Source organism: Poecilia reticulata, chromosome 13, assembly GCF_904066995.2.
Source record: "Poecilia reticulata chromosome 13, P_reticulata-male-v2, whole genome shotgun sequence".
Lineage (NCBI taxonomy): Eukaryota > Metazoa > Chordata > Actinopteri > Cyprinodontiformes > Poeciliidae > Poecilia > Poecilia reticulata.
The window spans coordinates 1,282,720-1,353,755 of record NC_088842.1 but is presented as its reverse complement, the minus strand read 5'-3'; the positions used below and the strand labels follow the sequence as shown (position 1 = coordinate 1,353,755).

At 42.3% G+C, this 71,036-nt stretch overlaps 2 protein-coding genes and 2 long non-coding RNA genes across 10 annotated transcripts in view; 2 read left to right on the top strand and 2 right to left on the bottom strand.

The window, feature by feature from the left end:
- Positions 1-2,621, bottom strand: part of LOC103474302 (uncharacterized) — an 11,346-nt gene extending 8,725 nt beyond the window's left edge. The window contains exon 1 of one of the 2 annotated variants that reach the window (XR_535144.3): positions 2,449-2,621. This is a non-coding gene — a long non-coding RNA (uncharacterized LOC103474302). The remainder of the gene's footprint in view (positions 1-2,448) is intronic. The other variant, XR_535145.3, reaches the window with a different exon arrangement.
- Positions 1-21,518, top strand: part of nf1a (neurofibromin 1a) — a 123,336-nt gene extending 101,818 nt beyond the window's left edge. For both annotated transcript variants that reach the window (XM_008425150.3, XM_008425149.3), the window contains exons 41-57: positions 5,306-5,585; positions 5,740-5,954; positions 6,185-6,246; positions 6,330-6,471; positions 7,617-7,718; positions 8,780-8,920; positions 9,356-9,482; positions 9,708-9,839; positions 10,182-10,317; positions 10,417-10,577; positions 12,735-12,857; positions 13,188-13,306; positions 13,391-13,491; positions 15,249-15,391; positions 15,519-15,565; positions 16,342-16,558; positions 17,510-21,518. In XM_008425150.3, the coding sequence (XP_008423372.1) occupies positions 5,306-5,585; positions 5,740-5,954; positions 6,185-6,246; positions 6,330-6,471; positions 7,617-7,718; positions 8,780-8,920; positions 9,356-9,482; positions 9,708-9,839; positions 10,182-10,317; positions 10,417-10,577; positions 12,735-12,857; positions 13,188-13,306; positions 13,391-13,491; positions 15,249-15,391; positions 15,519-15,565; positions 16,342-16,558; positions 17,510-17,652 (2,391 nt within the window). In that variant the 3' untranslated portion in view covers positions 17,653-21,518. The remainder of the gene's footprint in view (positions 1-5,305; positions 5,586-5,739; positions 5,955-6,184; positions 6,247-6,329; positions 6,472-7,616; positions 7,719-8,779; positions 8,921-9,355; positions 9,483-9,707; positions 9,840-10,181; positions 10,318-10,416; positions 10,578-12,734; positions 12,858-13,187; positions 13,307-13,390; positions 13,492-15,248; positions 15,392-15,518; positions 15,566-16,341; positions 16,559-17,509) is intronic.
- A 10,626-nt stretch (positions 21,519-32,144) lies between these two features.
- On the top strand, positions 32,145-50,336 carry LOC103474299 (uncharacterized). 4 transcript variants are annotated; one of them, XM_008425142.3, is made up of 12 exons: positions 32,146-32,313; positions 32,408-32,537; positions 35,023-35,144; positions 35,678-35,702; positions 35,913-35,959; positions 36,050-36,197; positions 36,286-36,592; positions 38,248-38,353; positions 41,023-41,169; positions 41,728-41,788; positions 42,418-42,600; positions 47,659-50,336. In XM_008425142.3, exons 2-12 carry the CDS (start codon positions 32,420-32,422, stop codon positions 47,682-47,684), a joined length of 1,290 nt encoding a protein of 429 aa, XP_008423364.1. In that variant the 5' UTR covers positions 32,146-32,313; positions 32,408-32,419; the 3' UTR covers positions 47,685-50,336. The 4 variants fall into 4 exon arrangements, with proteins under 4 accessions (XP_081470485.1, XP_081470484.1, XP_008423364.1 ...); XM_081614359.1 differs by having other exon boundaries at positions 32,145-32,313; positions 32,411-32,537; positions 42,418-50,336; XM_081614358.1 differs by having other exon boundaries at positions 32,145-32,313; positions 42,418-50,336.
- A 4,957-nt stretch (positions 50,337-55,293) lies between these two features.
- Positions 55,294-58,473, bottom strand: LOC145554498 (uncharacterized). Of its 2 annotated transcripts, XR_014090461.1 has the most exons (4): positions 58,063-58,473; positions 57,802-57,963; positions 57,618-57,710; positions 55,294-56,837 (listed from the first exon to the last, which is right to left on the bottom strand). It is a non-coding gene; the product is annotated as an uncharacterized LOC145554498 (long non-coding RNA). The 2 variants fall into 2 exon arrangements; XR_014090460.1 differs by having other exon boundaries at positions 57,802-58,473.
- Between the last annotated feature and the right edge of the window lie 12,563 nt (positions 58,474-71,036).

Genomic DNA, 71,036 nt, shown 5'->3' with positions numbered 1-71,036 from the left:
CAACCTGTTGACTGTGACAGGTAGCCAATCAGAAAGCATGACTTAAGCACGGAGGGGATTCCCAAACAAAGAATTGCTGACATGGCGAAACCAAGAGTCCGGTGGACAGCGGAGATGGAGAACTGTTAAGTTGATTTGTGGAGACAACATTAATGTTTATGGATCAATCAATGACAATATATAGCCAATCAATGACATTTCATTGCCAGTTTCAGTATTGTGTCTTTGGGCAATGACAAAGTAGGGATGTGCCGTTCAGGTTTTTTCTTTGCTTTCGAGTCCTTTCATTTTGAGTATCAACTGCTTTCCCGTTTTTTCACCAAAGTATCCAACAAACCAGAGAAACTAGCTGGATTTGTCGCTCGTTGCTTTTTTTTCTATACACTGAAACTCAAGTTTTGGGGTGGATTAAATATTAGGTTTCTCCTGCATGAATATTTTCTGGGGATGTTCTTTTTTCAATCATCCATTTTCTTTACACCCATGTCCCTTAGTGGGGTCAGGAGGGTTGCTGGTGCCTCTCCAGCTAACGTTCTGGGCGAGAGGTGGGGTCACCCTGGACAGGTCGCCAGTCTGTCGCAGGGCAACACAGAGACACACAGGACACACAACCATGCACACACACACTCACACCTAGGGGAAATTTAGACAGACCAATTAACCTAACAGTCATGTTTTTGGACTGTGGGAGGAAACCGGAGTACCCGGAGAAAACCCACCATGCACAGGGAGAACATGGAGACTCCATGCAGAAAGACCGGGGCCGAGAATCGAACCCAGAACCTTCTTGCTGCAAGGCAACAGCTCTACCAACTGCGCCATTGTGCAGCCTGCACAGCTGGACTTTTAATCAGTCCAGCTAAATCTCCGTTGAACAAAACCCAACAGGCCATGATCCACCCCAAACCAGGATGGGTTCTAAACATTTCCACAGAAATTTTGGAAGAAGTTGCCTTGACCTGCTGTTTGAAGCAGCAGCTCAGATGTTAGTCACTATAGAAGCTGCCCTGATCCCACCCCACCACCCCCACTGAGTTTGACGGTTGAAGTTCAAGTGTAGTACTTTATTAAATCATGAAATATCTAATTTCTATAAAAGAAATCAGTGCATTTAATTAAAGGCACATATAATTAATTCTATATTTTATAAATTATATCTGTATCCCCAGTTTTTAATAAATTAATTACACATTTAAATAATTATTTCATAGCTTGTCTGTACTCTCCATAGATACTGATGTTGTTCTTGAATCCACCAATCCAAACACCGTAGTTGTGGTGCTGCTGGTCATATTTAAACCGATTTACTCTGAAATTTGAAGCTTACAGTCCAAACCTGTTGTACATTTAATAAAAGATCAGAGTATGAAACAAATGTTTTAGTATATTTATATTATATTTAGTATAGTACATGTCAGTAGATACATTTTAGATGTGCTTATCCACTTTACTGAGCATAGAAGAAGCAGTCATCAGACACTGTGAAGTGTTCTCTGCTCCTCATCGTTTGCTTTATCAGAAAGAAGTAATTATTGTAAAAGAGACATAGTGCACTGGAAGTTGATTGCTTATTTTTGCAAACATTTAGAGGTGGAAGTAGTTTTAGAATCCTGAAGAGCAGACATTAGCTTCTGTATACCAACATTAGGCCAATAGGATAAACTCATGGTGTTCGGCTTTATTCTGATGGACTTTCAACTCTCTTCACCACAAAGGATATAGAATCTGAAAAGACTGGAAGGTCATTAGAAGAAGACTGTTGTTGTTTAGAGCAACTTCTCTCAGTGTCTCAAACTATCATGTTACTGTCATGAATCATTGTGAAATGTCCATAACAGGAGAGCTTGGTAAATTTCCTTGCTACAATGGGTGGTAATTTCTAAAGCCTAGATATGTTTTTTTATATATATTATATTTTCCATTCCTTTTCTATAGTTGCTAAAATATACTAAGAATTGTGCTGTCTTTAGAAAGCATACCACCTCATGATTACCTCAGAGAGGAAAATTGTATTTGTTTCACTGGTTTGTGATACAATTGGCTCTTCACTTTCAATCCAGTTTAATATTTATTTGCGTTCCTGCTCTGCTGGCTCATTCAAAATTAAACATTAATTTAGTGACAGTAAACCCAGGAGGCATCTTGTTCATAGATATTTAGTGGCTAAACGAAACAAACTATTTTACTAGGTATTTTATATGTAGACTTATCTAAAAATTCTTTTGGCTAATGTTTTTTTTTTTTTTGAGGCCGTACATAATATGAACTGTTTGATTAAAAAATAAAAACACAGACAAAGTTTAGCTTAAGGTTATTTTAAGATGTTAAAACTAATCAAATTTTCATCCTAAGAGACAGGAGACAGAACTCTTCACAAAACACAGTGCATACATACAACGTTGGAAGTTTTGTTGTGAAAAGTCTGCATGAATTGTAATCATTACTTACATGGTAGAAGTGCAATTCCAAAGCAGTGAATTCCTAGTGACTTACAGAAAGCAAAAAGAAAAACTCATCCACTCACTATCCATCATCTGTGTGCTTTGTGTCAATTTCAGCCTGCTGCCCAGACAAACAAACACAACATACACAGGCAGACACAATAGAATATTCTGGGCCTGGCTCCTATTATGGCACACATCAGTACTACTTTGAATAGTGGTCATTGTGAAGACTGTTGCCTAAGAAATGGCAGGCAGTGTTGGGTTTGTGCTGTTGCTCTGCTGCGGGTTTAAAGTGACTTCAGCAAACTGTTGCAATGGTTGCTGATTCAATCCTGCCTGGACAGCAGTAAATACATACACAATATGAAGACGGTTTCCTCAGACCAGCTTTTCTGAGGTGGATTCTAATGGTCAGCAATTGTTTGAATTAAGTCATTCTAATGCTCAGTTAAGATACATGTGACTTCCTGTAGGCAGCAAAATAGATTCTCTTCTGCAAGAAAATCCTGGCCAACGTGAAAACAGATCAACTGCCTAACCTGTTTAGAAAACACTCCTGGACCACCTAACTTGAAATTGCCTTTGCAATAACACATAATCCTTTTTGTTTTAATTCTTTATTTTTGAAACTTTGAGATGATTACAAAAAGCTTGATTGCACGTCGAGGTCACAGTTCCAGTCTGTGATCAATTATAAAATTAACTGGCAGCAATACCTCCACCCACCCCCCTCCAGGAAGGTGTCACCGCTAAACAGAAACCAAGATGTAACTTCAGTAACAGACTGCTCTGCTGCGGAATGGGCTTCACGGCACACCGTCTTCCTCTAGGACGACGCTGTTTATGAAGCTTAAACAGAGTTTTCCTCAAGAAAACTTGCTAAATCTGGTGGCAGAGGTGCTGTGGAGGTCCACCAGCAGCCCACTGTGTTTATAAAAAACATTAACGGTGAGAGGAAATTAAAAATATCACTAGGTAGAATATTGAAAGGCATTATAGAAAATACTTACACAAATGTATAATTAAAAAAAAAAAGCTTGAATTTTTGTCACAGACCATAGATCAAGGATTTTAACATTTAATTATGGAGAATGATAATACTCTTACATTAGATTTAATGCTTTCAGCATTGATAGATTAAGTATTTTAGAGGGAAAAATTCTTGACATGCTTTGGGGCCGCATGTGCCCCAAAGCACACGCTTAGTCTAAATTTTAGTCATTTTAGACTAAAATGACTTTTAGTCTAAAATGACTAAAAGTAATTTTAGTGATGACTTTTTGTCATCACTAAAATACAGTATAAAGCCAAAAACTGCCTGTTTATGTAAACATGGGATTCTAATGGTATTTTATGGACTCAATTCAGGTTTTAATTGATTTGTATTTTCAGATTCAGGATTTTTCTCATTTCTACTATAAGTTCCATCAGCTAGAATAAAGAGTAATGTCAGGTCTGGACATGGCTATGATACCAACCATATGTAACCTCTGGGCTGTACATGAGGCTTTGCTCTAGTGTTATCTAATGGCTTACTGTTTGTTGTCATGCCAGGACGCCGTACTGAGCACAGTGGAGCATTGTCTGCTGGCCTTGAACTCTTTGTCACCAAAGATTTGAATCAATTCTTTTTTTCTTCTTCAGATGGAAGAACTGTTGCATTGTCATGTGCATGATTTAGCACACATCTTTAATGTGTATTCACGTTTGTTTTTATTAGTTCAACATTCTTTTAAAGTATTTTACAATACAGACCCATTCAATAAATTAGAATCTTATTGAAAAGATTCCATTTATTTCAGGAAATTTGTCCTGGAAGGTCCTGCAAACATATAGATTATTACACACAGAGGTGTGTCATAACAAATCCTTTACTGATGGTTTTGAAAACATGACATTGAAAATTAGAATATTACATTAGACTGATTAAAAAAAATCTATTTTTAAAACCAGAATTTTGACTTAATGAAACATACATTTATTTTATTTATTTTTTATATATGTATGGACTACTTTGTTTTTTGAAAAAGAAATTTTCTTCTAATGTTTGCTAAAAGGTTATTTTCAAGGGATCCTTTTAATCTGATAAAATGGCCTCTTAGTGCATTTGGCTGAAATTAACATACATTTACACTGTTGAGAATCAAAATTTGCACAAATATTTGACTAATGTAATTATTAATAAAAAAAATGTATTTAAATTAATAAAGTTAGTTTCTTTAGGTAAATTGGGGAACCATCCATAAGCTGGAAGTAGAAGTCAAACTTGTGAATTAATTTCTTTCTCTGTGAGAAAGAAATTACTTCTGAATAGAATAAACTCTTCATACAACAAATAATGACCACTGATGCACTTTTTCAGAGACTTTATTAACAAAATAATCCAACATAACAGCTGAATTATCCCACAAATAACCTTTTTCTCTAAGTACTGACATGCAATATAACAAATGATGAAAAAGACATGAATGACATCAGACTTGTACAGCAGTTTTCAACCAGTCTTGGGTGCTTGTGTTTTAGTTTTTCTTGAGGATAAGCTCATCTGGGCCTTTGTTGGGTATTGTCATTTAAAAATAAATAATAATAAAAAAAATCATATGATATTGTGGTGTATTATAAGTGAAAAAAATGAATTTTTTATGAAGTTTCTGTTCTTAAGCTTTGCGTCTAAGAATTTAAATTAATGGCGTCCTTAACTGGGCTGCACAGTTGGTAGCACTGTTGCCTTGCAGCAAGAAGGTTCTGGTTCTGGGTTCTCTGTTGTTGTTGTTTTCCTCAACTGTCAAAGTAACTGCACAAGGCAGTCTCCTCCTTACATATGATTTTTAAGGTTTAATTATTGGCCTTTTCTTTGGCAGGTTATTGGTCGAATGTGTAAGATCATAGACAAGACATGCCTGTCACCAACTCCTACGCTGGAGCAGCACCTCATGTGGGATGACATTGCGATCCTGGCCCGCTACATGCTCATGCTGTCCTTTAACAACTCTCTGGACGTTGCAGCCCACCTGCCATACCTGTTCCATGTAGTGACTCTACTAGTAGCCACTGGGCCACTGTCCCTCAGAGCCTCTACCCATGGTTTAGTCATCAACATCATCCACTCCCTGTGCACCTGTTCACAGCTCAGCTTCAGCGGTAAGTAGCAATCATATTTGTCTGCTGATTTTTAAACATTGAAAGCTTTTCTAAAGTCAAAATCAATCTAAATACACAAAATATACACAAACTAATAAATAAGAAACTTGTGCCTTATGATAAAAAAATGTTTTGTTGTGTTAAATAATTACAGAGGAGACAAAGCAGGTTCTGAGGCTGAGCCTGACTGAGTTTTCGTTGCCAAAGTTCTATCTGCTGTTTGGCATCAGCAAAGTCAAATCAGCCGCCGTCATTGCCTTCCGCTCCAGCTACAGGGACCGCTCCTTCTCACCAGGCTCCTACGAGAGGGAAACCTTCGCTCTGTCCTCTCTGGAGACCGTAACTGAGGCCTTACTGGAAATTATGGAGGTCAGACAGATAACTATGCATCTGTTAAGCAGGATTCTGCCTCTTTGTCATAGTGGTTGATTCTCATAGAAAATGTTTTTTGAATAAATATTCACCACCATATTTTTTTATTCTTGTTCTATCCTTTTGTTTGCCACAGTAATAGTTTAGTTTACATATACCTAACAACTTTTCTTCGAGAGCACATAGCTACATGTATGCTTATTGTATTATTTCTCTTTTGACTCCAGGCCTGTATGAGAGACATCCCAACTTGTAAGTGGTTAGACCAGTGGACAGAGCTTGCTCAAAAGTATGTACCTCTTTAAGCTTTTTTTTTATGTATATAGTTTTGCTTAAGCTTTGAGGTACCTAATCTTTGTGCTTTGGTTGTAGATTTGCATTCCAGTACAACCCCTCCCTACAGCCCAGAGCCCTGGTGGTCTTTGGCTGCATCAGCAAGAGGGTGACTCATGGCCAGATCAAGCAGATCATCCGAATTCTCAGCAAAGCCAGCCCTTTGCTCAGCATAGACCGGGTAAGATCAGTCACAGTAACGTTCCATTCGGCTGCCTGATCCATCTTCATACCGTGCTGCAGTAACCCAAAAGTTATGATTATACTGCAGCAGGAGCCAATCCTTAAACTTTGACCTAATCATTAAATGACTCCACTTTCCTACCCACTTCAAACGATTTGCTAGATTTTGGAATGTAGGCAACCTAGACCCATAGGCTTCCTTGAAATGTGTTTTACTGGACTACTGCAAAGCTTCTCACTAGGATTCCTAGAAAGAGTCTGCAGAGGCTCCAGTACATCCAAAACTAGAATCCTGATGAGAAGGCACCAACATGACCATATCACTTCCATCCTCCTCTCTCTTGACTGGCTTCCCAGTTCCACCAGGATTGAATTCAAGGTTTCCCTCCTCACACACCGATGCCCCCCAACTATCAAAGAAATGCTGAACCTACAAAACACAACTTGCTCACTCTGCTCCAGTTCAGACAACACATGACAACACGATGTTCATTACACAGCACCTGATGAAACACATCAGGAGACTTTTTTTCACCAGGTGCTGTGTAATGATTGGATTGCACTGAGCTGAAGTCAATGAGAAGGACTTGTTTAGTTTCTCTTCTTTTCTAAGTGTGACAGAATGAAGCAAAATGTCACGGAGTCTTGCTTTGCTGTATGTACAGCGTCCAGGTAGTCCTGATAGATGGTGCTTGTTAAGGCATTGCAAGTTGGCAGCATATAGTCAGCGATTAAAGTCCAACCAGATAGTTTATAACAGATAAAGAGTTGCTGCACAATTGGTTTTCTGATCCTGGTGACAGTTTGTTCCTTTTGCACTCGGTTCTGCATGATCAGATTTAAAAACAGACAACAAGCTTATTTGTGGCTGGGTCTACTTCTATTGTTTTTGATTCATATCTTAATGTACTTGGTAATGGAGATAGTAAATGATATAATATGTTGTTTTTGTTATTGCCAAACACTTTTACTCTTGTGACGAAAGAATATTTTACCCTTAATGTAACATGTTGTTAAAAACTGTTAATATTGTGACTATTGGCGTCTCTCCTACATCCCTAAAGAGTCTGATTTTTGTGCTGCCCTGTGAGGTCAGTTCCCTGTCTCATGGGCATTCCCCCTCATTTCTGTGGACTGTTTTAGGGTCTGGAGAGCTGTTTGAAGGGACCCGACAATTACAACAGCCAAGTGTTAATTGAGGCCACTGTGATTGCTCTGACCAAGCTGCAGCCTCTACTCAGCAAGGTATGAAATTTATCCCTTCACCACTGTATTCAGCCATTTCTGATGCAAAATCTAATTTCCATTATTTTCATTTCATTGTGACTAGTAAAATGGAACTCTAAACTATATTCTTTCCATTTTAAAGATGAACACCAAACATGTCTGGTTTACATTCAAGGTCTACGGGCAGGTGCGTTGAGTGCCCGTCACAGTATGTTTCGAGGGACTAGCGCAGTGCGATTTGAAGTGTTTGACGCGTCAAGCACGTCCAACAAATAGGCTGGCAACAGAAAATAGTGGCCATAGTGATTCTGACTCGCCCTCGACGCGCCTCCACATAGACGTTGAATGGAAACCAGATGCGTCTGATGCTCAAAACGCGTTTGGTGTGAACACGCCATCAAGCGTCTGCATTCAAAGTGCACATGCGTCAAAACTTGAAGCGTCGGACGCGTTTTTGATGTGTGTGACCCGTTTGGTGTGAACACATCAATAGAACATCCCAAAAACCTATATGCAGTCAAAATTTGCCATCCCATAAACTGGGAGATATATTCCCCTCTGGGGTGAGAGGTCACAGGCTCCTTTTTACCTAGAGTATAAAAGCCAGATGTTCTATTTGACTGCAACATCTGTTCAGAGACGTTAAATTGACAGGTAAATCTCCTCACCAGATAGTAACACGTCTATTAGTGACACAGCAGAAAATCTTCAGTTTTACTATGATCAGTTCATGACACTGAAACAACTTTTCAGTCAAATGGCTTTCAGAATGATCAGCGCTAAATAAAATGTTTCTTTGTACATTTTGCTGCCCTCACTAACGTTAAAGTTATGGGTGACTATATGCAGGTTAAAGATAAATCCTCATATCCTGTCATTTAGAACCAACCACCAAAGCGAAAACTTGCCCATGTTGCTCTGCTACCACAATTACAAACTTTGAATTTTCTCCTAGTTTGGGAAGTTTGAATTAGGGATAATGATCCTCTTATACATATTTTTAAGTCGTTGGTAATGGGGGGCCGTCATTGTTGCTGTTAAATGATTTGCTTCCTGTGTGAATGAATATGTGTTTGCAGGACTCGCCGATGCACAAAGCTCTGTTCTGGGTGGCAGTAGCTGTGCTGCAGCTGGATGAAGTCAACTTGTACTCTGCTGGAACTGCCCTTTTGGAGCAGAATCTTCACACTCTTGACACAATGCGGATCTTCAATGACAAGGTAGAGCTTACAAGGGCTGAAAAAAGCACCGTCATAATGCCTGTATACTTTGACGTCTTGTGGTCAAAATTCATCGTAAGAAAGAGAACATTGTCAGAGAACTTGTCTGTTTTCTTTTAGGTCAAAGCATAGATGTATGAAAATAACAACAGAACTGACTGTCTTAGAATAGCTGCTAGCTTGTTTTTAGCCAGCAGAGTTTCTTCTTCCTTTGCTGTGACTGTTAGATTACTGCAGTCATTAAAATGAAATGTTCACACACTTAAAGCATTTTCATTTACTTATCAGAACTTTTCACATGAATCACTTTCATTAACTGAAATACTAAAATGCTATATTTTTACTACTTCTACACCATTCATAGAAAAGTCCTGTTAATAAAGATGGCATGGTGATATGGAGCATTTTAACCAAATCTTCTGTTTACTTCTTCAGAGTCCAGAGGAAGTTTTCATGGAAATTAGGCGTCCTTTAGAATGGCACTGTAAGCAGATGGATCATTTTGTGGGCCTCAATTTTAGTGCTAACTTCAACTTTGCCTTAGTGGGCCACTTACTCAAAGGTAAGGCCGTTTCCTTTTTCACTCTCTTGACTAATCATTTATTGTTTTATCACTTACCGGAAAAATTGTTAATGTAGTTAAATCCTAAGTTAGAAGTAAATGCTTTGACTTTTGATCAGTTCGTCCACAGTGTTTGTGAATAATTGTTGTTCATGAGCAAACAGGCATTTTCTTAGCTAGTGTCAGGTTATCTATAGTTCTCATGTTCTGCTTTTGTCCCTGCAGGCTACAGACACCCGTCTCCCACCACCGTGGCGAGGACAGTGCGGATCCTGCACACACTGTTGGCTCTAACAAGCAAACATTTGAAATGTGACAAGTTTGAGGTCAACACTCAGAGCGTGGCTTATTTAGCTGGTAAAAACCAACATGCAATACATCCTTCAGATGTTCACCTTCATTACTACATAATATTGTTTTTAAAACTGAGGACAAGCCCACACTAATGTGGCCCAGGCACAGAGAAAGTTTCACTAAGTTGTGCACTTCTATGAACTTGCAGCTCAAAATGGTTATTGCTCGGTACGCATCAAAAGTTTTCTATCATCTGCTGCTGTCTTGTTTGTGAAAGCCTTGTTGTTTCCTTATGAGGTTTGTTAGACTGTGAATAAACACAAATACGATGACCGCACCTCATATTCAGCTTATTTTGGTCATACAGAGATGACCTTTTTTTGACTACCTGTACTTTTTCTGCAGCCTTGCTCACTGTGTCAGAGGAAGTCAGAAGTCGATGTAGCCTCAAACACAGGAAGTCGCTGCTTATTTCTGAGCTGTCTGTGGACCCTGTACCTATGGAGACCTACACCAGTCACATCACCAACCCCAAATGCAGGTGTGCTAACAAATGGGACTTTGTTCTATTCCCTCCCATAATCCACCGAACCAGAATAAATGAAATGCTGCATGTTTGCTCACAATGTTTTATTTTCAGAACTGTGCAAGAGCCTCAGCCGTGGACATCGCCTCAGGTTTCAGAGCGCTACCTTTCCACCCATCATTACCCCACGATGGGCCAGATAAGCCCGCGAACGCGCAAATCCATGAGCCTGGACATGGGCCAACCATCACAGGCCAACACAAAGAAGCTTCTCGGTATTTAATCTTTCCCACATAATAATGTCCATGTTATGTTTAATATGGTGTGTGTGTGTGTATATGTATGTATGTGTATACATACAGTGGTGTAAAAAAGCAGTTAACACTTTATTTGATGGGATGTGCCTAAGACTGAGATGACATAAATGTTATGAAGATGAATGAGTCTTTATGAATGTTTATGACTGTTGTCGTGAAGTGTCATTCGGTAAAAAATGACACTTTTAATACAAGCTTAATGCAACTTTGCAACTTAAAGTGTTATTATTTATTGAATAATGTAAGGTTGAGACTTTTAATGGACTTTTAATGCGAACTTTCTTTAAAAGTGTCATTATTTACTGAATGACACTTGATAACAATTCATAAACATTCATGAAGACTTCATGTTCATAACATTTACCGTATTTTCCGCACTATAAGGCGCACCGGATTATAAGGCGCACCTTCAATAAATGGCCTATTTTAAAACCTTTTTCATATATAAGGCGCATAGAATAGACGCTTCAGTTTGGGTTGCCAATTTGTTCCGTACTCTATTATTACACATCCAGATTTGTAAAGAAGTGGTCCCCGAATACATTATATAGTAGGCTGCCCCAGTCATTGTTTCACTCACGGTGTTGGTGTTGCGATATTGTGCCCAACTGCATTCTGGGTAACACAGACCAACCGACACGCTGCCGACACAGTCTCTGTCTCTCTTCCTCCGCCCCTCCCCTGGCTTTGAATGTATTATCAAACTTTATTAACAAACCAGCGTTCTGACAACTATCCCAGCATGCACCGCGCACTTCTTCTTCTACGGGCAAAAATGAAGTCGGCGGCTGCTTACCGTAGTTGCTAGAACTATTGTGGCTCAATATTGGTCCATATATAAGGCGCACCGGATTATAAGGCGCACTGTCGGCTTTTGAGGAAATTGAAGGTTTTTAGGTGCCTTATAGTGCGGAAAATTCGGTATGTTTTCATGTCAGTCACACCCCATCAAATAAAGTTTTACCAAAAAGGTTTGCTTCCTTCCTCATTTTCTTTTTTTTTTTGCATGTTTGACACACTTCAATATTTCACAACATAAAACCAATTTAAATATTAGTCAACACAAGAAAACACAAAAGGCAATTTTTAAATGAAGGTGTCTTATTGAGGGAGAAAAAAAATACAAACCCACATGGCCTTGTGTGTAAAAGTAATCCCCCCCCCTATTAAAACAGTATTGTACTTCATAGTTTAACACAGGGCCACATAGTTTTGGATTTTTTTTCTCTTTTAATAAAAACACCTTCATTTAAAATTTTCATTTTGTGTTAATTTGTTGTATTGCTTTTAGAAATTATCTAGTACTTATTACTTTAGACCAGTGGTTTCCAAACATTTTCTGGGCCCCCCCTATGGATTACAAATGGTTGTCTGGTTGAACGATGTGTGTAAAGAGGGGAGGGGGGGCGAATGAATGTATGTTGCTGGACATAGACAACATCGGTAGCCTACAGGCTACTTGTTAAGCTTAAGGTGCTGTGTTGATATTAGCTAGTCATCTTTTAGCTAACATTACCTGCATCCAGCAGCTTTACTCAACTCAGTCTGTTAGTTTGGGGGAAAAACTGTGAAAAGTTCTTGGCGTTTTTCTGGTTTGCTGCCATGATTCTAACACACCTGCGTAGCTCTGCCAGCAGCAGCAGGTCTCCTTCACTGCTGCACAGGTGGAAACCCAGCACGAGCGTCGTAGCGCTCATGTTGCGTTTAAAGGCGCAACATGAGCGCTCCTCCTGTTTTACGGAGGCTCCAGAGAAACCTCTGTTAGTTTATAAAATATGGACTACTTATTCTTATTAAACATGGGGAACCAATATGTAGTTTTATACTTTCACCTTTTTGTCTTTCTTTTGGTTTGTTTTGTTTGTATTTCCTTCTAATTCATGTAAAGCACTTTGAACTGCCTTGTTGCTGATAAGGTGCTACTATAATAAAATGACCTTACCTTCTTTCATTAATATTTAAATTGGTTTGATTTTCTGAAACGCTGAAGTGTGGCAAACATGCAAAATACATATATGTATATTTGTGTAGATGTATAATATATATAACTTATATCTAATTGAATCTATGTGGCTCTTCAGTTGGGTTGTCTAATGTATTCACTGTCTGTTCCAGGTACTAGGAAGAGCTTTGATCATCTCATATCAGACTCTAAAGCACCAAAAAGGCCAGAGATGGAGGCGGGGATGACGACCCCCCCGAAGATGAGGCGTGTAGCAGAAAATGACTACGAGATCGGTAACAAAACGGATAAACTGAACACAATTCCACACCGAACACATCGGCAGCGTAAGACATGTGACAAAAAATACATTTACTTTCTATTGACCCACCCACTTGGGGCCTACACTTCAACCCATGAGGCCCAGCGTTATTTGAAGCGGTTCTTAAAACAAACACTTATGCTTGTGGACATACTTGCAGTGATCTGTTCTGTCTTAGCAAAATTCATCCAGTATTATAAAAGAATGTGTCATGCTGCTTTCAATGTGGCTTTTGTGTGTTTTCTATTTTTTTGTTTTCTAAACGAGCAGTTTGTAATTCTGATCTTTATTGTTACTGGTAAAGAGACACAAAGAATTGGAAATTCTCACCTGCGAAAGGTGTCTGTATCAGAGTCTAATGTTCTGCTGGATGAGGAGGTGCTGACTGACCCCAAAATCCAGGCTCTGCTGCTCACTGTGCTGGTGAGTTCTGAAGCTCAGTCCTTGTAGAGATGATGTGGTACCTCCAAACTGTGACCGTGCTTTTCAAGTTCTTCTCTTCTTCAGGCAACCCAGGTTAAGTACACCACAGATGACTTTGACCAACGGATTTTGTACGAATACTTAGCCGAAGCCAGTGTTGTGTTTCCTAAAGTTTTTCCAGTCGTGTAAGTTCTAAATACTGTATTTCTCACTTGATCAGTTCATGCACTTGAAATGACCTTTGTAATGAACTTGATTTTTGACTGGAGATGCTTGTTTTTGAGTTCCATTTTCACATTCCACACTGTGCTAGCTCATTAAAGTTAGGCTTTCTCTCACCCTAATTTGTATACAGTAAAAAGAAAAACTATTGTGTCTTTTTTTCTGGTTTTGCTTTTTCTCTCTCTTTTTTTTCTTCCTAAACTACCTTTCAAAATAAAAGGTACAGGTGCTGCCTCTATCTAGCCTCCTTACTGCTCAGCCTTAAAATAGCGCCCCTTAGCTACAACCATTAATTACGTAGATGGAGGAGAACATTCCAGACCAGGGGTGGGCAATCCTGGTCCTGGAGGGCCGCTGTCCTGCAACTCTTGGATGTCTCCCTGGTCCAACAGACTTGAGTCCAACAGCTGAATCACCTCCTAACTGCAGGCAGGTTCTCCAGAGTCCTGCTAACAACCTCATTATTTGACTCAGGTGTGTTGAAGTAGAGATGCATCTAAAAGTTACAGGAGACCCTCCAGACCTGGAGTTGCCCACCCCTGTTCCAGACTGTGCGGCTAAAACAATGAATAAGACCTGGAGGAGGTGACCAGTCCTGTGCATTACTGGCTACATGTTTAAGACTGAAGGCTCACAGGTGAGCCAGAACCTAGAACTACTGACAGCTTAGTGAACAGAGATCATTTAAATGGTAGAAGAGCAGATATTGGAATGGAAAACATGTTAACAGACCTGGAAATGCTAACTGCTAAGAAAATTTTGGAAATGTATCTTTACATCTGCAAATATTTAGATATTTTTATGAGAATATATATACTAAGATAACATAGATTAATAATAATCATACATACAATTAGGCTAAAAAATATTCATACCTCTGGAAAATGTAGTAACTCTCTCCACCGACCTTCTTCCAGGTCACAGCTGGGACTCTGGCTTTGTTGTCTCTGCTCCCCATCGTTCTTCCCCTCGCTGCCTCTGCTGTGTTATGGTGGTACTGCACTAAATTTCCTCCTGATTTTGTCGTTTATTCTGGATCCCATCTAGTAATCATTCGGGCAGCTAAGCCTCCATGCAGACGTGTGCCCTGCAGATCACCATGTTAGTTGACATTGTTAGTGGTGAAATCTTGGCTTCCCAGCTGGATGACTCTCACCCAAGGCTAAAATAATTTTGTGTTTTTCCCCTCCCCATGTCCAGACCAACTGCAGCCTGAACAACCACACAAAAACAAGTTTTAACCACACCTGAACGAACAAAACCTCCTTGAGCTCAGCTGCTGGGCTCCGTTCTCCTCCAGTTACGTCACACAAGCCGCGTGTTTTTTCTAGGAGAGCTTTTTCGTTGGTTCAACACTTTCAAACATTCGCCAGCTTATTAGAGACCAAGAACAACAACCAGATTTACAGTTTCACCTCAGAAAATATTTTTCTACCATTTAAAAGAACTTTCAATATGCACTTTAAACTACCAATGAACAAAGTGAAATGCCTGTTCCTGCCCTCTGTCTGACCTGTAGTTTGTGTCGAGTTTTTCTATGTGTTTGTAATGTTCCTCTCATTCATAGTATAGTTTCACTTCTTTTCAAAAAGCTGACATTTTCCTCTATCCCAGTCTCATGTATTATCATTTACTCTAACACAAAGTTCTCAAGCACATTGCCACATTTCAGTAGTCAACTTTTGACTATAGGTAACATGTTTAATTGTGCACTCCTCAGTTATAACTTATTGGACTCCAAGATCAACACTGTGCTGTCCATGTGCCAAGACATCAACCTCCTGAACCCGGTCCATGGCATCGTACAGAGCGTGGTGTACCACGAGGAATCCCCTCCTCAGTACCAGCCTTCATATTTACAAAGTATGGCATTTTGTCTTCTTCGCACCTTTACAGATGGAACGTCTTCTACAGTCATGTGATCTGAAGTGGATACATCTGCACTGTCAGCTCTTAAGTGTCACCTGTCTCATTCATTTTTATTTAACAGGTTTTGGCTTTAATGGGCTGTGGAGATTTGCTGGACCTTTTTCTAAGGTATGGATGTTTCCTTTTCCTATTATGTCTTTGTTTTGTTCTGGAGCATCCTTAGAGCTATGCAGTACTTGTGTGGCTAAGTTGGTATAACAATAAAAGAAGGAAGTGCATGTACTGTCAAATTCACATGCAGTTAAAGCAGAAAACAAACATGCATCTTCTGCTTTGGAGATTTTAGTGAGTAATAACTGCACAGTATTCAGCTACATTTCTATACTTTGACTTCATTTCTACACACACGCACACACACACACACACACACACTCTCACACTCATAGTATCAGCAGATACTATGCCACCCCACAACCACCAACCTACAACATCAGACTACTGTGTTCTTGCCTAAGTTACAACTTTTGCCAGTTTGGTGACTAGAATAATGTCTTTAATGAACTGTGAGCGTTAGACTTAATTATTGTAACCAAACAAAAGTTTCATAGAACATTAGGTCTGCTGATTGAACAACGCAGCAACATTTGTATTCTTACAAAGTGGTGATAAATTGCATTATCTAAAAAAATGAGATAATATAATTTTAGGTTTTAAATGTTACAGAAACAACATTTTTGCTGGCTGCTCATTTACGACTGAGTCAAATCCCATTCTGCTGTTTGGCTTTAGAAGCGGGTCACATGCAGAAGAGTATTTTCTGGTTGATGTTATATTGTTTATTGCATTTCTGATGAACAGGAAGTATATTTTTTATGGTTTTCTGAATCAACACTGGGTCAACTGTCCGCATTGTAAGCATTCATCTTTTTTTTCTGTCCCTGCAGCAAACACAGATCCCAGACTATGCTGAGCTGATTGTGAAGTTTTTGGAAGCGTTGATCGACAGCTACCTGCCCACAGCCGATGAAGAGAGAGGAGAGGAACAACTACGAACTCCCACATCCCCGTATCCTCCCAGCAGCCAAAGCCAGCTGAGCATCACTGCCAATCTGAACCTGTCAAACTCCATGACCTCACTGGCCACATCACAACACTCCCCAGGTGTGACCACCACCCCCCGCCCCCCTCCACCCAAACACAAATACACACTGTCAGTCAGACCTGCTTCAGAGTTTAATATTTCTTTTGGTCTAAGCTGCCTTACCCTTTAAATGTTCTTTTTTAGTTGGATAAAGAAAAATATACAACTGATTGGATTCACAAGTGAATGTTTTTAGATCTTAAATACAAATGGTAAACCATCACAGTAGTTATGAAGTCGACTGTAAAGGGGTAAAAGTTCCAGGGCTGCGCGGTGTGATGGCATGCGTAACACAGATCGCCTCCACAGCAGAGATGATGGGATTATCTACAGAGCAGATGGTTTCTTCCTATTCCTTCAGCTTCATGGATTCACTTTTATGTTGCAAGGCTGCTGTGATTGAGGTTCTTGCTTACTCATTAATTTAACTTTACCATAAAATTTTACTTGTAAGTTGTAAAAATAAATTATTAAAACTATTTGCATGACTATAAAAGTCATCATGTTTTCTTCTTTGTCCATCAAGGAGGTCATGTAGTCATTTGATTCAGGTGTTCTGGGACTGACACACACTTAAGACATTCAGGACAGTGGTCCCTAGGGTCAGGGTTAGGTTAGGGTCAGGGTCAGGGGCCACTGCTTTAGATTCTAGTGGAAGAAAGTGAAAGTACAGGGGGAATAATTCATCAGCAGCAGAACTAAAACTGACAACATTTAGCTGCAGTTTAGACTCCAAAACAGCAGGAGGACATTTTAAGAAGTTTTTTCCACACTATGTGCAGAAGGTCAAGTTAGCCGCCTGCCAGGCTAAATTAACCCTCAACATTTACAGTATGAAAGGATCTTATGATGGAATTGTTGTAGGTCAACTTAACCTCTGACGTTTTCTATGTAGGTCATCAAGCTTGCACTGCGGGAGTCATACGCTTTGTTTTCGGTAGAATGCATCTGTCCTTCCTTTGTTCCTCCAGGTGTGGATAAGGAGAATGTCCAGCTGTCCCCCAGCTCTGCTCTGTCCAGTGGAGGACGCATTCGCCATGGGTCTGCCAGTCAGGTCCAGAAGCAGCGCAGCGCCGGCAGCTTTAAGAGACCCAGCATTAAGAAAATAGTCTGACCGCCCCTCCAGGCCGAGCCGCCAGCCTTCACGCTGCGCTCTCTGTTTACACTCTAGTTTCTCCTTGTTCTTCATTCTCGCTGCATTGGCAAAACAAGTGAAAGAAGGAGGGTGAACTGAACGCAGGCGTTTCTCTCCTTATTCTTTGACGGCAAAAGGTATGGGAGATGCTTCTGATCTCACTATGCTCTGTGTGGAAGCTTTTCCTACCTGCAGGAAGTGACGACAGGGACACTTCAGCATTACGTTGACACTGACACAGAGGGACATGTGGTTAAAGTTCCTGGTTCTGAGTCAATCAGATACACAACATGAGAGCAGCGCAGTGTGATGGGACCAACATATTCGATCCGCTTGGACATATCAGTTGCTCTCTCTACCCTGTACATATTTGACATAGACTGATGATGTACATCCAGTCCTTTATGCTAAATTTGCTGTTTTCTCTATGGTGTGCCTTTGTATGTGTTTTTCTATATTTACACTTTGTAAAGTAAAAGTCAAACCTTGCTGGACACAATAAACAGGTACTAATTATGAAGACAGGCTACTCATATCAAGCTGCCATGATCTGCCTGCGGTGATGGTCAAACAACAGTTAACCCCGATGCCTGACACTATTTACTCCTGTAGAAGTAGATGATGCTACACAAATCTTCCTGTTCTCAAAACTCTTTCCAAAAATATCTTTTTTTTTTACACTTATCCATAATATTACAAAACACTATGAAAAATACAACCATGTAAATACCTGCTAATATTTTTGGTTTCATTGCTTTTCTGTTTTTCCAATGATACATTTTTAGCAGCAAAAACATGTTATTCAAGATTTGTGTAAAGGGCAATAATCTGTAGCTCTCCAAATGCTTTTCCCCTTCGATTAGCAACAGAGCAAACGACTCGCCGGGGAACATCGGGTGTCGCATCGCACACCGCTACAGCCGACCCAGGGAGGCGGTCGTTTTGGTTTTCACCTAAACTTTTTTCGGTCTTTGTTTTTGTTTTCTTGCCATCGACAGGCAATATTATCTATTGTTTATAGATGGTAAACAATAGTAATATTGTTTATTATCTATCTCTGTGTTGGTTCTGTTTTGTTTTTTGTTTTTGACTTGTCTGCAGAACGCACAGAGATGACCGAAACAAACAAAAAAAACCTCACAAATTCATAATCATGGAGACTGGCCAGCAAACAGCAAAGCACCCATGTTCTATGAGAAGACATTCTCCGTACTTGTGCTTCTTCTTTTACCATCGCCACTTCCCCCTCACACTCCACTGTCTCCAGGAATATGACAACTATCTCTGCTTTTTCTGTAAAGCTGTGTGGCGTTAGGTTTGCAGCAGGATAATACTGAGTGTGACATGCCACTGCAGATTGTTCAGGGTTCTCAAATGTTTGGAACCCAGGTTTTGCAGTTTAGTTCTGTTCTTATGTTTTAGCGAGTATCTGGTAGCTGCTGTCCTCCATCATGGTAAAAAGATTTCCCTGCCTATGGTAAGACAGGCAGTTGAGATTAAAGAAATGCACCATGACGGCATGATGTTCATTAAGGCTGAGTTTGGGTTGGGAAAATGGAAGTAGTATTCTAAAATTGCTCCCTGTCAGCATGAAGATGGGCAGGGAGCTCCTTTAGAGACGAGGTGAAAAGGTTTCCCTGTGAGGTGTGTGATTCAGTCAGCCATAACGCGTGTTCGGAGACTGAAGTGTAATTAGTGACCTGTGGTTTAAGCAAGTTCCCACCATTTTCATTTATACATTTACACAGATCTTGGCTACTTCTACATGGAACATATGCATCTGGTTTAGTCTGAGATGTCAGTGATTAGTGCCTGCAAGTTTAGGACCCACAGATAATGTTAAATTATGCCCATCACTGTGTGTTTGATGTCAGAATTACAGAAACAGTCTCTCAGTGTTCTTGAATGAACGCTGAGTGACTTAGTTTGTGAATGTTTGGTTGTTTAAAACCCCTTAATTTTCACCCCCAAACGGGTTCATGTAAGTCAGTGGTCCCCAAACTACGGCCCGTCTCCACATTTGGTCCGGCCCCCTGAACAATACCAGAGAGCATTCAGATTTTTTTTTTTTCATATACCGTATTTTCCAGACTATAAGCCGTTTATATGTGGATTTTTCTTCAACCACCAGGGGGCTCTTTAGCAGAAAGTGAATCATTGGAAGTCAAAATTGGAAATCAAAGAAGAAAGCGCCCATTAAAACGGAATTAGGTTTTAATAGGGAATTGAAATTTGAGAATGTCGTTGATCAGTTAAATAGCATTGAGGGGAAAAAGAAGATTTTTCGGGGGGGGAGTTAAAATACTGGGATCATTATGAGAATTGGAGGTATAGATATTAGGATCCAGTAGATGGCAGTAGTGCAACAATAATGGATGCAAGCTGCTGTTGAAATCTAAAGAAGAAGAAGAAGGAGCCCATTTTCATTTAGCACATGCTAGTAGCAACACGAAGGATCAGCACTTTCACTGTTACAGTTATCGTTCAGAAACTACCGTAATCAGTTCAGTTAAATCTAAACTTGGCAACTTTTTCTTTTTCAACCGTAATAAATGTGATATTCAGTTGACCTGTTATGACTCAAATGTTGGCTGTCCGCCTCCCTCTGCTGCTGCTGCATCGCTGTGGAAAACCTGGAGCGGCAGAGATATCTGAGGCTTATATGTGTATGTTTACTGTTTTAAAAAAAAACTTTGTTGTTGTGGTTTATAGTCTGGTGCGGCTCATAGTTAGGAAAATACGGACTATAATCCTTCCTGGATTTTTTCTGTGAAGAACCCAGAGAGGGTTATTTGATTGTGCTTTCTGGAAACCAATACATTTTTACACTTAGGCTCTCCTACAATCATCACACTTTTTCTGTTACAAACTGACTCCGGCCCCCAGCAGAGAAGGGAAAAGTTATGAGGCCCTCACAGGAAAAGGTTTGGGGACCCCTTTTTAAGTAATTGGGTCCGTGAGGACAGCAGTGTCTTTATGACGATTAACGACTCAAAGCTGCAGTATGTAACTTTTCCAAAAATGTTTTTTTTTTTTTTTTTACATATTTGTTCAGACTGTCACCATGTTGTGAGATGTAACCTGTGAAAAGATCAGTCTCCTCCACCTCCTCCCAGTAACTGCTATTGCCATCTGCAGAAATCCACCGCTCCCAGTCAAAAACAATCAGGAAGGTCTCAGCGCCATCAGTCAGCCTTGTGATACACACTGCTAAATGTGTACACAAGTGATGGACAACTTACTGTTCCAGTAAAGCTGTCTATCCACCGTCTCTGGTGGCTTTGCTAACTAGCCTGAGTATTCATGGAAGGCTGTGCTGCGGTGAAATGGCTGTAACACAGCAGAGAGCAAAGGAAGCGCTAACACCCTTAACCGGCCTCTGATTGTTGACTGCCCAGTTTTTGCTCAAACACACTTAAAAAGCCACGCCCGGATTTCTTCCTGAAACGTGCAACATGTTCACCTTTGACCTAAAAGAATCTGAGGGCAGCTCTCTGAGACTGACTGCAGAACAGATTATGTATCCAGAACTTATGAAACAAACAGATGACTTGCACTAAGTTTAAATGGGTCATGGCTTTGTAAAGATGATGAAAAAAAAATCCAATTGTGGCATGTTCTTTTAATGTTATGCAAAATCTGTCGAGTATGTTCTGAGTAGTCTGAGTTTTGTTTTTAATCCAGTATGTGTGATAATTGTAAAGATTTTGTGTACAATTTGAGATGATATATTTACTACACTGTACATACCTGTGATAATGTATCTTTTTGTTTTTGTAAAGCAGGTAGTTTCTGTATCATAACACGTATTAGTGTTAGTAATAAAAGGTTCTGCTAGTGCCTGATATTGTCTTCTATAAACTTCAATACTTCTGATTTATTAATAGAAGAGTTTGTGTTTTCCAGCTACTTTGTGCCATTTTATACCACAATCACATAACTACATTACCTTCAGCTCTTATACTTTTGTAGATATATATAGAAATGTATTAAACATTTTACTTCATAATTCAACGCTTTGAAATTAGTCATCACAACATGGCTCCTCTGTTAACTCTTTGTTTTTACCAGCGTTGCACTGAGAAGCAGCTCGTTTAATGAGCTCAGCTGGTGTGCAGTTGCACCAGGTGTTTGCTAATTGCTGCTGGCTAGTCTGAAGGAGCTGCTCTGTAAGGTGGAAGCTGCAGCTCAGAGGAGGAGCTTTGTCCTCGAGGCGACGCTCAGTCCACTCAGTCGATTTGCACAGCTGAATGGTTGCCAAGGGAGATTAAAGAATTTCTCAAACAGGATCACATACCACTGCATATGTTTTTGATGAGAGAATAACATAACATGATTTAAAGCTCAAAACAGTCAATTGTACATAATTCTGACGCTTTAACACATTTGCAATGCCCACATGATGGTTCTTTGGAGCCATTAAAACCAGAGACACAACACTGTGTGTAACACAAAGTGTTACACACACAAACTATTCCATCTGTTATTTCAACGGTAAGCTTTTTTTTTCTTATGTATCCATACTTTAGTTACAAACATCACACATATTGGGCATATTAAAGCAGTTTTTTTCTTTATTTGCAGTCTTTAGCTCACTGAGATAATTTTTTCTCTTAAATATGACATCACTGTAACTGGCACTAGTAAATGGCGGCATACTGTATGGTTTTAACAAAAAGGAGCTTGCTGGCACTAAGTTGGACTCCGCCAAGGCTGCCCTTTGTCACCGATTCTGTTCATTACCTTCATGGACAGAATTTCTAGGCTCAGCCGAGGTGTTGAGGGGATCCGTTTTGGTGGCCTTAGGATCGCATCTCTGCTTTTTGCGGATGATGTGGTCCTGTTGGCTTCATCGGAACGTGATCTGCAGCTCTCACTGGAGCGGTTCGCAGCCGAGTGTGAAGCGGCCGGGATGAGGCTCAGTGCCTCCAAATCCGAGGCCATGGTCTTGAGCCGGAAAAGGGAAGAGTGCCTTCTCCGGGTCAGGGGGGGTCGTCCTGCCTCAAGTGGAGGAGTTTAAGTATCTGGGGATCTTGTTCACGAATGAGGGAAAAAGGGAGCGGGAGATCTACAGGCGGATTGGGGCAGCGTTTGCCGTGAAGCGGGGGCTGTACCGGTCCGTCGTGGTGAAGAGGCGCTACTCTGGCAGCTGAAGGAGGAGCAGCTTATCCTGCTCTCTCCCGTCCTTACTGATAACTTTGCTTGTGAATTATTTTTAAAGTCACAATTTTTATGGTTTTATTCACATTATCGACATCATAACTGGATTACTTCAAACCTAAAGACCGGGAGATTTTCTCACTTTTATTTTAACCTCACTTTTCTTCACCTCCAATTTGAAGTTGGGCAAAATGCCCCCGTCCGACCCCAAGGACATTAGCAGTATTCTACAACGACTTCAGTTTTTAGAAACAAAGATTCAACTGCTGGAGGTGAACTTTGAGATCAACGCTACCTGTGGATATGAAACAACTCTTCCTCAAATCAGCGGAGAGGTCGTACACCCCGCACCAAGCAGCTCACCCTGGATCGCTCAGGGCGCCAAGCCGAAACAAAGTCTCACACTGCAGATCCCATGAGACGACTAACGGGGAGAACCCCTCACCTGGACGAATCAGCGTGGCCGGCTCTAAGCCGAAACCCACCTTCAACCCCAACACCTGCTCGGCCAAAGAAAGCAAACAAGCAGCTGGAACCAAAATGACTCCACCAACCCCACTCCCAAGGACAAAGCGACCAGCCCGAGCCTCAAAACATCCTGACTCCGTGGGAATCCCACTGAAAAACAGATTATCTGCACTTCAGCCTGAGCCTCTGAGTGAAAACCCACCTTCAAACATCAGCAATGAGACTAAACCAACGCATCCACTGCACAAAGCTCCGAAGGACAAAGTGACCACCAGGAAAATGAAAGGTATGCCAAGAGTGCTTATTGTTGGAGATGAGACAGTAAATGGAATCAGTCATGTTTACAATCCCAAGAAAACGAGAGTGGTTTCTTTTCTTGGTGACACTGTATCTGATTTGATTCGCAAAGTGCTCTCCCTAACCACTGATCAGCCAAACATGGAGACTTTAGTTGTGCATGTTGGAGCCAACGATCTGGCAAAGCAAAAATCAGAGATTCTGAAAAAGGACTTTAATATTCTTCTGGACACTATGGGAAAATTAAAAACGAAGTTATTTCTCAGTGGTCCAATTCATCACCTAAATGGGGAGACGAAAAACACTCCAGGCTGGACATGATAAACAAATGGCTGATTAAAACCTGCTCTGCCAGCTCAGTGACCTTCATCGATAACCTCTGGATCTACTGGCAGCGCTTTCACCTCTTTGGAAGAGGAGGACGCAATCTTAACAAACGTGGAATAAGGCTGCTCACTGCAAACATTTTTCATTTTATCAACAAGAACAACAATGTGACCTTCGCTTCAGAAGAACAGGCTCAAGGATGTCTGACTAGGATGGAGCCCTCCGCATATCAAGAACAAACTATTCCAATACAAACTGATAAAACATCAACTATGGACAGAATGACTGGTTCCCCTCCTCCTTCCCCCATCCCTCTCTGCTCCTACACTCACTCACAAGATCAGAGTTCCTCAGGAAGTGAATCACTAAAGAGAGTCGGGCTGCACCTGAGCCGCCTGAAAATGCTGGTGGAAGATTCGGGTAAGAGAGAAAGACTGACGGACTCTTTCTCCTCCCAGCTGGATAGTATGGATCAACAGGTTCGCCTCGGCACAACTCTCACTTCATCTAAGCCACCTGCCTCTGACCTCCCTGATGATCCAGCACTCTCCGTTTCTGAGGTCTGAGACCGGGGTCCAGATATTATCTTTACACCCGTCTTCCTCCAGAATGTGTCTGGCCCCCTGACATTGCATAGCAGGACAATACCTGTCCGGATCACTACAAGAAAAGTTACAAAAAACAGAAATACAGAAAACAGTGGTCTTAATTCAAACCTCAGACTGATCCCCTATCTAAAGGAATCTCAGACTGAAGAGCTTTCAGGCTCCGAGTCACTTAAACTGGCTCTTTTAAATACCAGATCTCTCTGAGCTAAAGCTCTATTAATTAATGATTTCATCACTGAGCATAATATTGATGTTTTATTTCTGACAGAAACATGGCTGAATGACTATAATGAAGCAATCGTACTAATTGAATCAACGCCTCCTACGTACAATTTTTTAAGTGAAAATAGAAAACATAAAAAAGGAGGAGGCGTGGCTTCAATATTTAAGAATACCATGAGCTGTAGTAAAATCTCTCTGGGTAACTTTGTATTTTGAATATCTTGGAATCGAGGTAAAAGGTCACAAACGAACTTTGACACTAACTCTATACAAAACACCAACATATGTGGAAAATTTCTTTGCGGACTTGAATGAGCTTCTATCTCTCATATGTATTGATTATGATTGTTTGATAATTGTCGGTGATTTCAACATTCATGTTGACAACCCCCAAGACCGAGGGACTAAAAAGCTCTGTAATATATTAGAGAGTTTTGGTTTAACAACATGTCAAACAAGCAACACACACTCATGGACACACACTGGACCTGGTTATCAGTAAGGGTGTGAATATTTCCAATGTCTCTGTAACTGATGTTGCCTGTCGGATCATTTTGCTGTTTTCCTTGACAGTTCTTTATCTGTTAACCCTCTTGTACAAAAAACTACTATCACAAAACGTACTTTAACAGAAAACACAGCAGAAACATTTAATCAAATCTACTCTTCTTCCTCACTCTTAAGTTGTAGTGACGTAGATAAGTTGGTGGATGATTTTCAGTGCAAACTTTCAGATCTCATTGATTACATTGCCCCCACTAAAGTGAAGGTTGTGACTGGTAGGAAGAAATCTCCATGGAGAAATGCACAAGTAGTTCAATCTGCAAGACAACTCTGCCGTAGGGCCGAACGGAAATGGCGTAAAGGTCAACTGCACGTTTATTGTGACATCTACAAGGAAAGACTACGTAACTATCACACAACACTAAAACATGCCAGAGAGGCTTTCTTTGCAGATGTCATAAACAAAAACATTAACAATGCTCGAGCTTTATTTGCTACTGTTGACAGGCTCACAAACCCTCCGATGACGTTGCCACCTGAACTTCAATCTAATGCCGCCTGCAACAAGTTTTCAAGTTTCTTTTCAGAGAAAATTCAAAAGATCAGAGGATTAATCTGCACATCCACTCCAAAGACGGTACCAATGCTGTGCCCAGACAAAACAAATGCAGAAAAAATGACCCAATTTCATCTACTAAATTATAAAACCCTAGAAGCTCCTGTTCCTGCTGTCTGGATGTCCTACCCACACATTTCTTTAAGAAAGTCCTGCCTGTTGTTGCTACTGATCTGATCCAGATAGTAACTCATCGCTCTCTTCAGGTGTTTTTTTCCCCCAGGCTTTGAAAACAGCAGTTATCAAATCACTGATAAAAAAGAACAATCTAGACAAATCACTACTGCAGAATTACAGACCGACCTCTGACCTCCCATTCATCAGCAAAATTATTGAAAAAGCAGTTTTTAAACAATTAAATAACTTCCTAACAATAATGAATCGCTTTGACTCCTTCCAGTCTGGTTTTCATGCTCACCACAGCACGGAGACGGCCTAGTCAAAGTGTTCAATGACATCTATATAAACACAGACTGTGGGAGAACCACAGTGCTGGTTCTGGTTCTGTTGGACCTCAGTGCAGCTTTCGACACTGTTGACCATGACATTTTACTGAATCGACCGGAGAGTTGGGTCAGACTCTCTGGTCCAGTGCTCAACTGGTTTGAATCTTACATAAAGAACAGAGATTTCTTTGTTTCAATCGGAAACTTCTCATCAGAGAGGTCAAAGGTCACATGTGGGGTACCCCAAGGTTCAATCCTAGGACCCCTTCTTTTCAATATTTATATGCTCCCAGTGGCTCAGGTTATAACAGGAAATAAGATCAGCTACCACAATTATGCGGATGATACACAGCTCTACATCACGATGTCACCAGGTGACCTTTGACCCCATCCAATCACTGAATAGATGCTTAGAACAGATCAATGTGTGGATGAGCCAAAACTTTCTCCAGCTAAACAGAAACAAAACTGAAGTTATTATCTTTGGACCTAAAGAGGAGCGAACTAGAATCAATGCACAGCTTCAGTTATTACAACTAAAAACCAGCGATCAGAACGAAACCTGGGAGTAGTGATGACCTCTGACCTGAACCTTCAGAGCCACATTAAGACAGTCACAAAGTCGGCCTTCTATCACCTGAAGAACATCTCCAGGATTAGAGGACTGATGTCTCAGCACGATCTAGAGAAACTCATCCATGCATTTATCTTTAGCCGCATTGATTCCTGCAGCAGCGTCTTCACAGGTCTGACTAATAAATCAATCAAACAGCTGCAGCTGATCCAGAAGCTGCTGCTGCTGCTGTTCTGACTAAAACCAGGAAGATAGAGACATAACACCAGTTTTAAAGTCCCTACACTGGCTCCCTGTAGCTCAGAGAATAGACTTTAAAATACTGATGTTAGTTTATAAATTACTGAACTGTTTAGCACCACAATACATTAAAGATCTGTTATTACTGTATCAACCGTCTAGACCCCTCAGATCTTCTGGTTCTGGTTCTGCTCTGCATCCCCAGAACCAGAACCAGACGAGGAGAAGCAGCATTCAGCTTCTATGCACCACAGATCTGGAACAAACTTCCAGAAAACTGTAAAACAGCTGAAACACTGGGAGCCTTTAAATCTCAACTTAAAACCCACCTGTTTAGAGTTGCTTATGGCTTCCCCGAGGAAGGCTCGGGGAAGACCCAGGATACGCTGGAGGGATTACGTCTCTCTACTGGCCTGGGAACACCTTGGGATTCCCCCGGAGGAGCTGGAAGAAGTGGCTGGGGAGAGGGAAGTCTGGGCCTCCCTTCTGAAGCTGCTGCCCCCACAACCCGACCCCGGAAGAGGAAGATAATGAATGGATGGACGGACGGACGGAGGGATGCAGGTTCAGGTGATGTGTCTGAGAGGATGATGCAACAATATTTGTTTAATTTTTTATCTTTTCAGCCAACGTTTGCAAAAAGAAAACTGGTAAACTGGTTTATGCCCCACGTGCGCACAGGGTAATAAGCTCATGCAGGGTCCACTCAACCTCTCTCTGTGGGAGGGTTAACAGTCCACTCATTCAGTTTTAGGTAGCTTAGCAACATTTAACTTACAGAAAGGGCGCCAAGCCACTAAATAAACAAAAGTAAACTGACCAATAACATTTAAGTTTAGGACGTGTGTGCCAGGCCCCACAGACTCACACAGATGAGTTACAGGATGTTTTGACAGAAGGGACACATTTTTATTTTTGTCCCACAATTTTGTTTTTAGTAAAGGTGAAAATAATATAAACTCAAATAACTACATATTTATTCAGAATCTTACGTCGTTGGCTGAAGAGGAAGATGCCCTGCTGATGTGGAAGGACAAATGCAAACACTAGATGGCAGCAGAGAGCTGATTTTTCACTACTTACAGTTCAAGTTCATATAAAATTGAAGTATTCTGACATAAAAGGTGCAACTAAAGAGTGAAGGTTCAAATGTAAACTTTATTACTAACATTTGTCCATGGAGGTCGGCAGGCCTCACAATGTTAGACTCATTTGAGTCCAGAAGTTGTTCTAACATGCCCTGAAAATGTGTGTTTACAGCCAAATTGACTGAAGTCTTGTGGTTGATTTATTTTTTTTTCAGTCTGTTTGCATCATTAGGTCTCAGGGCTTTGGTTCTCCTGTCTCTTTCACCATTCAACTCCACAGTATCAAGCGTAGGCTTTACATTATGGACGATGTGCTTCTTGGCAGATAGTGAAAGGCCGCAGGCATAGCTGCCTCGCGGCGCTGCAGAGTGAGCCGTATTTATAAAGCACAATTCCCATTCAGACAGTAATCTAAAACAGTCAAGCATCAACCATTTAAACAAAGCAGGGATTTGGTCTTTTTCCATCAATTGGAAGGAAGAAAAAGGGGTTGAGGCAGAGAAGAGGAGGGAAAGAATCTCTAATCTCCACCATTGCTCTTTGACTGCAAAACTATATTCACTGAACTTCTGGTGCCTTAAAGCAAATCCATTTATCTGTCACCCGCTGCTGGTGGGGCAATGTTGTGCTCAAGGATGCTGCCTGTAGCTTATCTGCTGAAATCGGATAAAAGACTAATATGAAAAGGTTTAATCAAATTTTCTGTTGCCGGGAACCACAAGGTGTGAAACTACGGGAGTTTCGTCTGCCAGTTTCAGCGCAACAACATAAAGGAGCCTGAAGCAGAGGTTTTAGCAGCTCACATGGACAGCACACTTCCCCCAGGCAATTCTTCTAGCCTGTAATTGCATTTCCAACCATCCTAAGAGTATTTCAAGCCATGTCTGCAGGATTTTCACCCATTCTGTTTTGCCCAAGGCTTCTTCAGGGAACTCTGTGAGTCTCCCATGCTCTTGGATGAATTTCATGAGGTAATGAAGAGTGGAATGCTAGCTCTGTTCTGTCACATTATCCTGGTGCAGAAGATGTTTGTTCTGATGACCTCTGAGTTTCATCCATCCATCTCTAACGCTAAAGAATCTGAATCAAAATCAGTTACAACAACATTTAATTTCTCTTATGGATCAATAAAAGTATTTTTGAATTTGAAGTATTTATCTTTTTACACCTATGTCATTCTACCTCAAATGTGATGATTTCATTTAAAACACACTTATCAGGTACAGGTACTGTCAAAAAGGCAGCATACTGTATGGTTTTCACAAATGTACATTATGAAGCTTAAGGTGAAAGGAGGAGGACCAGGTAGACGAACACGCAGAGACAGCAGTGAACCAATCCATCAAATGAAATATGATCAGTTATTAAATTCTCCTAATCAGTTATTCCTGTCAAAACTGAATCCCCCCCAAAAAATAATTTTCCATCAGTGATTTTTATTCCCAGGTGTCCAATGTAATTTACAGCAAAAATATGTATGCATACAGCCTATAAGGTAAACTATAACTAATCTAACTATAAAACTAAAAGACAAAATGGCTGTCTAATTTCTCATCTGGGTCATAATCAGCCATAGTTTATGCAAGATATTAATACTGCCAATGTGTAAAGCAGTATGCAAGTAATATGCCTCCCTAACAACATTTTAGACTGCTAGAAATATAAAGTAATGCTAACCATCTGCTTAAGGCCCTGTACAACATAGGGCCGGCCCTGCATAACCAGCTAGAGCCTCTGGACTGCAGCGCCCTCTGCTGGAAGCCAGGGTTTACATTTTTCATCACACCATAGTTTTTTATTTCTTTGTTTCTTTTTCTCTGTCTAATTCAGTTAGTTTTAGTTAGCTTTAGGTGTTTCGTTGCTAGTTTTTATTAGTTACTAATAGTTAAATATTGTTTAGTTTTAGTTTAGTTTTTATCAGTTTATAGTTTGTTCATGCTTTGATTAATTCGTAGGTGCAGAATTCAAAAAGGTCGAAGTATTGTATTGTGATTATGTTTATATCGAATACTCAGCAGAAGAAACCAGTTGAGGAAGCACTGAGGAAGATTACCAACTGCAGCCAGGATGAGATCAAACCAGGAGCCGAGGACACTGGGTAAGAGGTCAACAAGTCAGTGGTGAACTCAGGATCTTGTAAGAAAACTGTGAAAGTTGAGGCCAAGGTTACCACAGTTTGCGTTAGAACCATCTGATGTGTGTCTTTATTAGGCCCCAGCTCCCAATAAAGATGCTTCTTGACCAGGCAGCTGGAAGCTCAGCGGATACAACACACACCTGACCTGAGCGTAACGTATCCGTCGTCTGGCAGTTGGCTACTTATCTGGTCAATTATAGCTACACCTGCGCTGTGCAGGTGTAGCTATAATTGCTTTTCATCCTTTTCATTTGTGCCATAAAGCTTCACAATAGCCATCTCATAATCTTGTAACACAAAGTGTTCATGACAAAGAGAAATAGTTTTTGTGGTTGAGAACATGGCATCCTACTTCATCTCTGCACCGTTTTCACTCCCTTTTCCTGCCTGACTGGATCTTCCAGTAAAGAATTCTCACGCTGTCTTTTGGCCTATAAGTGCAATTCATGCAATCTCATTGAAAAGTTGTTTGTTGTCAAAACAACACCAATAACATATTGATATGTCTTTTTGGCTCATGCATATGACAAAAATGTCATCAAATGAGGGGCATCGTGTGGCGCCGTCCTGAGTTTGACTCCCGTCTTCAGTTCCTTTGCTTTATGTCTTTCCTCACTTCTCTCTGCTCCCTCCGTCAAATAAAGGCCACTAGTATGAAATGTTATCCATCACACAGGCTGTCGTCTGTCAGTGTCATAATTGCGTTAACCATATAATTGCGCAATTTACCATTTCCAATTTGCTTAATGGAAATACGCCATTTTATTAAAAAAAAAGATTTTTATGGGGTTCTTTTGCCTGTATCAAAATTGGTTTATTTGGCAAAACTTCAATGGAAACACTTTTTTCACATGACACGAGTCACATGATCAACAACCAGATGTTGGCAAAGTTTTGCGCACATTTGTAATGGAACCGCAGCTACTAATACTTTCCTGATTCAAACAATTCCCACTCTTAGTCACAGCCAAGCCCAGATCTTCTGGTTCTGGTTCTGCTCTGCATCCCCAGAACCAGAACCAAACATGGAGAATCAGCATTCAGCTTCTATGCACCACAAATCTGGAACAAACTTCCAGAAAACTGCAAAACAGTCAAAACAATGAGTTCCTTTAAATTTTTACTAAAAACCCACCTGTGTAGAGTTGCCTTCGAAATAAAATCAATTAAACATTAATCAATCTGATGTGCAATGACAGCAAAATGTAATGTCTCAATTACTGACTGTGTCTTCTATGACTTTGTTTTTTTGTGCACTTTGAACTGCCTTGTTGCTGAAATGTGAAATACAAATAAAATTTGATTAGATTTTTGATTTGAAGCATAATCACTGAGAACCTTTCTAGCCCAGAGGAGCTTGTTGAAGCATTAAAATGATTGTTCAAGTCACTGATCAAACAGAACATGACTCATGGATAATAATGTGTTAGTTTCCTGTTTGCTGCTTGAAAACAATTTATTCAATGCTGGAAGTGAAATGGTTTGTGTTTGTACCTCATATAGATCAGGAGGGGGTTAATGCCAACATACAGGTGGAAGCCTTTAATGCACAGACAATATATTTTTGGCACATTTCTATGGATTGTTGTGAATTTTACATTGTTGTTCACAGGCCTGTTTCCTTTATTTGGGACCTTGGATCTGAACTTGGTAAACAGGATTTGCAACCATCTCCAGTAAGAAGTGTGTTTCCAACATCACCTGTGTTGCAGCTCTTCCCTAACAGTTAACGTGATCGGTATGTGAGCCCGCCCTCCGGCACCGCTCTGCTGCTGTTAAATCTGAGAGGCTGGTCTTCCTGATAGCAATCCTTCTCCTCAGTGGAACACAAAGTTACGGAGCAGATCAGAACAGGACAGGCGGCTGTTTGTGTGAACAGCAGCGGCTCCTCTCAGACCGTCAGCTCCTCCTGGGGACGCAGCAGCAGGTCACAGGGGACACAGGCTGCTTTTAGTAAGTTTTTGTTTCTGGACACATCTTTGGCTCCATATAAAATAGAAGAAAACCTCTAGTTAGTCTTTGCTTACAAGAACCTTGTGTTCCCCAGTAGATCCAGGAGATGAAAGGACCGTACAACAGGAAGGCTCCAGGAGCCGGGCTGGACCCTCCGCTGGACGAGCCGCCCGCCGTGCCAGGCCCTCCTGTCCCCAGTGTGACTGGCTGCAAATGGAACAAAGGTAGGGAACGGGTGTCGTTTGACCACAAAGTTCATTCCGTAACTTTTACTAAGGAATGGCGTAAACAATACGTCATTTCAATTCAGTTCAAGTATTTCCAGTTGTTGAATATGTTAATAAAATTGTTTCTCATGCTGTGGCATGTGTGGAGTATGGCAGGCCCTTACATAAAATTAGTTTCATATGACTATCTGTAATTACTTTCCAGGTGTCTTAAAATTTGTTTTGGCTAAAAACAACTATGATTTGACTGTCAAGAATTTAAGATATCTGCATTCAAATTCTGATTGGTCAGAAAAACAATTCAATATGTCCTCAATAACATTTTGATGGATCGAAATGCCTTTGATATTTCTCAAATGATGTCACCAGATTGGCCGTTTGAAAGATCACACTTTTGTAATTACAATCCAGGATATCTCAGATCAAATTACAACTAGTCAAATTTATATTTTAAAATATCTGAAATGAGAAATTAAGTATGACATAAAACATAAAGTTGCTTTTGTTTGACTGTCTGACTGTCAGACAGTGATGGCATAATTACTTTGAAAAAGTAACTTTAGTCGGATTACTGATAACTCCTTGAAAAAATAACTTAATTAAATTACTGACTACTTGATTTGGAAAGTAACTAAGTTACATTAAAAGTAACTTTTTAGTTACTTTCAGCAGCTGCTAACAACAACGCTCTGCCACCTGTGAAAATTACATTGAGCTTTACCAAAACTTAAGTGCAAGTTATTTTATAATCGTAACATAAACTATGGTTCTCCACCTTTAAGATTGAACTGAAGGGGAGATTATTTAATGGTTACAACAGTACAAAAAAGTTTGTGATTTGTGTGTTCCACTATTGTCTGGAAAACTCTAAGAAGGATTTGAAAGGCCCCATCCTCCCCACCACCTTGCCCCCCCCTCCCTGCCCCATCCCCCACCGCCCTGCCCTCATCCCCCCCCCCTCCCCGCCCCCATCCCCCCTGTCCCAGCAGCCTCCAGGTTGTGCGTTTGTTGTCAGAGCGCAGCGCACAGCGCTGCTACTGCGGCTCCACAACTCAGATATCATTCTGCACAGATTTGTGACACTTATCTTAATATTAATTACTATAATGGCGTTTAGTTGCGCAACTTTACGGACACGTTCATTCATGACTGTTTTCACGTTTATTGCACTGTTCATATTTACCAAAGAGGATTAGGGCCACTGGGAAAAAAATTAAACAGTTCTGACTTTAATTTCAGAATTCTGAGAAAAAAGTCAGAATTGTGTTTGTTTTTTTTTTCCAGTGACCCTTATCTTCTTCCGTACATATTAGTCTCGATGTTTGCAGTTTTTTGGTGTGCAACGCAAAGCTTGACGTCATTCAGAGATAATAGTATATTAACTTGATATTAACACAGACATGACGGGACGGATCATCCGGGAAATGATGGTCACGGAGAGTCTGGGCCTTATTATGTGTCTCTGCTTATTTCCAAGCCCAAATGAGTAACTTCACGTTCAAAAACGAGCCCCAAAAAGCGCAACTCATTAAATTTGCAGGCGACTTTAGAAACAAAACAAGCCCAAAGCTGCTTATAATAACCGGACTTGGAGACAGAAACTCAAAATAGTTTCTGTTTTTCCAGCAACGAAATGCGCATCTCCCTCCATTTCTGTGCTGCTGACACTGAAACGGCGGTCGCTCCAAAAGACGCGTAGAGGAAATAAAATGAAATGACAAAAGAAAATAGTAACGCAAAGTGATTTCGTAGAGTAACTGTAGTCTGACTACTGGATTTGAAATAGCAACGCGTTAGATTACTCGTTACTGAAAAAAGTGGTCCGACGTCAGTAACGCGTTACTGACGTCACTGCTGACAGATAATGTCATTTGCATTTCAAAACATCTATCAGGGTTTAGACGTAGCCTTTTCTAAAGCGGACAGATTCCACCTCTGAACACCAACAGGTTTGTCAACCAACCGCAGGATCAGTGAAACAATCATCTCCAAACTCCCACATAGCTTTTACTTCCTGGTGAAGTACTGATTTAAATCAGTACTTCATTTAAATCAGTACTTCACTAGGTTATGTGTTATAATGGGCAATGCGCAGTAATGTGTGCAAAAGCTTTAATGAGATATGAACTGTCAATGTTCAAAGTGCCATCAGTAGGTTAAGTCAGTCATGTGAGTTCAGGGCTGCTCACACACCAAACGTTCCCTCTGTGCGTTCTGACTTGTTGAGAAGCTTTTTGTTCATTTTTCCAACCTTGAAGTTTTAACTTCTGAGTAAAACCCTCTGTGATAACAATCATATTTGTTTTCAGCTGTGCCTTTTAGGTAAACGTATCCATCCCAGGTGTGTGGATCAGAGCCAAAAAAACAAACAAAATGATCTAACATCAACTATGCTTTCACTCTTTCACTCAGTAATTAGTTGGAATTGAGAACCAGTCTCGATCCTGTCCAACAGGCTTTTTGTTTTCTGTTTTCCATCAAGGTACAAGATGTCCCGTCTCTGGGGGTGAGCGGGTTTACCTCGGAGTTCGTGTCAGAATGCCGGTTAGGGATCTACTGAAAAACAGACGAGTGCCCAAAGACATGGACCCCAATGACTTTAACGTAAATCCTTTCTTCTTTTTGTTTGAAAAATAATTGAATTAGTGAGCACGTTCTCTTCCGCTTCATCAGTGATCTCTTTTAAAAGCATATCCAGTTGCCGTTTTACATTTACTTCTGGAGATGCATTAAATGCAGTGAGATAAAAATCTTTATCTCCTAACTTTAACACCGATGTGGTTAAAAGAGAAAAACCTCCCTCTGTTCCTGCTGACTCACTGTTCTGTGCCCAACATTTCACAAGTTCTAAAGACACTCCTACGATATCAGTGAGTCGGTCCAGGTGTCTTCATGAACACCCTAACAAGTACAGAGATGCAGTCTTGACCTCGTTCAGCATGTCTTTATGAGAAGAGTGACCAAAAATAATAAACATTTTCATGCTATTCCGTTTATTTATGTAGTTAAATTGGTGATTCTTGAAGTGCAGTCATTTGCTATGGTGCATGTAGAAGTAACATTTTAAACATATTGTGCATTGATGAAACTTTTTTTTTTTCTTCACTTTTCTCCCTAACCTGCATGTGTGAATGTAGGAAAGAGGCTCAAAAAAAGGCTCTGGTGAGTGAACTGATGTCATTACTTTGTATTCTGTCCAAAAGGCCAAAGCTGTTCCAGTAATATTTCTTGGATAAGAAAACTGAGTAAACTGTGGTCTATGACAAGACAGACATGTGAAGCTGCGATGTTTTTGTCAGATTGCCAAATGTTTATAAAAAAAAAACTGTCATTGCTTGATCTGCCGATGATGTTTGCCTCTCTGTTCAACAGGAAACAGGAAACGTGCCAGAAGTCGCGCAAGAAACAAAGCTACTAGGGTGTGTGTAGGAAAATAAAACAGCGGGTTACTCATCTCCATGGGTGTGAGATTTTTGGATTGCTGAGTTTGGCATTCCTTTTACTTTTAGGGACAACACCCTGTGAAAAGCCTGGAGGAACTGGCAATCATCATCGAGGTGTTGGAAGAGGACCTGAGATCTGGCTGCACTCTCTGCTCCCCAACCCCAAAGTCCCTTCCTTCTGACTTCACTACCTCTCCAGAACTGTCTCTAACCGGTAACCCTCACTGAACACGTATAGTTCAACTCGCTAAAATCGGATCTGGAAGATAAACTTCATGCTACCCCTGTGCTTTCCCCTGTAGATGTAAATTCCGGTGACGAATATGATGAAATCATTCCCAGCCCAGAATCCTATATGGCCTACTCTCCCAGCGCCTCGGAACACGACGTGGCCTGGACCCGACCCGACTACATGTTCTCCGGCCTCCAGCCCCCCGGTGTCACTGATACACAAAGCTATGATGACAGAGAGGAGGGCTGGTTCGAGCCAAAGAACAACTGGGATCTGAACACTTCTGCCTTCTTCTGGACACAGCTGCAGAAAGAGGAGAGCTGGCTGAGGACGACCTCTGATGCTGAGCTGCTGACCACCGATGAGCACGGCAGGACGTAAGCATGGTGTCCACTGTTACTGTCTGGAAGGAGAGCTGTCTTAAGCTCACTTCTTACGCTGATGTTATGTTCCTCCTGGCTGATTGTGAAACTGAGAGCTTGAGGACTAATTTATAGTCCTCCAAATATCTTGAGACTATAAATTGCTCTGGAATATAAGTTTCATCAAGCAAAAAAATTTAGAAAATCTGAGATTAAAAATCTCTTGCAAGAGAATCCTGGGCAAGACTGGCAGCAGCACCACTCAACATTACAAAACACTGTTTCCTATGTACAGACTCTAGACTTTAGACACCGAAAGTAAAAATACATTCTCACAACAAAGAAAAGCTCCCCCAGTGGACTTTCTATTTATTTAGAGACCAACAAATACATAGTTCTGCTAAGTTCTTATTCTCTTCATCTGGGATTTCTCCCATTCAGCTCGATTTATCAGGTTGAGTTTCAACCGGACTAATCGGCAAACAGGAGGAGTTGCAAACAACTCAAGTCAATTTTCTGTGCTGTTTTACATCTGTAGTCTGCCTGGTTGTAGTTTGGAAATGGCAGTGGAAGAACGAACAAAGCCTTTCAGTTGATGTTCGCCACGCTTTCAAATGATGAGCAGTTAAAGTCGGAGAAAGAGGAATGTTTAAGATATTTTGTTGCTGGCAAAGATGTAAGGCCCACAATTTCCGGTAAGTTTCATCAAGCTGGCGCATTACATACATTACAGCCAATAGATAATGACTGGGTCAAATCATTTAAAACTTCAACAGGGTCTACCCCTCCATCCAATAGTTTCTCAGATAGTTGAGGATCCAGAGAGTCTGAACATAGCAAACAGTGAACCAGTGGCTGGTTTTTAACAGGCTAATGAAGCGGTAACAAAAACAACATGAAAGGGCCACATGCAAAGTCATTTATAGTTATTTCCAGTTTAAGTCCTCCTGACAGCGCAATCTTCAAGCATCCATTTTCTGTGAACTCGTTCCTCCAGCTCTGGCTCACAGCCCACAATTTGCTCTCTTCATGGCTGCAAACGGTAGTGTTTATTTCTGGGTTCATGTCAGTCAAGAGCAATCATCAAAGAATGAGTCATGAAGTGGAAAAAAAACACGTCGCTTCTGACGGTATATCGCAATATCAGTATTGGAATACTTTAGTATTGAATCAATGGTGAGGAATCTGAATCTTCTGTATCAAAACTTGGCAGAACTCAATTTTCCTGCAATTACAGCTTAAACTGACTCAGGCAGTTTTTTATGCCCTTTTGCATTTACATCCAAAATGTCTCTGTTTTCCATAATTTCTTTAAATTTTTCTGTAACACTAGTAAGGCTTCGTCCTTATTTACATCTTCTATGAATAGATGCCTTTGACAGCGTTGTCATCTTTCTGTGATAACTGAGCACCAGAGTTCAAAAAGTGTAGAAAACTGTAGTCAAGTCAGACTGAGGTTCAGTTTTATTTCTGACTTCAGATCAACATCTTGTCATGTTGGCAGGAAGGTAGAAATGAAATAATTCAACCCCAGGCAGCACTCGACTCATCCTGACGGCGGCCTTTTTCGTAATTCTAGCATACAATGTATTCTATCCGTGTTTAAGATTAGTAACTTCTTCATCTGTTTAATGCATCTGTTTTCCCAATCTGTCTGTTTCTTCCTCCAGACTTCTGCATAAAGTGGTGTGTCTGGGAAAGAGAGCACAGGTGTATGCCATCGCCAAAAGAATGTCTGCAATCAACAGCCTGGACCTCAAAGACTCTGATGGAATGGTACCGTACACACACTTATTACACCAACATTTAACTGTTGAAGTTTTGCAGCCTGAAAGCAACACTATTTTTTCCACCAAAACTAAACAGGGCAAAGCCGTTGAGAGATGGAGTGAAAAGCATTGTCTGACAACTCACTGTTCACACCCTATCTTGGTACACTGAAAAATTATTTGCCTCCTTGTAGATTTTTTTTGTCACACATGTTCTGTTCATAAAAAAATGTCAATATCAGTAAGCAATAATCTCAGAAAAAAAAACTGTTTTGAAAGGGTGATTTTATTTATTGATGGAAGACAAGCTGCCCAAACCAATCTGGATAATCAATAAATCACTTGAGAAGAACCTGTCTGACGTCACAAGGTAAGTAAGTAAGTAAGTAAGTAAGTAAGTAAGTAAGTTGCTTGAAAACAAGCAACTTTGTCATGTTTGTTGCCAATCATTTGACCAAAATGCAGAACACATGCAGGAGACAGAGAAGTCAGTAAAATAAAGTTTATTGCACAAAAAGAAATGAAAATGTTTTCTTTGTCCCCGGACTGGAACAGCTGGGGAATCTAGAGCACTGAGGATAGAGATGAGAGGTGAGCACAGCTTGACAGGTTATCGAGATGATGATCTTACTTGTGAGGTGGAGATTGATCCATTGGGTCAGAGTAAGGCTGGTGCTGGGGCTTGGTTCCATTAGGGAGTGTTGGATCCAGGTGGAGCTGGAACTGTTGTCAGGAAATCCAATGAGACAGAAAGGTGATGACTGATAGGTGGTTGTTTTCATTGGAGGGCAGACAGGTAGCAGCACAGGCTTGTGAACACTGGTTTGTTGCCGAAGGGTAGAATCAGGAGGCACAAAGGGTAACATCCAGAGCACCACTTGTGTGCAAGGGGATCACAAAGTTGGGTTGAGTGTAACACTCAGAAAATTCAGAGAGACTCAGGAGGAGCAAACACTGAGGGGCACAGAGTACCATGAATGGCTAACCCTCAGGCACTGAAGGACTGGCAACAGGCTTCTTTTGTACAGTAGCTGATGATGCGGATTAGTTGCGGCTGTGTTGACTAGTTATGGATGTGTGACTTCTAAACCTTTTGAACTGTGAACCACAATAAAGCTAAATTGTGGAACCGTGATCAGTTATTTTTAAGATCCCCTAGACCAGGGGTGCCCAATACGTCGATCGTGGAAAGGTTTTGAGTCGATCTCGGCAGGTGACAAACTGAACGCCGCCAGGACGCTGAGATCAGCACTTCCTCTTCTGACAGCTTGATCAAAAATATTCACTAAGATCCAAAACGTTTGTAACTTCATTAATTCGGTTCCATTAACAAAAAGAAGAAAAGGCCGACTGACGAGCAGAGCAGGAGTTTAAATTAGCTACTCAACCACCGCTGTGTTCATGAGAGGCTAATTAATAATCGAGAAATAAATATCAAGCCTAGAAACCTGATATCGTAACGGGCTGAATGTTATGTTTTTAATGTAATCTTTGCTCAGCTTGCGGGGTGCAGGCGGTTGCCACGGCAACGGGTGTGCTTAAACGACAGAAAGACAGAAAGAGAGAAAGAGAGAGAGAAAAGGTAGGAGTGGTTTTGAGTTGATCGTCTTTTCGGATTGTTTTACCTTTGTTGTGGCTCATCACACCCGCTGTAGTTTATGAACGTTTAATAAACGTTCAGAAACGTTTATTGACTAATTACCTAGTTCTTTGTGAGCATACGTCGCAACATCAAATAGGACAAATATATTTCTAAGTTTTAACAAATTCTACCACGATAATTATGTGAATTTAAATTAATTATATTCCGATTTCATAAGATTTGCCTTTACCTTTATTGGGCTCTTTGGTTCTTCCTGTCAGTCTGTAGTTTCTCATATTGAGGTCATCAAACCAAATTTCAGATCCACCATGACTGACCGACACCTGCTGGCCTCAGGTTTGCAACCAGCTTCTGACTGAGAAACCAGTAAGCTGCTCCCAGTGTCAGAATGTCACTGAGGAAGAAACTGGATTAGGTTTTCTGTCACTTTATTATTTCTGCTATAATTGATGTTTATTTGCATATAATATAAGTCAATAGTTTAATTTGCAATTTTTATGTCTGTGTCATGAGGTAGATCTCAGGCGGCTGATCAGAGAAAAAGTAGATCTTGCTCTCAACAAGTTTGGGCACCCCTGGTCTAGACTTTTGGAACCATATTTTGTGGACTGACAAGAAGGTGTTGATGTGGAATAGTCAAAATCCAATGAGAGGTTGTGGCATGATTAATCATGTCACAACATCCCTATCATTACTGTGGAATGAATTCCCACAGCAATGATAGGGACTCACTCCAGTTGGTAGAACCAATGATGACTCAGCAACTTATTTCAAATGCCTAACTCAACTGATAACTTTTCCATACAGGACTTGGTTGTGTTGGACAACTTTTTTCTCAAGTTATATGAAGAAATAATGACTCTTTTGTATCTACTCAGGTGATCTTTGATATCACATTTTGTTTGATGATCTGAATCATTTAAGTGAGACAAATAGCAAAACCAGATTAAATACATAAGAGGGTAATATATATATTTACAACACTGTATTTTGCACACTTGTGCAGCTTGAGTCTGCAAAGTGTCACAGATTTCACAATGATGTAAAATTTTGATCACACTTTGTACCCACAGACTGCCATCCTCTATGCGGCAAAGCACAACCAGCACCTGATGGTGGCGGATTTGATCCGACTGGGGGCAAACGTGAACCAGACCAACAACCTGGGGAAGTCCTGCCTGCACCTGAGTGCTGAGAATGGCTACATCAGAGTGTTAGAGGTCAGATGATTTGTGTGCATTTTGTTTTTTATTATTATTTTCATCACCTCCAGTATCAGGTGATGACAGTATTATAATGAGTAGAAACTGTAGCTGTGTTTCCATTACAAATATGCGTAAAACTTTGTCGATATTCCGCTCAGGGAAATGATGTTCAGTCTGGACCAGTAATAAATGGTCACATCTCCTTCATTGCTTTGGATGTCGATCATCCAAACTTCCAGATTCTTCACACAAAGAATCTGGAAGAGACGCAGTGTTTCACAAACTGTATTACTATAACTTGTATCATTTGCCACAGTCCTCTATGTTTGACTCAGTCCTCACACACACAAGGGTTAAGCAGAAAACGTGAATTTTTCCAAAATTGTCGTATTTCAACTGAGCAAATGTATTTTCCTAATTCCAATTTGAACAGTTTTATGGTCAATGGAAATGCAGCTACTAATGAGCATTGTCTTCAAAGAAGAGCACCTTTCTTTTTTTCATTCTTCACCACAGAATTTCTTTCCTTCCTTTTTTCCTTCTATTCTTCCTTCCTTTCTTCCTCCCTTCCAGGTTTTGAAACAAGGAATGATGGATGGGCTGTATATTGATGTGGAAGCCACTGATAACTCTGGTAAGTCCTGGTCTGCTTAGCTATTTTGAATATTAGATCAAATAAGAAGAAAACACTATTACAACTTTAAAAAGCAGCTGAAGACATCTATATTTAGAAAACCACTAGAAACATTTGAATTTGGCTAATCTGGTGCTAAACTTCTAATGCTATGAAGGCAATGCTCTGTTAAGTTTAGCAGAGCATCGCCTGCATAGCAATAGAGCAGTGTTACTCAACTCCAGTCCTCAGGCCCCCCTGCTCTGCATGTTTTAGATGTGCCTCTATTCCAGAACAGCTGATTCACATGATTGCATGAACATCAGGTACTGCAGAAGCCTGTTAATCACCCAGAAGGGAAATACCTAAAATGTGCAGGAGAGGGGGGCGTGAGGACCAACGTTGAGAAAAACCGCATAAGAGGTTGTGCCTGATGTCACCTTTGATATTTACTGTTATTAAAAACGCGGCAAATATATCAGTAATGCCTTCACTAAACGACTCATTGGTGAGAGAAGAGCTTGGGAACTTCACACAGAGAACTTAAGAATTGTCTGATTGGGCATGTGTTTCTTGTAAAAAAAAAGAAGAAAGATTTCGGCTCCAGAACGTAATCGACATTAGTCATCTAACAGGTAATTTGCTCTCAGGGATGAGTGTCCTCCAGTGTGCTACTGTGGCTCTGAAGGCCAGCATGAGTCAGGTGGACAGCAGCATGTCTCTGAGTCACAGCAGACTTCACACTCTGCGCCAGGAGCACATGATGGAGACACTGAAGTGTGTCCTGCAGATGGACAGCTTCCTGCATGCTGCTGCCAGCTGGTCTGCTACAGGTATGAATGAGAAGAAAACTGATTCACAGCTTGAAAACCTGGATGTAGACCACTGGTTAAATCATGAGAAGTGTGGACACTTTTCACTATACACTATATAGGCTTTGTCCTTTTATATATATATATATATATATATATATATATATATATATATATATATATATATATATATAATTCCCTTCTCACCCTCCGTGGGTTCTCTCTCTCTCTCTCTGAGGGTTCCTCCAGTGTCTTGGCTGTACCTAGAACTGCATATTTCTGGACTGAGATGTCTGATGTTGTTCCTGGGATCTGTTTTAGCCACTGCTCCAATTTGGGGATGACTGCCCCGAGGGCCCCGATGACCACAGGCACCACTGTGGTCTTCACCTTCCAGGTCTTTTCCAGTTCCTCCCTGAGGCCCTGGTATTTCTCCAGTTTCTCCTGCTCCTTTTTCCTGATGTTGTAATCACTTGGTATTGCTACATCCACCACAACGGCTTTCCTCTGTTCTTTATCCACCACCACAATGTCCGGTTGGTTTGCCATCACCATCTTGTCCGTCTGGATCTGGAAGTCCCACAGGATCTTAGCTCGGTCATTCTCCACCACCTTTGGGGATGTTCCCCAATTTGATCTCAGGGCTTCCAGTCCATATTCTGCACAGATGTTCCTGTACACTATGCCCGCCACTTGGTTATGTCGTTCCATGTACGCTTTACCTGCCAGCATCTTGCACCCTGCTATTATGTGCTGGACTGTCTCAGGGGCCTCCTTGCACAACCTACACCTTGGGTCTGCAGCCAGGATGAGAACCTCTGTGCTGTCCTTGAGTCCAGCTTTTTGCAACCATTGGTAGGATTTCTTGATATCAGCCACTTCAGTTATTTGTCGGTGGTACCTCCCATGTAGGGGCTTGTCCTCCCATGATGGCACCTTGTCCTCCATTCCCCATTGTCTGAGACATTCGCTGAGCACATCGTCTGTTGAGGCTTTGTCCTTGATGTATTTATGGATCTTGGATGTTTCATCCTGGACAGTGGCTCTCATACTCACCAGTCCTCTGCCTCCTTCCTTACGGCTCGTGTACAGTCTCAGGGTGCTGGATTTGGGGTGGAACCCTCCATGCATGGTTAGTGACTTCTGAGTCTTAACATCTGTGGTCTTTATCTCCTCCTTTGGCCAGCTAATTTGTTTATTTCAAACAATTAGCTGATCATGGGTTGGTTTGCATGAACAGAAACTCTACAGAATCTATATTATATATATATATATATATATATATATATATATATATACCACCTGTCCGAGGGGCCAAAGGGGTCGGGTGCATTGTGCTACGGGCGGCAGCCGAGGGAGGGGACCCTGGCGGTCTGATCCTTGGCTGCAGAAGCTGGCTCTTGGGACGTGGAACGTCACCTCTCTGGTGGGGAAGGAACCGGAGCTAGTGTGTGAGGCTGAGAGGTTCCGGCTACAAATAGTCGGCCTCACCTCGACACATGGCTCTGGTTCTGGAACCAGTCTCCTTGGGAGGGGCTGGACGTACTTCCACTCTGGAGTTGCCCACGGTGAGAGGCGCCGGGCTGGAGAGGCCATGGTCTTGTTGCCCCCCATTTGGGCGCCTGTACGTTGGGGTTCACCCCGGTGAACGAGAGGGTAGCCTCCCTCCGCCTACGGGTGGGGGGACGTAGGCGGAGGGAGGCCTACGTCCCCCCACCCGCACTTGTTGTTTGTTATGTTGTTTGGCCCATAAGCACAAACAACATAAGCACTGTTGTTTGTGCTTATGGGCCAAACGGCAGTTCAGATTACCCACCCTTCTTGGAGTCCTTAGAGGGGGTACTGGAGAGTGCCCCTCCTGGGGACTCCCTTGTTCCACTGGGGGACTTCAGTGCTCACGTGGGCAATGAGAGTGAGACCTAGAGAGGCGTGGTTGGGAGGAACGGCCCCCCCGATCTGAACCCAAGTGGTGTTCTGTTGTTGGACTTCTGTGCTTGTCACGGATTGTCCATCACGAACACCATGTTCAGGCATAAGGGCGTCCCATATGTGCACTTGGCACCAGGACGCCCTAGGCCGCAGTTCGATGATTGACTTTGTCATCGTCTCATCGGATTTGCGGCCGTATGTCTTGGACACTCGGGTGAAGAGAGGTGCGGCGCTGTCCTCTGACCACTACCTGGTGACGAAGCCGGTCAGACTTGGCAGGTCCAAACGTGTAGTGAGGGTCTGCTGGGAACGTCTGGTGGAGTCCCCTGTGAGACGGAGCTTCAACTCTCATCTCCGGCAGAACTTGGAACATGTTCCGGGGGAGGTGGGAGACATTGAGTCTGAGTGGACCATGTTCCATACCTCCATTGCCGAGGTGGCCTATCAGAGCTGCGGCCGCAAGGTTGTTGGTGCCTGTCGCGGTGGCAACCCTCGAACCCGTTGGTGGACACCTTCGGTGAGGGATGCTGTCAAGCTGAAGAAGGAGTCCTACCGGGCCTTTTTGGCCTGTGGGACTCCAGAAGCAGCTGATGGGTATCGGCAGGCGAAACAGCATGCGGCTTGGGTTGTCGCTGAGACACAAAACTCGGGCGTGGGAGGAGTTTGGAGAGGCCATGGAGACAGACTTCCGTACGGCTTCAAGGCGATTCTGGTCCACCATCCGGCGTCTCAGGAGCGGGAAGCAGTGTAGCACCAACACTGTTTATAGTGGGGATGGTGTGCTGCTGACCTCAACTCGGGACGTTGTGGGCCGGTGGGCGGAATACTTCGAAGACCTCCTCAATCCCACCAACATGCCTTCTGTTGAGGAAGCTGAGCATGGGGACTCTGGGTTGGGCTCTCCAATCTCTGGGGACGAGGTCGCCGAGGTGGTCAAAAAGCTCCTCGGTGGCAGTGCCCCGGGGGTGGATGAGATCCGCCCGGAGTCCTTAAGGCTCTGGATGTTGTAGGGTTGTGTTGGCTCACGCGACTCTGCAATATCGCATGGACATCGGGGGCAATTCCCCTGCATTGGCAGACTGGGGAGGTGGTCCCCCTGTTTACAAAGGGGGACCGGAGGGTGTGCTCCAATTACAGGGGGGTCACACTCTTAGGCCTCCCTGGTAAGGTCTATTCAGGGGTCCTTGAGAGGAGGGTCCGTCGGATAGTCGAACCTCGGATTCAGAAAGAGCAGTGTGGTTTTCGTCCTGGTCGTGGAACACTGGACCAGCTCTACACCCTCAGTAGGGTCCAGGAGGGTGCATGGGAGTTCGCCCAACCAGTCTACATATGTTTTGTGGACTTGGAGAAGGCGTTCGACCGTGTCTCTCGGGGGACCTTGTGGGGGGTACTCCGGGAGTATGGGGTACCGGGCCCTTTGATACGGGCTGTCAGGTTCCTGTATGACCGGTGTCAAAGTCTGGTCCGCATTGCTGGCAGTAAGTCGGGCTTGTTTCCGGTGAGAGTTGGACTCCGCCAAGGCTGCCCTTTGTCACCGATTCTGTTCATTACTTTTATGGACAGAATTTCTAGGCGCAGCCGAGGTGTTGAGGGGATCCATTTTGGTGGCCTTAGGATCGCATCTCTGCTTTTTGCGGATGGATGTGGTCCTGTTGGCTTCATCGGAACGTGATCTGCAGCTCTCACTGGAGCAGAGTGTGAAGCGGCCGGGATAAGGCTCAGTGCCTCCAAATCCGAGGCCATGGTCTTGAGCCGGAAAAGGGTAGAGTGCCTTCTCCGGGTCAGGGGGGTCGTCCTGCCTCAAGTGGAGGAGTTTAAGTATCTGGTGATCTTGTTCACGAATGAGGGAAGAAGGGAGCGGGAGATCGACAGGTGGATTGGGGCAGCGTCTTCTGTGAAGCGGGCGCTGTACCGGTCCGTTGTGGTGAAGAGAGAGCTGAGCCAAAAAGCGAAGCTCTCGATTTACCGGTCGATCTACGTTCCCACCCTCATCTATGGTCATGAGCTTTGGGTCATGACCGAAAGAACGAGATCACGGGTACAAGCGGCCGAAATGGGCTTCCTCCGCAGGGTGGCTGGGCTCTCCCTTAGAGATAGGGTGAGAAGCTCGGTAATCTGGGAGGGACTCAGAGTAGAGCCACTGCTCCTCCACGTCGAGAGGAGCCAGTTGAGGTGGCTCAGGCATCTGGTCAGGATGCCTCCTGGACGCCTCCCTGGTGAGGTGTTCCGGGCACGTCCCACCTGGAGGAGACCTCGGGGAAGACCCAGGACACGCTGGAGGGACTATGTCTCTCGGCTGGTCTGGGAACGCCTTGGGATTCCCCCGGAGGAGCTGGAAGAAGTGGCTGGGGAGAGGGAAGTCTGGGCCTCCCTTCTGAAGCTGCTGCCCCCACGACCCGACCCCGGATAAGCGCCAGAAAATGGATGGATGGATGGATGGATGGATGGATGGATGGATGGATGGATGGATGGATGGATGGATGGATGGATGGATATATAATGACACAGAGAGAGAGAGATTATTTGTGTGGCCAACCTTTGAAAGTTCACTGGTTGCTATGGTTACCCGCATTTATCCAAATGTTTAAGCATTAGCTAGCAGGTTGTCAGTGAACTACAACTGTTTAACATGGTGTGCAAATTAACCATGGTTATAAATAACAATTCTTAGTATAATTTAATTGCTTATACTTGTCCCTATGAAATAAATACATAAAATAAAATATAAAGTACAATGTTTGCAAAACACACTTTCAAAAACAAAAAATCTAAATCTTTGGGCAGCATTTTCTAAGGTCAGCCACCAACCTTGCTTATCTAGCAGATAAAGCATTCCTGTTGCCTACATCTCCGAATGTTCAGTACGGTTCTGGGCTGGAGCTCAATAAAATTATTGGAACATTAATATTGAGTACATGTCTAACGCAATAAATATGTTTAATGATTTATTGAAATGATTCCAAAGTAGTCAAGTTTGTTTCTCGTGAGCAACTTTAAGAATCTTTTTTTTTCTTTTAACAAATAATAGTTATTTAAGCTTTATTTCAAACATTTAGCCGATCATGGGTTGGTTTGCATCAACAGGAACTCTACAGAAATAACATTTTTATGAATTGTGTCATGCATAATATGTTTTTTCTTCTTTTTCAGATCCAGAATACACAGTTCAAAGCTGACTGAACAGCCAGCATGTTTGCCCTGCAGGGCATTTTGGAACCCCGACAGTAATGTTCTGAGTTTGTTCAGACTTGACTTCAGTCAGAGAGACTACAAATATTTAGTTTCTCTCTCACGTATAAGTTCAGGCCTTTTATGTATAAGCATCTGTTAGGCTGTGTGTGGTTGCAGGTATCTGGTTTGTAGTCAGTTCTGTACTAATGCCTGCACAGAAATATCAGATGCACCTTCACTGGTTTCTGTGAAACTTCCATTGTTTGTTACAGTTTCGTAACAAGTCGTCTCTTAACTACGTCCCTACAGACTCCAAAGTAAAATCCTTTGGCTTTACTTAAAGTATCGTCAGTGGCGCAAAAAGTGGGTATGCAGCGCATGCAACGCATAGGGGCGCAGCACCAGAGAGGGCGGCGCGCCGATGATGTTTTCTCATACACTTCAGCGTGCCTTACGCTCCTTCACCTCGCGCACATAACGAGGTAAATTTAGCGCGTTTTACCCTTCACATATCGTCGTCTTGGGGGGGTAGAGACAATTTTTAAAGGGACAAAGGTCCAATTTGAAGGCATTAAATATCAAAGTAAAATTTTCAAGTCATATCTGATATTTAGCATTTTTTAACTGAATATAACCTAGTTACAAATGTTACAAATAACATAGTTATAAAATGGCACTAAGTGCCTGGAAAATACACAATACTGTAATTTAATCCACGAAAGGGGAGAAACAAACATATTTGCTGAATAAGCTCTGATGTAGCAAATTTCCCGTCTGTGCCTTACCAGGGCCTTGAAACTCTGAAAACTTAAAATTGGGGGGGTACTCCAACCCTAGTTTGTACACTCTACTTCCTGCAGACATGAGTAACATGAACATCTGGCAGAATGACATTCTGCGAAGCCTAGTTGATTCTCTTCAAACCGGTAGGTGGAAATATGGCTAATTCTCACTTTCATTTGTTTTTCTTTTTGGGAACATTTTAAAAAATTGCTTAATATTTGCATGACTACTGGATGGAAGAACAGCTATTGACCAATGAGAGTTGTTCCTCATTGGTCACACTTTAACTGCAGGCTGGTTTAAGACACGATATATATCCTGAACATCTGGTTAGTGAGTCGAATAAGCACAATCACAATACAAATCACAATATCTGATTGAAAGGTTTCAATCAGATAAAAGGCATTGGTTTGATTAACTGAATGGAGAGCCAATGAAATCCAAGAAAAAAAAAAGCCAAAAAATGGACTTTACATGTTGGATCTTTTAAGGACTGTTGTTAGAGCGCATTACAAAGTGAGTTGTTATGGGAAAGTTTTTCAGTTACACTTAACTGCTTCCCCATGACTCATTAAAAAAAGTTGGTGTGTCGAGTTTTCACTTGGTCATTATTTTACCTAATATCACATAAAGAGTCTTTCTTTATTAAATATAATATTTTTGCTGTATTATGTGTACTTTTAATATTGTGTTTTTTTTATCATTACACTTTAAATTTTAAAAATTCTAAGAGAAATGACTTTAAAACCTAAATAGAGAGAGGGATGTTTTCTCACCTAATATATCAAATCTTGTATTTTTTTCCCCTAGTTTGGTTTTTAAGTAAAAGGGGAATTCTTTTTTTTTATTTCCCCACAAAATAATAAATCCCATTTATTGTATTATGTTTGCACTATGTTATTGTTTATACTATTAAGCCGAGTAGTTTATGGGCTACTCAGCTTAACACGCTACAACAATGTGACGCCATGTTGTAGCGTCACATGTTCATGTATTATAAATGTAAAGAAAATTTCATATTATATTGGGAATATTGTATATCAGTAAGGGTTGTTATGGGTTATGGATACTTTTCTTTACAGAATATGTAAACTTGTAGAATAGGAGAATTTTGTGTTTGTAATCGTAGCTTCTAATTACAGCTACAATTATGTTTTTTTGTTGTTGTTTTAAATGTATTCTGGAATTTTTGTTGTGTGGTAAATCAACTGGATCGCCTTCCAAAGTCAGATTTTCCACTGGCAAAAAGGGAGCAACCAGGTGCTTGCTAAGAAAGGTAACGTGTAAAGTAATATTCGTAAGAGGTACTGCTAACAATGTGGGCGTCGTCATGTTGAAATTCCTGCTTCTTATCTGGAACACTTTGACCTCAAGTCTGACGTCAAACCTGTCAAGACTTCTCAAAATTACTGAGGAGTTTTACCTCTTTGTCTACCATGATGACAGATCAAAGTTCTGAGCTGACTTCTTTTCCCCATTAGTCCATTAAGTTCAAGATTGCAACCCTTAAATTTGCATAGCTTTTATTATAAGGACTGTATTTACCTTTATCTATCAACGCAAGCTAACACCTCCCTTTGGCTAAATTCTAATCTAGAAACAGATGTTCAGCTGCTTCGAACCAGGTGTTTCTCCCCATAATTATGAACAGCCCTCATAAAGCTGATGATAGGGAATAAAAATCCACAACACAATAAAAATGCAGCCATCTGTTTCTTGCAGCTGCTGCCTCTGTATTCATTTGTTATGCACAAAACTTGTGAATTATTGTAAATCGTGTGTACTCTCAATGTTAATGTAAACGTATCCCACAGTCTTCTGCAAACATGTACTTATTTTCATCCTGAAATTCAATAAAAAATAGTTTGAACTAATTTACCTTATGTTTGAATTACATTTCAATCTGTAGAGACTCACAGAGAGAGAGAAACAGCAGTTAGACAATTTTATTGGACTGAGATTTTGGCGCTCAGACACCGGCGGAAGACGTGCGTGCTGAGAATCACAGCGAGCTTGAATGATCGGCTCGAACGAAGCTCAGGTAGGTCTTCCCTCCAAAAGAGAGTGCAGGGCTGAGGCCATGCAGTGACCTGCAAGCTTGTTTGAACCTTGTTAGGCGCACGACAGCCGGGCCTGCAAGCTCATATCGAACTTTGTTAGGCAAGGCAGAGAAGCCGAGACCTGCAGGCTGATCGAACCTCATAGGCGCAACGGCAGCCGGCCTGCAAGCTTATAGCGAAGCTTTGTTAGGCGGGCTTTGATAGCTGCGGACTGCAAGATGACCGAACCTTGTTAGGTGTGACGGCGGCCGGCCTGCAAGATCATATCAAACTTTGTTAGGCGGGCGGTGATGGCCATGGCCTGCAGGCTGATCAGGCCTTGTTAGGCTCTGCGGCTGCCGGCCTGCAAGCTGTTCGAAGCTTTGTTAAGCGAGACAATGACTGCGGTGGCCTGCAGGCTGTTCAAGCCTTGTTAGGTGAACGGCGGCAGCTCTGCGGGCTGTTTTGAGCCCGAGAGAAGTGGTGCTGGCGTGGCTTGCAAGCTGATCCAGGCCTCGATGCGCGGCATAGATGTCTGTGGCCTGCAGGCTGTTCCAGCCTTGTTAGGCTCGGCTGACTCCCTAGATTAGCGGTTCTCAACGTGGGCGGTACTGCCCCCCAGGGGGCGTTCAGAGGACGTCAGGGGGCGCTGACGAACATTTTTACAAAAGGGGGGCGCTGGGATACCTTTGGGGGGCGTTTGGTCGAAGGTAAACTTTACACCTTAAATCCACAACAATACCAGTTTAGACTTTGAGCAACTTGGTAAAACTGTATTGTGTAACATTAAATCATGCTTGGCTGCAACTGTATCGATGGCAGCTCTTCTTCTATTCAGTGTTTGTAGCTTCATGGCTCCGCATCAGTTCAGCGTTACACCAGCTGATGACGCTGCTGTGATTCACTTTGTCTGGTATTTATGTAGGCTACATATGTTTTGGCAGTTCTGTGATCATGTCAAAGCAGCAATTTTATATTAAGTGTTTTATTTCCGTTTGAAAGCTGCCCGCTTCCATGGAAGGACAACAGAAAATTGCTCTTATGTAATTTCTAAAATCACGATACCCTCACTTTGTATCCCTCTGAAAAATGAACCCATTTAAATAAAGAAATCCCTCCATGGGTGATACCACGATAGAGAGCGTTCATTTTGTAGCGTTAACACCAGTGCTGCAAGTGGTCTGGAATGAAACGGGATTGATGGAACAACGGTACCACAGCACTGTTAAATTTAAATAATCAGAATACCAAAATTGTTTCCGTTGTTTTAAAAGGTTTATGTCAGTCTGCCTTTTCCCCATTGATATGTTTCCCGACCGCCCTGCACCTTAGGAAGTTAAAAAAAAGAAAGAATAAAAAACCGTTGCGCACATTGCGCAAAACTCTGAAACAGGAGAAGCGGGACATAAAACGGAGCGTCGAACTAGATGTGAATTATGGCATAAAAACAGAGAATCCGACGCTGAACAGTGAAAAATCAACACATGATATGAAACGCATGACGATTAGGAGGCGCAGCAGGTGATGAGTAAAGATTGCTGATGGTGAGCGTCAATAAACGATCAAATAAATTTAGCAACAGGAAAGAAACTAAAGTGGACATAGCAATAAACCGAGAGAGGTTAATACTAATCAAATGAAACTAAATGGAAATGAATGAAGAACAAAATGCAAGAATAAACTAAGAAACTAAAGTAAATACGGAGGAATAAACTGGTATGGCAAGACATTTCGAGCAACAGAGGACGGTATGGCAAGAATAAACAGACACTATTTCCAGATAAAAGGTAAAATAATATTGTTGAAGTGCCCTGGGCAGGGGCGCAACTACACATTATTCAGGTGGATGCGAAGACATAAATCGGCGCCCCCCACGAGAGAGCGTAGAAACATACACTCGCCTCTCCTCCAGACGCCGGTACGTTTAGGCCAAAACTCGCTACATTTACCCCGTTATGTGCACGAGGTGAAGGAGCGTAAGGCGCTGAAGTGTAAAGGAAAATATAATCGTTGCGCCGATTCAAAACATCTACAATAATGATAGTAACATTAATAATAAAATTATTGTCAGTGCAAAGTAGCCTACAAATTTTTTGGTGGGGGGCGGTGAGGGACCTGGATAAAGGCTAGGGGGCGCTGGCCCAAAAAAGGTTGAGAAACACTGCCCTAGATGAAGAATAGATATTTAGTATGTCGGAGTGCTCCACCACCAGAGATTTGTTATGAATGCTTACCCATTGTCTGAAGGCAGCGAGAACGGAAGAGAGGTCTGAACTCTTACCAGAGGAGGATGCTGCCGACAATCAGCAACTGGGTTATGACTGAACCTTGAGGGCAATGGGAGACTGCCTGAGGTAGGGGTTGCACCAATTAGTCGACTAGTCGATTCTTTTCTCTGCAATTACTTTTTTCTGGGCCAGTCAACTAGTCGCAATCAGATGACAAAACAGATTTTTCCAAGGAAATGAAAGAAGGTGGAATAGGTGTGTTCGTCAGAAAGCTCAAATTGTATAAAAATTTAAATAATTTAACAAAGAGAAACTGTAAATTACAGCATAGGCTCCCGCAATAGGGGCGTTGTGCAGCGGCGCCCCGCATACAGAGACTTTAGCCCGCGGTAGTCAGGAGTCCAACTCCCGTCCTCCATTCGCTGGACCCATCATGCCTCTCTCCCCCCCGCTCCGCTCTCTCTGCTCCCTTACAGTCAGATTGCTGTCAAATAAACTAGTACCGAAAAAATCCTTTAAAAAACAACAAAAAAACTACTGGAGTAATGTGCTACAACGCTCATGATGTCAGGCTTTTTTATCCCTCAACTACACCCAACTGATCAGCGTCACCCTCCATATTGAAGTTTTTAACCTGGCAGCTTTACGCTCTTATAAAAATATGGTTTGACTACATCGGTAAACTAAGTCCAAGTTTCATCCGGAGGGTCTGATAGAGGTGATCTCTGCCGCCGTCTGCATGTCGGTTCCGCTGCTGAGTCCACGGTGCTTCATGCCGCAGCATGAAGCATCGGGCGGAGGAGCAGCAGGTGGTTTCGTTGAATTCAACTGTAACCAAACGGGATCCGTTCATAATACGTTTGGTTTGTGATGTTCCAAAAGCACCATTGTGGTCAGTGTAATAATTTGACTCCTATACGAGTAGCTATCCAGAGATCATCAGTATGAGCCGGTTTGTTTTGAACAAAAAAAAAAAGTCAGACTCGACTTTGTGCAACGAACTTTTCTCCGCCGCTCACAAAGAATTATCTGTTTATTGCTCTTTTAATTCTGCATAATAGACTTAGTAAATGCGGGAGAAGGGAGGGGGTGTCCATATTTGCCGTGAAAATAGCTGATAAAGCCTCCAAGTAGTTTTTGCGCTTATGTCACTGTGACGTCACCGCGACTAGTCGACATCGACTCGACTATTATCATGAAGTAGTCGACCTTAAAAAATATGTAGTCGTTCAACCCCTAGCCTGAGGACTAAATATGAGGCCTGGAGATGGCCAAGGGGAACTTGCATAAATCTTGGATTTCTAAGAATTTTAATGACATGACTGAACTGGAGGCTTCATGAGTGAGGGACGTAGGAATTGGAGTTGAGCTTGCTGACTTAAAAGTGAAAATTAAGAACAGCATGAAAGAGGCATAGATCCGGGACCTGCGTTGTCCCTTGAGCATTCTAAATAGAGTACTAGAATGGATGGTAAACAAGCATCAGCAGAGGTAGATTATGCTAAGTGATCGATGTAAGTGGTAGTTTTTCCCCTCGATCCTCGAGGAAAGGTGATTTATTTATACAGCGCATTTCCAGCAGCAAAGCAGTGCTTTAAGAATGAGATAGAACTGAATCTTAAAAACCTAAAGATCAAACAGTGATTCTTGAGAATAGGGACAAAACAGGCCCTCTGGATAAAGCACAAAATTGGAATAAAATATACACAAAATATAATTTTTTCAAATATCTGTCTAAACTAACCTGGGTCATGTGAGCACAGCAATGTATATTTTCCAGGTATTTGCTGAATATTTTTTTTTACTTTAAACATTGTAGTCGGTGGATGATGCCTGTAAAATCCCTTGTCCAGGAGCAGAACTCAATACATTATAATAGTTTAAAAATAATTAAAGAAATACTAAAACTATATATTATGACAATTAAGTACAAGTATTCATATAAATAATTATAAAAGTACACTGTAAAAATAATTAGGGTGGTTAAACTTAAAAACTTGAGTTCAATTGCTGCCTTAAAAACACAAGTTAACGCAACTTAAAATAATGTACTTTTCCAACTTAGGATGCCAAGCTAGAAAAGTAGCCCAATTGATGATAAGTTATTGTTTAAATTTGATACCATAAGTTGAAATGACTAACTATAGAACATTATTCATTCTCAAAAACTTGAGTACTCTTGTCAAGTAAAATTACAATCATGTTCTATTTGAACTCAAATAATTAAGTTATACCACTTGTCTAATTAATGACTACTTGTTGTATGAACTTCATACTCCGAGTTTAGACAACTTGCAAAGTTACATTATCCATTCATAAAAACCTGTTTTCTTTTGTCAAAGTAACAAACAACTATATATACTTTCAACTCTAATTTCAAAGTTAAACTGACTAACTTTATTCATACCAATTCCCTTTTTGAGTTAAGTTGACTCAAGATTTTAAGGCAGCAATTGAACTTAAAATTGCAATTTAAGTAAACTAACATTTCCAAATATTGTTCACCTTCTCCACTAATAATGCCAAGTTCACCAGTTTCCTAAAAATAATTACACCAAATATGCTTCCATTTCAAATATCAAACATTTATTTTTATCTTTCTCTATCAAATACAAATGAGACAAGCCTTAAATCAAGTGTAAAAGAAAACATTTGTCCAAGAAGCAGAAGTGTTGACAGTTATTGGAGGACCAAAACCGACAAATAAAAACAGAAAATTTTTTGGACAAATATACATCTCAATAAATAAATGCACTTAAAAGGCACCAATTAAGAACTTTACCTAATGTTTTATACATTTAATTGACCATCTATAATGTCCATATTCATTTTTCCACCTTAGTTCCAACAAATTATAGATTTTAGCACAATTTTGTTTATTGTTTTAAAAATTTTGTTTTTCCCCTTTACTTGTAGATTCATTTATGACTCTTAAATGTTTATTTTTTATCATTTTTTCCCCCAAAACTTTCCAGGTGTTGCTTTTACATGTCTCATGTTTTTACTTTACCTTATGCATTTCTGCTTTATTATGCAAATAAGGTGGGCAGTGACATTTTTCTAATGTCAGCTGGCTGTGGGGGCCATCTTAAGGGGGCTATCCTTCTTGGGTAAGTTCAACTATTGGTCAACAGATCTGCACATGGATTCAGCTCCTTCCCGTCTGTTGACCAATAGTGGAGGAGCTGACCCAAGAAAGACAGCACACCTTATTTGCAAAATGAGGCATAACAAGACAGAGATATGTAAAAATAACATGAAATTAAAAAGACTTGGGGGAATGGGACACACACACACACTTAAGACATGAATGCATCTACAAGAAAAGGACAAACACACATATATATTAAATTATGTGCTAAAAATATAGTTTGTAGGAACTAAGCTGGAAAAATATGAAGGTAAATTATAAAAAAAGGGGTTGAAGTTCTTATATTTATTTAATTTGTGCATTTTAAGTGTATTTATTTATTGGTCAGTTTCAGTCCTCTGTAGAAATTAGACCATTATTTAAAAAAATATTCTAACCATGTTCAACAGTGGCAGTGCAAAGTCAATACAACCAGCTACCATTTCTCAAAAAGTCCAAAAAGTGCTAAACGATCAATCAGTGTTTTAAACTCAGGACAACCCTGAGAGGTTTTTCTACAAATTCAGCACAATGCTAAATGTTTTAGTCCATAACCATTAATATTAACATTTAGTGCATAGAACAAACTAAACAAATTCTTACAGGAACTCTTATGTAAGAAAATAAAACTGAAAACATACCATATGTTACAGTTTGTACCTCAGGATTTTGTTTCTCAAACCATGTAGTCGAGCTGAGGCCTGGTCTGGTTTGATCTTCATCACCACTCTCTGAAGAAACTCAAACGAATACTTTATGTCATCTGGATACTTGAGATTGACACAGTAGATGACACCCATAAGCGTAGCAAAGCCAAGTGTCACATCTTTAATGTTGTGAAGCACAATGGTCTCCTCCACCACAACTGCCACATCGAAGACCTCGTGTGTGATGGGCTCCCTGTTCACCACCTTCACAGGCAATCAGGAGACCAACCTGCATCCCCTTCATGGCATCATCCAGAAAATCAGCATGGGCCTTAAAAAGAAGAAATAATTAATGACATTTGTGTGCAAGTAAAGAATGCAAATACTCTGGTATCTTTATACTGCAAGTTTTTATGCTATTGTGAGGTTTAACAATCCGCATGTTTTGACACTTGTGGGTTTGTATGATGCACTTCTGTTCAGTCAGTGAATAACCTGACACACACTCCTAGTTTGTCAAAGCATAGAGCATAATGGCAATGAAACAGGCCACTGTTGCGGATGAGGCCAACATCAAGAAGCTTTAGACGCTGAAAATAAGCCCCACCTGAAAAATAGCCAGTTTTGTATACACCATATTCAAAGTATTTTCAGGCTTTTACTTTGTCAGCTAGTCCTTCTTTTTGACAAACTTTCATCCACAGAACTTGTATTTTCATGCACATGAACACAGTGTGTGGCAGATTAAAAACCACTATGATGAAGCACTGAAATTATTCTAAAAATGTAGAAAACTAGCAGCGTTTCCATTTTAATGCATTTTTTTTATCATCAAATTTTTAAAATGTCAAAAGAAATTTAAAAAGAAAATGCAAATCAAGCATGTTTCCATCAACTGGCTTTGAGCAAAATCATTCAGGATACAAAAAGTAATTACATCAGAGTTTGACATTATGCATGGCTGTAATAAACAGGAAGTAATGTCTCTTAACAAGGACTAAAAATAAGTTTTTGCAAACACAAATGCTACAAAAAGAGTTTTAAAAAATGATAGCAAGAAAGAGGAATAGGCAAATATGTAAACAGTTTTTGTAATATTTGTTAGACTTACATCACACATCCAGATGACAGTTGATGGATCTTCGCCAGATATGTAGAGTGGCAAACCAAGCAGAGCAGCAGCTCTTCTCCTTTCATTTGTGTCCTGCAAGAGATGAGACATTCAGTAAGATGAATATATTTTAACAAAAATAACAAATATGCCTTGTTTTCTAGCCATCTTCAGTTCTGCTTACATCTTTTGCAAGGCAGTCCAAAGTGTCTTTGAGTGGCTGCTTCTTTCCAGATTTGGTTGCTGCTTTGTAGACCTCCAGCAGTCTCGGAACCAGGCCATCAAGTCCGTCAAGAAAAGATTCCAGAAGATCTTTAGTGACGATTCTTGTAAATTCAGCCCTAATCTGAGGTGACAGAATATAAAACTTGTCTCAATAGGACACAGTTAACTCAGTCTTAAATCACTAAATCTCTTGATGGAACTAAATCAGTTGTGCGATTACCTGTCTCTCATGGAACAGAGCTGGCCATCGGGAAATGAGCTCTGTGATGTGTGGTTGATCTCCTACAATCTCAAAACAAAAAAGTATTTTAACATTTAATATAATCAGTAACAGCAGTGTGGGGCAAGGATACATGAAACAAAGGACACGGCTAATTACTGACTCACAGCCTTTACTGAAGCCGCTAACTCACCTGCAGTCAGCACGTCCATGCAAAACTTTGGCCAAGCTCCACATATGTGCTTCTGAGGAAGTGTACAATACAAAAATCGTGGTAGCTGCTTGTATTTTCTCTTAAGAAAAGTTCTATAAGCGCAACCGAGTAGCATACTGCGTTTAGCTAGCAGCATTAACCAACTCCTGCCCTCGACAGTTAGCAAGCTGTTGTTTTATGTCCCGTGTTTAAACATGTAACAGTAAAAAAAAAAAAAAAAAAAAAAAAAAAGTAAAAAAAAAAAAAAAATATATATATATATATATATATATATATATATATATATATATATATATATATATATATATATATATATATAAAGAAAACAGTCAAATATTTCTCACACAAAAGAAATATAGTTTTAGGTTTAATGGTTTGCGATTAATACGTGATTGCTGTGGTAAGAGGGAAAAAACCAAAGATGTATCACTGAACTGACTTTACTGTGAGGCTAGCTCTATGGCAGCGGTTCTTAACCTGGGGTCGGTCTCAGGGGTGTCTTTACCTCTGCCGCGGAGGTAAAGACACACTTCTGTAAAGTCGTGATGACGCCCCACTTTGCCATCACTTGCTGCAGAGGATCACGTTACAATACTTAGCTAATCAGAGCTGCGGAGGAGCATTGATTGAAGGAGTTCGACTCTCAGCATGGATGAGAGTGCTGAAGTCTTTAATTACTCACAGTTTTTACCTAATTCTATAGTCTAAATCTGCTCCTTAGTCGCATCTTTTCGGGGTGGTGTGGGGGTGGTTGCATTACTAAATCAGAATACCGCAAAGTATTTTGTGTGTCGGGGGCGGGGGGGTTGGAATAAGACGGGTTCGGTGAATGCGCATATGCAACTGGGGGGTTCGGTACCTCAAAAAACGTTAAGAACCACTGCTAGCTCGTTGTTACCGTCTCTTACTCTGTATTTGTGGAATCGCAATGTCTGGGATCATGAGCGCCCCCTGCCACGCAGGAGAACTAGCTGCCTAGCCTAGAAACTGCTCTCTGCCGTTTATGATCACTCTTCACACGCACATCACGTTACACACGTTACACACGGCGTAGACTGACAAAACAGTCTACGCCGTACGCTAAATTTATGGAAATCAGTTAATGCATTATTATTATATTTAATTCATTTATTTATTTTTCTCCTCCCCCCAATAGGGTATATGCCACGGACTTCCGTTTTAGCACTTCCGCATTTTTTTGACATATAGAATGGTTCCGGTTCACAGGCAACAGTATGTTAACAGTGGCTCCTCAGTCCTGCAGGACTATTAATGATGCCTGTATAATTATTCAGACGTCATGAAACACTCCAACAACAAAGGATTTAAGATGGATGTGTCAAAACTTCACAATAACTTTGAAGGTAAGTTAATAAATCGTTTGTATTCACCATAATGCCTCATATGTCTGACGTAGCTAACAGGGACAAGCTTACAAAGATGCTATGTAAATGTTAAGTGTTTTGATTATCTGTGCATTGTGCAATCTACATGTCTATGATGTATAGATAGATATATATCTATATAAACATGTATAGATCTGTCTATATTGTGCCCAAGCTGTCAGTCGAAGCTGAAGTTAGCTTCCGAACGTAGCATCTAATTCGGAAAAGTTTTTCACTATGTTGAGCTTTTTTTAATGTGTTGTACTTTAAAAACTACACCTAGACATTTCAAACCTAACTAGATTATTCTGTACTAACAGCAGAATAAATAAAACATTTGTGAAACCTAATTGATTTGTGAAATTTGTAAAATGTCAGTAATAGATTCCAGAACACATTAGATCTGAATTATTAAATTGCCATTATTTGTTATTTTAACTTTCTGTTTTCTTTCTCTTTTCTGTCTTTATTGTAGTTGGAGTTGGACAGGAGTTCAGTTTGATGGCTTCCTGGAGGGAGAGATTGGCTGAGCTAATGTTGCCAACAACTTTTCTCCTGCTATTAACGTTTTTGGTTTTCTTTATATAGAAAGTATTTCTATCAGTTGCTCTTTTTCTGTTTTGTATACAGTATTTGCTCTATTTTTTTTATTTTTGCCTTAATGTTTACCGGGTCAGGTGAGGTGGAAATGTACATCCTCTTGATTACTGACAAAATGTCAGAACCACATGGACTGAGCTGGTTACATCAGATCTGAATCTTTATTTCTCATTAAAACGACTTCTTGTAATTTTAAGACATTGTTATAAAATTGCATCTTTTTTCTGCTGTAACGATGACTGCATTCTTGCAATTACAATTTCTTGTATCCTGACCATAATGCTCCCTTATACAACTCACAGAACAGATGGTTGAAATAAAGGCATTTTTTGAAAGTATTTTCTGTGATTTTATTATAGAAATTGAGGACGAGAGAAATTGATAAAAATCAAATCTGGTATGAAAAAAAGAATCTTGTAAGTCATATCATTCAGCCTTATTCAGTATATTGAAATATATGACTAACTACATATTACTAAATATTCACATTTCTTTGCTGGTATTACCTAAATGTGTTGCATTTTAACGTCTAACTTGAATTCCTGATCTACATGCAAATACTTGATAAAACGTAAACACAGAGAAATGGGGAAAAAAAGGTTTGTGAAATGTAGAGTATTACAAATGAGATTCAATTTTATTGTAGGTACAAACATGATAGCAAAATGAACAGTGAATATATATAATATACTTCCTAGCAGCTAATCAGACATCAGACTTGTTTTGCCTTTACTGGTGATGAAAACTCGTCACTCTGGAGGAGAGGAAGTCCGGCTCAGCCCTGTCCAGGATGACTGCAGTGTCAGGGTAGCCAACAAAGTCTGCAGGTAGATTTTTGCATATCTGGTGCTCCGGTTTCCAGATCATAGTTTAACCAAGTACTGTAAATAAAAAGTTAGTCCACGTTGTGATGATCCGGCAGACCGTGGACTGATGGACGCTGTCAGCTGGTCCAGGTGTTTGGATCCAATGGAAAGGTAATCAGCACAGCAATCATGGCTCAGAAACTCATCACGAGGTGTTACGATGCAAACCTGAAAAATTAAAAAGAAAAAACTAATAAGCATCCATATTTAGCTGCACAACATAATCAAAACTAATAAATCCTCAGCTCTTTTTGAGAGTTTTGCTTGAAAATAAACTGACATTATCTCAGGAAATTAATGTTTAAGTGAAATAGTTCTGGTATCACAAAGAAACTGCAAAACATGTTTCAGAGGTGTAACAACACTGAAGTCACAGAGTAAGAGTGAACTGAAATATATACTACGAAAATGCATGTTAAAATCTGAATACTCTTGAAATTCCATCCATCCATCTTCTTCCGCTTATCCGGGGTCGGGTCGTGGGGGCAGCAGCTTCAGAAGGGAGGCCCAGACTTCCCTCTCCCCAGCCACTTCTTCCAGCTCCTCCGGGGGAATCCCAAGGCGCTCCCAGGCCAGCCGAGAGTAATCCCTCCAGCGTGTCCTGGTCTTCCCCGAGGCCTCCTCCCGGTGGGACGTGCCCGGAACACCTCACCAGGGAGGCGTCCAGGAGGCATCCTTACCAGATGCCCGAGCCTCAACTGGCTCCTCTCGACGTGGAGGAGCAGCGGCTCTACTCTGAGTCCCTCCCGGATGACCGAGCGTCTCACCCTATCTCAAAGGGAGAGCCCAGCCACCCTGCGGAGGAAACCCATTTCGGCCACTTGTACCCGTGATCTCGTTCTTTCGGTCATGACCCAAAGCTCATGACCATAGATGAGGGTGGGAACGTAGATCGACCGGTAAATCGAGAGCTTCGCTTTTTGGCTCAGCTCTCTCTTCACCACGACGGACCGGTACAGCACCCGCTTCACAGTAGACGCTGCCCCAATCCGCCTGTCGATCTCCCGTTCCCTTCTTCCCTGTCTGTTACTACCCAATAGTAAGTCCCGCCCACTCCTCACAACTCTTAGGACTCACTACTGCCCAGTTCTCTGTCTAACAGGTCCGGAAAACCCCCAGAAACTCGGGTCTTACCCTAGCGATAGTTTGTGGAGAATTATCTGTTTAAACTGGGGTCGGAAAGGACTCGTCTAGCTCTGACTACCTTCAATCCAGAAGTTATGACCTTTTACAGTTGAGGGGCAATCCGCTGAGTAGCCCTCACAACGACATAACCCCTACAACCACTCCTGTTAACGGTAGCTCCTTTCCTAAAATAACGGCACTTGTTAACGGCTAGATTAAATTTAGTGACTTAGAGTTAAGTCCCAAGGTCATTATTTTAACACTCACCAGAGGAAAACACAAAGCCACCCTGTCTCTAGCATCCTGTATATTGTTTTACTATATTTAGGAGAACCAACAATAATCGAGACTGACACAATTAAACTCACTGTTCACAATTCTCATTAGAATCTTTAGAATTATAATTTTATTAAGCAAGCTTTAGCAGGGGCATATAACAACAAATTAATTTCCAGGAGTTATAAAAGAAGCAAAAATATAATGAAATCAACTAGGATTAATCACCTCCTTTCCTTATTCTCATTCCTAACCTGTTTCACTAAATTCACTGAGCGAGGCTTTGGGAGAAGCTGATCACCTCATACCCGATGGTCTTTGATCTCGGCAGCTGTAATCTTTTGCGGTCCTTGGTCAGAGTCTTTGTCCAGCCGGAGCAAAATCCTCTTTACTGAAGAGAAGCGGAGAGAAGGCTCACGCTTTCCATTGAACGTGCAGACTCTTTGTCTTTGAAAGACCTCCGTCTCTTTTCCAAGTCAGCTGCACCGGAGTTGAGAGCGTTGAGTAGAGGCGGAGGATTCGGTCGGATCTGGAACCAGGGGTGTTGGCGTGTGGAACTCGTCCCTTTTAGGCAGCGTGAAATCATGGAGTAGTTACCCTCGGTCCCTCGGTGTGATCCTCCGCAGATCTTTAGGCAGCTTCCTCTGCTGACTCCCTTTCTGCGCTGCGAACGAAGAACGCTCGTTCTGACTCGTGCATCGGTATTTATGCACTTGTGTTTCCATGGAACCTGCCCATCGCATTATGTCATTACCCGATGTCATGAAGGGCAGGGCTGCCCGTGGAAAGTACCGGACTCTTTCTCAAGTTCTCCAATGACTCATCCCTGCCTCTCGCTTCATCGGGGCAGTTCCCTTTTCCATCAGGGCAGTTCCTGTTTTTTCCGTTGACCATCTGTTTCCAATTCTGCCGCACCCTTGTTTTCCTTCCCCATTTAGATGACTCACCCTTCTGTCCCTAGCCTTCTGCTTAGTGAAAAGTACTCTTATGATCTTTAATAATACATGTTATTTGTTGGTTAACTCAAAAGTACAACCTTTAGCCTTTCATAATGTAGTAGAATCAATGGATTTAAGAATACAGAGCATACATCATTATAATATTCACTTGATTAAAGGTACTGATCATTCATTACAAACATTTCTTCACTGGCCTGTATATTATCACACATTGCTTCATTGGCATGAGTATCATCATCTCATAATCACTTAACATTTATAATCATCTTTTAATCATTAATCAGGGTTATACTGTTATTTCTCAGGCCTTTATTCCATTTTTCTGCGTATACCTGGACAGATCTCACATACCCATACCAGATTCCTCGACACCCCCTCCGTGAGATCGGACGGGGCTTCGCAGAAAACATAAGTTCCGACTACCAAAAGTCCAGTTCATCACCACCATGGAGAGTTAAAATGTCTCTTTCGTAGCAGGTCACAGGAGAAGACGAAGGCGTCCATGTGTCCACGATCTCGTATTCCGTCAGGTGGGAAGGTGGAGAAGACCAGATGTCGGGGTCTAGTCCCATGTCCACAGTAGACCCAGACGGCCCAAAGGGGTCCTGACGCTCCAACTGAGGTGGTGAGGTTGGAGAAAGCACTTCGGCCGCCAAATCCTGTGGCGGAGCCGCTGGAAAACTGCAACTTTCCTCGAGTTCCTTCAGCAGGTTCTCGAAGTCAACAGCAAACGAAGGAGACTGTGCCTGGCAGATGCAGGCGACAGAGGAGCTGACGTTGCTACTTTGGCCTTGGGGTGATGGGACAGGTATATCATCGGTCTGGCATGCTTGCTGAGATGAACTGAGAGGCTCAGTTTGGGTACTCTGTACGTGAGTTGCAATGCTGGTTTGGCACCCGACGTCGATGTACGTGTCAGGAGACGCCGGACAAACAGATGGACGGGGTTTACCCACCGCCAACACTCGGCCATCCAAAAGGTGCAGCGTGGGTAGGCACTGACGAGTGATCTGATTCTCCCATAGCTTTTGGACTATGGGTAGTATCCGGTCGTTCCCCAAGTACGATGTGCGGAGAGTATCGTCGTCTTGGTTCAACGCAGAGGTCCACACGACTTTGTGTACTTGTTCCAGGGATCGAGATGCAGAGGCCGAGACGTACGGCAGGTCCCGTTGCTCGTTGAGGCAGAGGATCGCCGTAACGTTATCAAGGTGCACGCAAGCGTTACACCATCGGGTAGACGATGCTACCCACATGAATCCCAAGGATTCTACGGATGCTCCGCATCCCACACAGCAAGTTGGAGCCTAGGAGAAACAGCAACTCAGGTAATTTTCATGATTAGTAGGTATCGATCGATCAACAAACATAAATGGATAAAAAGAAGCTAAGTGCGCATAAGCAGGAGCAGGGATCAAGGCTGGTACTACACTGATGTGCCTCGTTGAGCCGCGAGCCAAGGGGAATTAATGATAGGGGGAGGATCTTCATATTCCGGGGACCCAGGAGTAGCCATCGGGGTTGGATCGTGGAATATGGCTCCGTGGGTCATGAGCCATACGGCAATGGGCAGTGGGGACGACTTCCCTAACCAATACAAAAGCACAAAAACTCCCCATCCTGTTGCCCAGAGGGTTAGGGCGGCCCACTTACGAAGCCAGCGGCGTTTACCCTTGCCTTTGATGGATAGGGCTTGGTAGGCTAGGTAAATGAGGATGGATACGGCCAGAATGCCCTCGACGATAGCGGCCAGGATCTTGAGTGGTGCCGCTCGGGTAGCATGGGTTCCCCCGAGGAGTAATTCCATTAGAAAGGCCGCGGTGTCAATGGAAAGCCAAAAGCATGCCACCGCGCCTCGTCGCCAGTTGATGCGGGTCCTACCCATTAGGTAGCAGGCGAAGAGGGAAGGTGCGAGATCCCATCGCCCCAAAAAGATTGGGCGTAGGATGATCTTGATGAGCCCTTGAACCGAGACAAGCACCCTCAGGAGCTGTCCGGTGGACCAGGACCCAGTGTGGCAGTAGACAACCCAGGCCAGGATAAATCCGAGTTGCTCAGTGGTACTCACTTGGATGGGTGCGAAAAGTGTAGAGGGAAGAGAGAAGTTGGTTGAAGAATTGAATTCCATGTCGTCCCTTCTTGTCTCTTGGTTTAGGTCCAGTCTTGATTGCAGTGGTGAAGATCGGCGAATGGCTCGCTGGCTCCCGGCAGCCTCCTCTTATGCTGAAACAGGCTCCTCCTCTGGGGGGAGGGGCCGGTAGTCCTTCCTCTCGCGTTTGCAAAGCATTTTTAGCCACTCCTTCACGACAACCACTCCCAGGATTAGGGCAATGGCTCCGCCCAGGAAGCCCAGCAAATATGGCCATAACATGCTCAAAGCATTTAACAACCAATGCTCGATAATACTGAGGCCTCCTCCAACCACATTTCCAACCTCCTCAACTACATCCATAACAGTAGAAGTCAGGGTAGAGCCCAAAGTCTCGTACCAGTAACACGCATGTTGTTGGCCACCCGTTCCACATTTCTGCCACACTTCCTTGGAACTGTTACAGGTGAGATTAGAATAGAGAAGGTTAGGGCCTACCCAGTCAAAACCATGGTCCATTTCTCCGTCGCATAGACTTTTCCGGAATGCATGGCCTTCTGCAATGGCTAGGAGGGTGTCGGGGATGGCAGGGACAGGTAGATCTACAATCTTCTTGCGCTTTTGTAGCTGGTATCCCAAAATTGCATCAGTGCAGGTTTTTGCCCTCACAATCGCTCTTCGCCATGTCCCTGCAATCTTTCGCCAAACCACTTCAGATGCATGGGTGTCATACTCCTCCGCATAATGTTCCTTGCAGTAATCTTCCCAACCTGGGAGTGTCTGACACGGTTTTCTTGCTAGTCCAATGGTACATTGGGTCTTGTTCTTATTACAAGTCATGCGCCAGGGCCTTGGTAGAACGTAGTTGTCAGGCCTCCAAAAAATACCTGGCCAAATCATCCGATCTTTGGAGTAGACAGTGGCAATATATTGGTATTTAATCCAATAATTGTGGGACGCATTGAGGCAAGGCAGAACCCAAGCCTGCAGTTCTTCCTGTTGGAGTCCCCACCACTCCCAATCCCAGGCACGATGGTAGTCCTCGTACCAGGCACGGAGGACGAGTTTCGCTGTTTTGAAGGTGTCAGGACTCGGGCAGTGGTATTTCCATGCAGCGTGGAAGGTGTTGCTAGTTTGCCAAAGGTCACATCGCGGGGAGGACATCGTCTTCACCCATTCTGTGTCGTTAAGGCTATCAAAAATGCGTTGGGCTACACACTCATCAATTTGTGCAAACTGGTCCTTAGGGGCATTCAGGAGGTCATCTGGAGTTGGAAGCGGTTGCGTGCGCATGTCAGCAAAGTGCGGTCCTTTTAGCCCGGCAGGGGAGCGAACTGCCCCCTCCGGGAAATCTCCTATGAAGAATACTTGATCTGTGGCTATACCAGTCCAGGGAAATGAGTCATTCAACCAAGGTTCTATTTCTGTTTGCACGGTTCTGGCTCGGGTCCACGAGAATGACCAATCTGCTTTCAGAGCCAAAACTATGTGATTTTGCCCAGTGCAACTAACATATTTGTTCCACAGGCATGCGTTTAGGATACCAAATTTATTCTTATAACATTCTTGCTGGTCGCTCTGATACATGAACTGTCTGGGTCCTTGTCTAATTAGGAAGGCTGTGAAGTTTTGCCAGACGAACTGTTGTGGTTGCCCTGTCGGTTGTATCCGAGTGCTGTTACTGGCAGTTCGGTTCTGATACAGGGTCTCGGTGTCGATTTCATCTTCATCACAATTCAGGTGATAATCTCCCCAGAACTCTTTTCGTGGGAGCCAAGTCCTACAGCCTGAGGACCTATGTGGGGCCGAATAAATCACCTCAGTGTCCCAGTATCCTTGGGAAGGTGCCAACGCCAGGGGTCGGCAAGCTTTGTTGCAATGCCATTCTGGCACGCCGTTGTCTGGATGGATCCAGTTGCATCGGGCCGTCTGTCGCTCTTTCTGATGCACGATCCTTACCCAGCAAATCACTCCATCTTTGAGGAGGCTGTAGCTGTAGATCTCCCAGGTGCGGTTTAGGAGGTCATCAATCATGGAGTCATTTAGATTGTAAGCTCTGCTTTCCACATATTTCTTTCCATTCTCTTTCTTGAATAATTGACTTTGGTTATGAACAGAAGACTCATTATCCCATGGCACAAAAATAGAGGTGGTACTGGTATTCCAACAATTGAAAGTGAAGTACTTGGAGCGACCATAGGTAACCTTTGTATGCGTAAGATGCCATGGCCCAACTCCTATGAAATATAGGATTGCGATCAGAATAGTAGCGGTAACTAGTAGCGCCAAAAGCGTAAGCAAAGCTTTAATACAAAGTGGTATGTTCTTTCTCGTAGTCGTTTTTCGTAGCAAGGGTCGTTCAGGGGTGTCTGGTTCGTCGTCTGTGGTGTAATCCGAATCGGTGAAGGCATCCAGCGAACTGGCTCTTTTCCCCACTCGTCTTAAGCGGGTGTCTTCCATTTTGGGTCCTTTAGGGCGTAGGTCAGTGGTAGTCGGGGATCTGTCGTACTATGTGCGGTGCCGATCTTTGCTAAGGCTCTAGGGCGTCGCCGACGTCCTGCGGTTGTAGCTGCCCGTCTGGTGGCTCGTCCTTGTAGTAGCGAGGTATATACTGGAGAGGGGTAGGGCAACTGAGGTTCCAACCCCCTCCACACCCACCTCCACAGAAATACTCTCCAACTATCTGGCCGAGGAAATGGGCCTTGGATCGTGCCTTCTCTTAGTGCCTGATCCTGCCAGGCCTCATGCTTGTAGCCTAGCGGGACTGGCAGTGTCACATACGTACACAACGATTGCCCACGTAATGTCAGTCGTGTGCGGTATCCCCACGGTGGTGGAGTATAAATCTTCAGGTGTGGCGGGTTGGGATAAACTCGGTCTAGTTCCAATTTTAGTGGGAGTCTGGTATTATTGAAAATGAAATCTTCTGGGTCCGCTTCCATTTTCACCACAGTTCTGGCCATACCTGGTGACGTAGTCCAGATGATCACGCCATTCACTGATATCTCGCAGTACAGACCTTGCAGTGGTTCCAGATAATGGGGTCCCCATCGCACCTGTATTTCTTTTCCTCCCAATGGCAGATTTACTGTATTAAAAATCCACGGGAGTCGTCGTTGGTAGGTCGGCGTACTCCCTGTGTGATCGATGGCCTCTGGAGACATTTTTCCTTTCCAAATCGGGAACTCCGCAGGGAGGAAGAAATATGAGTCATGCCACGGCCGTGGCGTTGCCTCCTCACTCCCCCGTACTTCCTTTACCTCTTGTAGATTTGTGGGTCGAATATAGACGAGGTGGTTAAGAAAATAGGCCTCCGAGAGCGGGTAGGACTCGGTAAAGTCCTCTCGAGGTGTGTCCAACAAGATGGAACCATTCGGGAGTTTCAAAAAGGGTCCTTTGTCCGAGAGTCCGGACCAGACTTCTGTTCCCACTTTAAATAATTTGCTTATAAAATACTTCTTCCCATTTTGATATTTATTTTTCCGCTGATTTGTAGACTTGACGACCTGACCCCCTTCTGCCGGTGTATCCATCAGTTTTAATTTTTCTTCCTTCGTGCAAAAGTGGAGGAGAGCGACCGCCAAGCGCCGCCTCCGAGTCTTCTTCTTGGCTTCTCTGGCTCAGCACAGGACACAGTGGGGTAGACTTGGTCTTCTGAAACCACGGTGATTGTTGCTCCTACCGAATAGACTCCTTTATATGGGATTGTGAGCATCTGCACTGACAGTTGAACCGAACGGGTAGTGTCAGGATCAGAGGGCGTCTTCACTCTATGGGCCACGCCTCCTGGGACCTGCAGGACTCCGTCCCGAAAGTTGTATTCTGCTGTTACACGGAACAGGGTCGACTTCTCCTTGGGTCTTGCTGCGTTGCTGCCCCACCCATCCAGCTCGGTGGTGCAATAGTATAGATCCGACGTGCGTATCTCACCCTCTCTTGGTACGTCCGGCAAATCCACTATCGGGATAGTGCAGTCATTGATGGTTTCCAAAATCAGATGCGCCCAGGTAGTCAGTTCCCAGGGGCCCGTCCAGCCTCCGTTCACTGCTTGTGCTAAGGTGTCATCCGGGAGCCAGCTTAATTCTTCTACCGAATGAGGGCCTGTCTGAGGCCGCAGCACGCGGAAAATGACTGGGGAATACGAGGTATTCACTGGGGGAAAGGACAGGCCTGCTCGCGCAGGATCATAGGGCCAAGCGGCGTGGACAGACTCCCAAAGAAAGTCATGCGGCCCTTCTGCTTTTCTCCAGATCCAGTCTTCTCTGACCGAGGGTCCCTCTGGGGTGTTAGGGGGAGCTGAAGGTCCCGGGCCCCAATAGACTGAGGGTATGGGGCTCCCATAAGTGGGCTGGGCCCCCACGCATGGTTGGAAGAATCTTAGGGAGCTGTAGTATCTTCTCACCTGCCAGCCATCAGCCTGTCCCGCTGCTGTCACCTCGTCCCTGCGAATCTGTTCCTCGCAGGTCGCACAATAGATCAGTTTTCCTCCGTCCCACTGGCAGAGGCATCTTTTTGGTTCTTCCTCTCGCCACCCCCATTGATTTATCACCAGGGTCCGTGGCAGGTATCCCATTCGGCAATTTCCACAAAAAGTAATGCTTATAACCGAAACCGGGGAGACGGGGAGGCTTCGCAGCCCGTCCGCCGTCGACTCCTGCCGCCAGGGTTTGTCGCGGCCTGGTCCTTCCCAGGTGAGGGGGAGCTGGAGGACTGTTAGGCATACTGGGCAACGGTCTTTGGTGCTACTCCACTTCAGCATTTCAGGTTCGTTTGACAGGACTCCATTTTTGGCCCAATCCAATTTCTTCAGGGCTCGTCCTGCCCAGATCCCTGAAGTTGTTCTCCTAATTACAACCACCCCTTTCACGGTGGCCAGTCCGAGATAGGGTGGAACGATACATGATGCACTGGCCATTTCACCGGCTTCTATTTCTCTCTAGTCAGGAACTGGCTTGAGCTGTTCAACTCCTTGGATCCCCCGTTTCTCTAGCAGTACCGTATTCCTGTCCAGTACTTGCTTGACGGTGTCTGTTGTTTCAAACTTAGGTTTCACTGCTGCGTTCACAGGTTGTTCTCTTGCTTTGATCCACACCCGCTGTCCCACTCTGAATGGCACTTTGGGCGTCAGCTCCTCCTTTTTATCGCTGGAGCCCCGCCCCGTTTCCTTCGTGGCGAACGGTCGTTGGTTGAGTTCCATGGATGGGGCGGGCCTGTCGACTCTGTTTCTGTCATTCAGGGCCCGCCCTATTTCCACAGCCACGGTGCTCCAGCTGCTGTCGTTAGCATTCTTAGCTATCCAGCCTTTGACTAATCCAATGGTCCGCTCCACCACCCCGTTGGCTTGAGGGGTGTAAGGGGGTGAATAAACTCTTATCACGCCAAACTTCTGGCACCATTGGTCAACCTGCGCGTTACGGAAATGAGTCCCATTGTCCGTACGTAGCTCCTTTGGGATTCCCA

What these genes read in the sequence shown, in the direction of transcription:
- LOC103474299 (XM_081614359.1), top strand. Translation starts at nt 32,420, where the DNA reads ATGAAAGGACCGTACAACAGGAAGGCTCCAGGAGCCGGGCTGGACCCT. An exon ending in AGGCTCAAAAAAAGGCTCTG is followed by an intron (nt 35,703 to 35,912) that starts GTGAGTGAACTG and finishes TCTGTTCAACAG; the next exon opens with GAAACAGGAAACGTGCCAGA. An exon ending in GGAAGCCACTGATAACTCTG is followed by an intron (nt 41,789 to 42,417) that starts GTAAGTCCTGGT and finishes ATTTGCTCTCAG; the next exon opens with GGATGAGTGTCCTCCAGTGT.